The 72,089-nt window shown below is 33.5% G+C and overlaps 3 protein-coding genes, 1 long non-coding RNA gene and 2 other non-coding genes across 6 annotated transcripts; 3 read left to right on the top strand and 3 right to left on the bottom strand.

Moving 5' to 3' along the window:
• Positions 1 to 29,461: 29,461 nt before the first annotated feature.
• Positions 29,462 to 31,152, top strand: LOC119369354 (uncharacterized). The gene is made up of 2 exons (XM_089725474.1): positions 29,462 to 29,737; positions 29,848 to 31,152. Exons 1-2 carry the CDS (start codon positions 29,462 to 29,464, stop codon positions 31,150 to 31,152), a joined length of 1,581 nt encoding a protein of 526 aa, XP_089581600.1.
• LOC119369360 (small nucleolar RNA R71) lies at positions 30,010 to 30,116 on the bottom strand. Its single transcript, XR_005177029.2, has one exon. It is a non-coding gene; the product is annotated as a small nucleolar RNA R71 (small nucleolar RNA).
• Positions 31,153 to 44,739: 13,587 nt separating the features above from the next.
• LOC149494348 (uncharacterized) lies at positions 44,740 to 48,425 on the bottom strand. The gene is made up of 2 exons (XR_016322026.1): positions 47,831 to 48,425; positions 44,740 to 47,106 (listed from the first exon to the last, which is right to left on the bottom strand). It is a non-coding gene; the product is annotated as an uncharacterized LOC149494348 (long non-coding RNA).
• A 161-nt stretch (positions 48,426 to 48,586) lies between these two features.
• LOC149494346 (uncharacterized) lies at positions 48,587 to 53,962 on the bottom strand. The gene has a single exon (XM_089725472.1). The coding sequence runs from the start codon at positions 53,960 to 53,962 to the stop codon at positions 48,587 to 48,589; it is 5,376 nt and encodes a 1,791-aa protein (XP_089581598.1).
• LOC149494347 (small nucleolar RNA R71) lies at positions 53,271 to 53,377 on the top strand. Its single transcript, XR_016322345.1, has one exon. It is a non-coding gene; the product is annotated as a small nucleolar RNA R71 (small nucleolar RNA).
• Positions 53,963 to 64,904: 10,942 nt separating the features above from the next.
• On the top strand, positions 64,905 to 65,751 carry LOC105629804 (thaumatin-like protein). The gene has a single exon (XM_012211449.3). It carries the CDS (start codon positions 64,919 to 64,921, stop codon positions 65,600 to 65,602), a length of 684 nt encoding a protein of 227 aa, XP_012066839.1. The 5' UTR covers positions 64,905 to 64,918; the 3' UTR covers positions 65,603 to 65,751.
• Positions 65,752 to 72,089: the final 6,338 nt, after the last annotated feature.

Here is a 72,089-nt window from a genome sequence, read left to right as displayed (position 1 = left end):
TAGTATGTCATACTAATTACTGAAAACTAATAACAATGAACGTGTTTTTGAGAATTAGCGCTTAGTGAATTATCAAAGGATCATGAATAGTTTTATAGAATTTATACAAGAGAATCTACAACTCAGATTCACAACCGTTATGAATAGATTCTCTATGAAAGTGCTAATGGACTTACATTTAATTAAATAAACTATCTACACAAATTAAAAAATATATATGCAAATTGCCATCAGTAGGGATAAAATGTACATTACGCATTATGGTATGGCTCTAGAGCATATAGTATCACTAACAAGAAGCATATCTAAAAGCCTGCTGGCAACGGTGTTTTAGAGAGCGTTCAGTGTTTTGACTAGAGTCAAAACATTATATATATCAATTAGATTATTCGGTAATTTAATATTTGTAACAGCTGTTAGAGGTTAGGAAGCGTTTCATCAAATGTTAAATCCCTTAACATTTAGCGTTTCAAATTTTATTTTTTGACACTCTTATCCATTTATTTTGCTTTTCCCTATTCTTAAGACTCACAATTCTAATTGCAGTAACACTTACTCTTGTTATTTATTTAATTTTTCTTTCTCAAATCTCAAAGGAATATATGTCATTTTAATTATTTAATTTCTATTGTCTAAAACAAGGATAAGAGCATGTTGTCAAAATTAAATAACATTAGAAAAAAAAAATTTCTCGTCTATCCATTTTAATTTTGTAAGAAATAATCTTTTGTTATAGAAAAAAAAATGAAATAAAAAAATGATAATAATTTAGGGAAAAAAAAACAATTGTTATATATATATATATATTATCAATTAGTCAATTCAGTTCTAGCCATAATTTAAAATTTTAAGTTAACATTTTAATGTAGTTTGTGTCATTTTAATTTTAACAGCTAATCAAACATCTATTTTTACTGAATACTTTTGTTTTAAACCACTACATAAACACCTAACAGCTAACAACTAACATATGACAGCTAAAAGCTACTAGAGTCAGTATTGCTGAATAAACCCTAAGATGGTACAGTCATAATATTTCATAGACCCTTGTATGCCATGGTTCATAAGTATAATTTGATAGTGAAGGTTACTAAATAGAATAGAGGTAAACCTAGAACTGTATAGAGGGAATTTATCGCAAAGAATCTATAGTATTTTGAATTAGTAAGGATGTAGCTATGAATGGAGCATAATTGAGATGAAAGACTCATACTCGTTATGGCTTAGGTGTTGCTTATCTTATATATATATATTTTTTGAGTGGATTATGCTTTGTTTATTTTCTAATATAGTAAAATGATTTGAAAAAAAAAAATCTTTTCTAAAACTTTCACAAAAATACATAATCAGTAAAACAATACATAATGAGTCAAGGTATGGATTATGTTTGTTGACTAATGTTATGGTAAGAAATTTTAAAACAATACATAATCAGTAAAAAAATGTAATGCATACTTAAAGAAATTAATTAGATTATTAAGTATTGAAAGAAGTGATTAGAGGTAAAAAAAATTTAAAGAAATAAAAATGAAACAGAATTTATCGAATAAATAAAGAGAAATAAAACTTAAGAGTCATTTTGTATCCTTAACAGATGACTAATGAATCAATTTGGAGATTCTAGCCATTGTGTAAAAAAAGTGATTCCGAATTAGAGGAAGAAGTCAATTTGGCCGAACAAGTCCCTAGCAACAATAACGGACAGAAGAAGAATTAACAATATCGGACGAATTATTTAAAAACAAATAAAAACAATATCGGACTAAAGTACTTAAATGGGCGAAGAGCAAGGATAGCAATTTTATCCCATCTGGGCGGCACCCAATTCTATCAGATCCGATTTTTAACAGGCTCTGGTAGCTAATAAACGGGTTGATATGAATTCGGATGGTATTTTTACTATCTGTATTGTCGGGTTTGAAAATTTGGATACTCGCTACCGGTTACCCGTTTAATTAATATTCCAAAAAATTTAAATTAATTATTTTTTTAAAAGAAAATTATATAGATACACATTTTAAATTATATTTAATACTGTAATAATATTTAATATTTATATTATATTTTTTAAGTTAAAATAATAATTTTTTATTTTTACTTACTTTTTATTTTTAAAAAATAAAAAATATAAATATTTTTAATATTAAACGAGTATTTAAACAAATTCGGGTATTTAAATAGGTAATTATAATTGAGTTTGGAACCATTCCCAATAGTAAAAGTGAATTTCTAGAATACCTAATTTATAATTGAGTTTGAATTCGGATAGTGCATTTTAAACGGATACTTGATCTGTTGCCATCCCTGTAAAGAATACTCATTCCACACAATGTCGTTGCTCTATTCAACTGCTTGCTAAAAGGTATGCACACCAAATTAAGCTCGAGTCATTTACTGAAAACATAAAATAAATGCAATTAAATATCTTCGTACCATTAACATTTCAGTAATTCTTTCTCCCAGCTCTCTATTTCTCCCAAAACCTAAATGCTCCTTTTTCTTTTTCTACGGACAGCCATTGGTGAGCTCTCACCAGTGGTCACCTATTTTATTTATTTATTTATTTTATAAATAATCTTCAGATCTGTGTACAGATTTGAATTATTGTCGCCTAAGTATTGTGATTTATTGTTGTCTATATTTTGGAGTTTTATTTGCAAATATAATTCTAAATTATTGTTGTATCCATTATGGTAAGTTATTGTTGTAATCATTATGGTGTTTTTGTGTAGGGTATTTCGTTATTTAGATAGTTATATAGAAAAAAGTGGAAATCTCCTCTGTAGTAGAAAGAAAAAAAATTGAAGATAATTAGATCGGACTTGTAAAAAGACTATGGAGTCGAACAGTGACTATGAATAGCTATCAAGTAGAGCAAGCAATCACCTATAGTACAAATATTATACTCTGTCAACTCGATCAGATACTTCAAATCAACATTGTGTTTTTTTTATTCTTTGTATAAGTGGTTTATTATTAGACTTTCTATACAAAAATATAGAAATATATTGATTTGTATCTCATATCAGTATACAGTTTCCTTTTAATGAAATTTCTAGTTTGATTTCTTCTCAAGAAAAAAATATCTTTGTACCATTTATAAATTGTTACATTTTTTTTTTTGTTTAATTGGAATGAAATATCCAATCCTTCATCCCACAGTTAGTCTTTAAATTATTAGAATACTAGGCGGTAACTTGCACTTTACGCGGCTATATAATATTTATATTTTTAATTTCAAGTGTAAATGTAAGATATTGTACTGAGTTAAATTGAAAACTTCATTTTTTAGGAAGAAATGACTGGAAATATTATTAGAAATTAAAGTAGGCTTATAGAACAATTTAAGTACTTGATTTCTGTTTTTTTTTAAAGAGATTTAACATTGAGAGGATGCAATTAGAGAAACATATTAAAACGTAATATTAAATTCATTATTGCATAAAACATATTTAGATTATCTTTTATTACACACACTTCGATCCCTGCAAAAGTATTAAAAAAAGCTAAAATTAGCAAAATATAAAATGATAATGAAATTGAAAAAAAAAAAAAAACCTAAGCAAGCATAACAAACAAAGCAATAAAAAAACCACGGTGTTTTTCTTTTAACTGACGAAGTAAACCACAAAATTAAATTTTCGAACAAATTAGAAATAAATTTTGAAATTTAAAAAAAGAAAAAAAAGAAAAACAGAATAGTGAATAAGAAAACAAATCTTAAACTTTTTCTTTATATATACTATATATAAATATCGAATATATATATGTTCGCCAAAATATTAATTCCATGTCAACCCAATTTCAAATCAAAATCAGAAAAAACCCATCTCTTTAAAAGAAATTCTTTTGTAGGTTTTTTTGGTCTATGATAGAATGAGAATCTAAAAAATGAACTGCAATCAACTCATGCTCTAATGGAAAGAGGATTTTAGTATCTTAATTTCAATTTATTCAAATAAAAATGAAGAGAAATTTGGAGAAATTCAATTAGGTAGACGAAAGATTTGGAAACAAAATATAGATTTACTTTAGTATTTTAATATCAATTTCAAATTGTATTGATGATCATTAAATTTAGAAAATTAAATTTAAATGTTAAGAAACTTAGTAAGGTTAAAATTATAATAATGATTATTAAATTTGAAAAATTAAATGTGAAACATTTAAGGAAGGTAGAATGGTCAACATCAATTAATTAAAAGGAAATAATAAAACTGCAAATAAAAATACTAAAAGGAAATAATTAAATTTCAAAAGTTTAAAAGGCTAAATTTTCTCATGCAAAGAAAAATAAAATGCTAAAAAATTTAGAGAGTTTGCTTTTTAAATGATGCGCCACATTATTAACCAAGAAAAGCTCCATAATCCTCCTTTATATATATATATATATATATATATAATGATCTGCAAATTTATGGCGTTAATTTTTCAGCCTCAAACATGTATCTATCACTAAATTCTTGTCCTTTAATAGTTGAAAAATTAGGTGCCAACTTTTGGTGCTCGCTCTTATTATGATTCACATTGATCGGTTTATAGTTTTTTCAAACCAAATTTATGATAGCAATAAATAAAAAATTTAAATCAAACCAAACCATAAAAGTTACTCAAATCAACCAAACCAGAAAATATGATTTGGTTCAGTTTGATTTTATTTAGATGGTTTCTAGTGGTTCATATATTCTATATACAGTGTGCATATAAAAAAATTGCATCCTTATTTTTTTTTGACTCATCAATAACATTAAAAAGGAAATTCATTTAATTGTTTAGGCTTACATTAATTTTTACATTTTAATTCTTCACTAGATCATTAATGAAGCAATTTACGGATTTAGAATTTAATTTCATTCTATATTTGTTACTCAAAAATTATAAAAAATTGTGTATATGAGTTATAGATTTGTGGTTCATGAGTTATAAATCAACGTATACAGATTGCCCAATTTCAAAAGGTTGACCGACAAGAATTTAGATATTGAAAATTCTATCAAGTTGGAAGATATCTTCGTCAATACTAGCTACTAACAATATCCCCTTGCTATGCATGGTTAAAAAAAAATAAGGTAAAAAATTGAAAGAATATATATATAATTTATAGTAAAAAAAAAAAAAAAAAATATATATATATATATATATATATATATATATATATATATATATATATATATAGTTGTGATTTTAATTATCAGAGTAAAAATTAGTGAATAGACATGTGTTCAAAAATATGGATTAAAAATATTAAAATTATAGAAATAAATAAAAAAAAGTAAAATAAAAGGTGGTAAAATTCATTAATTTGATTTATTTTAAAATTAATGTAAAAAATAATTAACTCGCTATTTCATTAAAATCCATCAATAAATAATTTATTTTAAATAATTAAAAGTTGTATAAAACTTTAACCTATCATGTTATTAATTGTCACGACCCGTTTATATAGGCCGGACCGGCACTAGGGCCCAGGTAAGCTTAAGGCTCCCGAGGCCCGTAGTAAGCCTGAAACACTAAAATTTGCTATCTCAATATAAATTTCAAATATTCAGCCCATATTACTAAAAAAAACAAACCTCAAGATTTTATTACATCTCGGCCCAAATTTATCTTCTACAAAATTCCACAGTTCAGGCCCAATTTACAATACATCACGTTTTTAATATGGGCTCACAGAATCATCTCGTCTATGATAATACACGACTAAATGTAAGTAAATTCTACAACTGCAGAGTCACTAATTGTTTGATATACATAGCCTTTTATACATACAGTTACATAGTAAAATAATTATGGAACTAGGGAAAATTTCTTTAGTGCCCTGCGTCAAAGAAACGTAACCTAACTCGAATTAAAGAGAAACTTACTTCCTGAAAAATTAAATAAGACATGTGAATTTTCTAAGGAGTAATAATTATTGCACAACACACACAGTCACACAAATGTGTAAACATATCAATCTAGTCATCCGACTAGTTTTATGCTCACGCAGCCAGTCACACAATGGCACATCACCAGCACTCACAATCATTAACATCTTCATATAATCACATCACGTGGAAATTAGTCAGTGGAGTCACCGAACCCCCGATGAGCCGTCCTCCCACATGGCTCATCCTCTCACATGTGCACCAGGGAGCCGATCCCCCATACTGGCCGACCGGTCTAATCCTCACTTGACCAGCCCTCTCATTGTTTTTCTATCCTCTCTTTTCTTTTTCATACCAACAGGAGGCAACCCGGTGGTCTCCATCCAATCTAGATCATCAAATGCTCACAACAGGAGGCCACCCTGCGGGCTGCGATCAAATCTAGACTGTCCGGTGCGCAACGACGAGAAGCCAACCCGTGGTTAACGGTAACGGTAATGGTAGGTGCACACGGGGGGCGCCGATCTCCCATTTACCCGGCTAACGGTAATCATATTGGATCCATATAACGGTAACGGTCTCACAAACCCATGGTGACCCACTTCATCCCAATTCCACACAAACAAAACACAGCAATATCACAACACAATTAATCAAGTATTGCAATTAAATGCAAGCATATTAATCAATTAAACATCGTAATGCAATGCAATGCAAATAACTACATAAATAAATAGTATTAACAATAAACAACAATAATAAACTAAATAACAATAATAACAATATTAATGGAAATAAATAAATAAATATGTAAATCATTAAATGAGTAATAAAGATAATAAATAATCAGAGAGCTATATTTATTATGTATCGAATTATAAAATTTATCTAAATAAGCTTATTTATTATGTTCTATTGAAATTTCGGCAGCACCTCCCCTAAAAATTGGACTATCTACCTGCTCAAATATCACAATATTATATATATTTATCAATCAATACACACAGCCCATCCGTCGGGCAATCAATCAATTTAATTCCCATCCTCCTTCAATAGCAACGTCAATGTACTATACTAGGCTACAACTTACCAAAAAAAAAAAAAAAAAAAATTGAAATAACTGCTGCCAAATCCAAAAGTCTAGGCTTTATGATTAAATTTTCATATTTTACAAACTAACTAACTCACTACCCTACAAGAACTTAATTTATGACTTCAAATACCCATCCCAAACATTATAATTCAAAGAACCAACTAATTAATTGCTGCTAGCTCAAGAAATTCAAAATTTTCTATTTAATACCCAAAATATATCCACCATTCTTTAATCATTACTAAAATTCTAGATTAGGCATTACGTACCAATGTTTCCATTAAATTGCAATTTAGTAATCTCATCTTTTAAGTAATCCAATACACAACTTAAACATATATACCAACCCCAACAAGTATAAGAACATCAAGGAAAATATATATCCATTTCATGTTAACCTGTTAAAAGAACACAACATATTCAAGATAACTGCTGCCCGCCAAAAAGATGTATGTTCCTTAACTCCTAAACTTATATATATATATATATATATATATATATATATATATATATATATATATATATATAACACATATGCATAAGTTCAACTCATTCCCATCACAAATTAAAATCCCAATCACATAATCCATATCAAAAAGAGTTTAAGGCAAAGAGACTAAAATGGCTACTGCCATTCCAAAATTCTCAACTTCTTCCACCTAAACCTGCAGTAAATTTATTGGTTGATTTATATGCATGTTAAATTGCGATTCACAATCAAAAAAATTTTTTTTTTTAAGAGTAACGCTTAAAGTTCCTTTCAATACTAACAGTAGCTACCTAAGGGTTAATTCCTAACATTCCAATAATACTACAAATCATAATCTCAAATGAAAAACTCAAGAAATAAACTCAAAAGGATTGAATCAAGGCTTACCATCGACTGAAAGAAGCTGGAGTCTACCCATCTTGCAATGGAGTCGTCGGAAAATCGGGTTGAAGATGCGACACGATTTCCTGATCAAACGAAGTCGTGGGTTCCCTGCAATAGTTGTGTTCACCAGAGACGAAAGGAAAGAGATAGAGAGAGAGAGAGAGAGAGACCGGAGCTGCTGCAACGAGGAGGCGACGAAAAGGAAGCGGTGGCCGAGGCGCTGGTCTCCTGCCGTTGCTGCGTTCGCCGTAACGAAAAGGGAAAGAGAGGAGAGGAGGCTGGTGCTGCAGTGAGGCGGCGGCATGGCAAGGATGCGCGGCGAGGAGGCGCTGGTTCTTGTGGTCGGAAAACCAGAGGGGAGAAGCAGCGAGGTCGCGCCAAAGAAGAAGAAGAGAAAGAAAAAAAAGAAAGAAGAAAGGCGGTTTCTAGCAAATTCTAGGCCATTCCGGTCGATTCAAACCGGTTTGGTCTGTTTTAGTGATTTAGTCTCATTTTGTTTGATTTTCAAGTTTTTCACTCGGTTTTTGGATTATTCGTGTGGTCCTCGACAAATTAAACTGATTTTCAGGCCTGGTTCAGTTTATTTTAACTGTTTAGTTCGGTTCCGTAATATTTTCTCTATTTTCTTGATAATAATAATAAACATATTAATAGTAACAATATTTGGTTTTTAGGATAATTAATTTATATATATTCATAATAGGTTAAATTGAGGTTTCGTATTATTTCTCAAAAATTTTAACTGTTTACGAATCAAAATTTTTTTTCGACATTTTATTTGGGCTTGGGCCCAGCTCGTGAAACTTTTGGGCTCAAATTAGAATTATTCACTGTTTACGGCCCATACCGTCAAAAATTCAGATTTTTGGTTTAATAAAATTCTAAAGTTTTGAAAATAAAATTACGGGTTGTTTCATTAATACTATAATTAATCAATTATATTTAACATAATTTAATTTAATAAAAAAAATTAAAATTTTTAATATAAAATAGTCCATGTCATTAAAATTTATAAATTATGAAATTTATTTATATCATTAAAAGTTATATAAATTGTTACTTAATACGCTATTAATTCTATAACTTTATATTAATCAATTACATTTAAGACGGTTTAATTAGATCATAAATTAGTTTATTTTTAAATAAATATGAAAATAAATAATTAAGTCATACACATGTCATTAATTTGAAATCCTACGTGGCAACATCAAGGAAAATTCTAAGAACTACTAACCCCATCAGTAAAAATAGTTGAAATGTAGAAAATTCTAAACTTTTAAGAAAAAATGAATAATATATTTAAAAGTAAAGACCAATATATTTTTGCCAAAAATACAGAAGAATATAGTGATACAACTTATATATAGTATTTTTTAAAAAAGCTAAAGTGTTTCTTGAGAGTAAACAATTTAAAATTTTAAAAAAAAAGGTGCATTACTACATCATGTAGGAAAAAAAAAAAAAAAAAAAACAGAACGTTTAGATAGGAAACGTTAAAATACATTAAAGATATGAAAAGTTTGTTAGAGGAAACATTTGTTACTTTACAAATTTGAGAGAAAACATTTGCTACAAAGCAATACATTAATACATTAATTGAATAATTCATTTTTATTAAACTTTATTATTTTTTAAAAAACTAATAATTAATAATAATTACTGAAAGTCATTAATACATTAATAACCAAATCAAAATGAAACCAAAAATATCAATTCAAAATAAATCCAAACCAAACCAATACATTAATATACTAAATAATCAAATCAAACCAAATCAAAAACACTAACTCAAAATAAATTCAAACCAAACCAATACATTAATAAATTGAATAATCAAATCAAACCAAATCAAAAACATTAATTCAAAATAAATTCAAACCAAACCAATACATTAACACATTAAATAATCAAATTAAAACATGCCAAGTGGAAGTCTAATTGGAGGAATATGTCACATGTCATTAAAATGCCAAGTGGATATGTCACATGTCAACTTTTTAAGGAAAAAGTGCTTGCTATATATATATATATATATATATATATATATATATATATATATTAATAGTTCTTAGTTGTTTTAACAGCTGTTAACTGTTTATATAGAGATTTATTTTAGAAGTGTTTAGTAAAAATAATTATTTAATTATTTGTTTAACTTAAAATGATAAACAAAGAATATTAGCTAAATTTAGGGAAAAAACAATAGATATGGTTGTAAAAAAAAAAATTTTAATTAATATCTATGAAACGCTAAATATTAACTTTTCATAAAAAGCTCTTTCAACTCCTAAAAACTATTATAAAAACTAAATTGTCGAACAATATAGCTAACGGAGATAGAATTTTGATTTGGTCAAATGCTAAAAGATCAGTCAAATATTATTGGGCCAAGTTGCAAATTTTCAAATCATAAAAAATCATATGAAATACAATTCTAACCCCTATTTGGAACAAATGAAATTTTATGAAATTCATTCAAAATTCTATATTTTTGTGTTTGGAATGAAAAAAAAAAAAAAAAGTAGATTTCAATTCTAGGAATTCAATTTTATGAAATTGAATATAACTACACCAAATTCCACAAAAATAGGTGGAATTTTCCAAATGAATTCCACGAAACTAAGCAATTCAACTTTTTATAACTAAACTACCCTTCACCTTCTACAAAGTCAATTTTTTACTTATTTATTTTATCAAACTTGACCAAAACTATTTAAAAATTTTGTTATTTTAGAAAAATATTTTCTTATTATTGTGTTTTTATTTTAATATTTTTATTTTTTATTTTAATATTTTTAGCATTTTTTTTACCATTGAGGAGAGAGATTTAACTGAAATATATATTTATCACTAAATTAAATGCAATAATTTTATTTATTTTTATATATTTATTTTAATAAAAATATAAAAATTATATAGCATAACATAAATATTATTTATTATTTATTTTTTTGAAACTTACTATTTCAAGGATAGTTTAGAAAACAAAAACAAATGAATTTTCAATTATGAATTTATTTCATATATGATTATATGGAATTCAATTGAATTACATATTTTAAATTTATCATACCAAACATGAAAATTCATTCATAAATGAATTTTAATGGAATTCATTTATAAATAATTCTATATTTTGAATTTATTTATATCAAACAGAGCTTAATAAAGTTAAAAATTTCAAATATAAGATCTGATAATCTTAAGGTCAAGAGTATTATAAATTTTAAATATATTTATATGTGTACTCACACGTACAACATTCCTGTAACAAATTAAGGGTGTAAAAAACAACCAACCGAATTGAACCAAAAATGGAATCGACTTATTTTGCTCGATTCAGTCAGCCTACTCAAAGAGGCTGAGTTTTACCAATTTTGTTGGTTTGAACGAAGTTATTGGCAGTTCAGCTCGATTTTACGGAAATTAATCGGTTAGACTTAAAATTGATTTGAAAAGATAAAAATAAATCAAATTCAGTAAAATTGATCGATTCGGTTTGGCTCAAATGATAATTTCGATTTTTCTGGTCAAAAAAGTTCGATTTGACATTTTTTAGTCTTAATTCGATTCGATTTGAACCAAACCGACTGGTTTCTCACCCTATAACAACTATATAACCACCAAATATAATAATTAAAATATTAGATTAGTAATAAATCAGACTTTAGGTATTATTTTCTTTCTATATTTTTAATTATAGAAACAAGAAAAATAAAAAATTTATGAAGAGAAATAAAAATAATTTGTGATATCTTACTAATATATTTCATATATGTATAAAAAAAGTAATATATACGGTGTGTGCTAACTATATGTGATCTAAATAGTATTCTTACTAATATTAAGAGTGAAAAGGTAAAGTTTGAGTTCTCTCGACCGCAATAGTTTCTATCAATATAACGAGTGAAGAGAAGGGCTATCTTATTTTGTGTTATTTCAGCTCATGAACCTCCTAATCAAAAAATATATATACAACATGTACAATTTTTTCAAATAACGTGTAAAAAAATTATGCTACTATTTAGCATTTTACAATCTAACACTATATACAAGTGCTGAGAGCTGACAACTATCGTTGCTGCTCTGCTAGTTATTAGCGCCGCTAATTGCTTACGCCTAACTCTGTCATTAAACAAAATATTCCATAAATTATATTGGGTTAATTGCCATCCTTAGTCAATGTGACGCCGAAGTTGGCTCTATATCAGCAATCTCACATGAGAAAATAAAGAGCAAAGTAGAGACAAGAATGACTTTCCTGCAGCATAGTTTCGCTATAAAGCAATTGCCAGCAAGTCATTCTTGGCTCTGACTATACTCTTCATATATCTTTCATGAGAGCTACATGTATAAATAAATAGCATCATCATCTTCCTTTGGCATTGTATACTCATTTACAGGCTACCTAATTAATCGAAATTGTTGACAGTTGATAACAGTCACTAATAACTAGCAACACACTGCTTGTTATTGGCCGCTGGTAGCTTAGTGCTTATGTGAAAAGTAAGTGGGAGGTCTCGAGTACGAGTACTCTCAACTATAATTTTTTCACCAATTTGATGAGCCAAGAGAAAGGCTGCCCTTATTTTGGCCCACAGTATATTATTTCGGCCTATTGAGCCTCTCAATGGATAGGTGAAGATAATAATTTAATTATAAGGCAATGGGACAGATCGAACCTGGGAAATTTGGATCCCAAAGCATCATCCCTAACCGGGGATCATTTGCTTTGCCCCTTAATTGTTTAAAATCTGACCTAAACCTTTTGATCACAGACCATCTCCTAATCTTTTGACAGAAGATCATTTCTTTATCCCTTAATTATTTAAAGTTTTGTCCTCCTTAATATAAACCTCTAACTTCGTCTGTGACATTGGAGTTGGCTGATCTATATCGACAAGCTCGCATGAGAAAATAAAGAGCAAAGTAGAGCCAGAATGACTTCCCGGCAGCATAGTTTTGCTATCAGGCAATTGTCGGCAAGTCATTCTTGGCTCTAACTCCACTCTTTATGTCTTTCATGAGAGCTACATAGATAAATAAATAGCTTTTTCTCTCTTCTTCCTATCACAACTCTACACATTTATGTGCATATTTATAACCTAAGATGATGAGTATAGAATAGTTCCAAATTGCATGCATGGGTATCAAAGCAAGTAGCTCCACCAAAGCTTCCATTCCATGTATAAATATTCTATTTTTATCCAAATAGATATATATCAGGTCTAACACAACAAGCATTGACACTCTGAATTTATTCTTCTAGCGAGTTTACTTTTTGTTCTTCAACTTATTCCACTATCAGTGACATGATAAGATTTTCTTTCCTCCAAGTCAACTACTTGTGTGGTCACAATTAGCCTACATTTGGAGAAATTGCACTAAATTTATTCTATTAATGGAAAATAATAGAATTTTTTATAAATTCATTTTTTTTCCATTTGAGTATTTATAAAAATTAGTTCTCCTTTTTCTCTCCTCTTCAAAAAAACAATTATTTTTTTAGCAAGTGTATATATTTTTTTATTAGAAAATTTTAATAAATTTAAATGTTCAAAATAATTGTTAAATATGGATTAAAATTGTGACAAAAATAATTTCTTTTATTTTTAGTAAAAATAAAAAATTATTTTGGCTTAAATACAGATAAAAATTGTTATACATATAATTTTTTTTTATTTTTAGCAAAATAAAAAATTATTTTGGCCAGTTCATATATTTCTTCACATGACTATCATTTTTCTCAATTTCACTAAAACAATGCCCTCAAAAATTCATGGTACTAAATTTTCCCTCCAAATGTAGTTAATGTTATTTTTTGGCAATGAGGCATATAAGTTACAAGAACGAAATTATAATTTATTATTGAAGTAAATTATTAGTGATGGTAAGTTATTTTAATTAATCATATATAATATGCAACCTTTTGGTGAGAAAAATTATGCAATGCAAAAGAAAATTAATGTAAAAAATATAATTTCTTATAGTGTTGGTAAATTGAAAACTTATGAGAAGCTTGCTACTGCGCAACACCAACATATATTTTCACAACTAGTAAATTTTCATCAACAAATAAATATTTTAGTGTTACCATACATAACAAGATCGAGGACACGGGAAATTACTTGAATAAAAGTTCATGTATCCACACGATGCATTGTCAACGTACCAAATAGATTTAATTATTTCAATCTACCATGTCAGTTATAGACCTATTTAATAAAATAAAATCATATCAACAACTTATTTTTTTCCTTTCCTACATCAATAACTCCTAAATCAACACAATTAGATTTCTTATCTCTAACCAAACATGAAACGTGAAAGAATTAATTGGAAATACGCTAGAAAAAAGCAGCTGCAAATATGACTTTATTTCATTGATTAGGTCTATAGCTGATGTAGTAAACTGAGTCTACTTAAAAATTTCTCCATTTTTTTTTTGAGTAATTAGTAGAATTATGAAAAATAGCAAACGAAGAGTGACCAATTTAGATGAAGGAAGAAAATTTGAAGAGGTGGACCTAGCAAACTGATTTGGGAGGACAATAAATATAAATTTTCAATGTTAGAGGAAGCAAAAGTTAGTTTACAAACCCATTGGTAAGTGACATAACCATTATTATCATCGAACCGAATCATGCATTTTGGTTTGATTTTTAACTATTTTCGAGCGGATTTAAACTTGTATTTTGGCTTGTGGAATATAAACCGGATTGAAAAAAAATTAATATTTTCCTATTGAAATTAAAATTGAATCCATTTCGTTGGGTCGAACTGCATCCATCCCTAGGCCAACCTGCCAATAATATATTTTTTTAAAAAATGTAACTTATTTAGGAAAATGTTCGTAAATTCAACTTCACAAGTAGGAATGAAATTACAAAAACTAGTATTCAAAAACTTTTCGAAATGACAGTATTTATCAATAATTTTTTTGGATACTTCTTACAATAAAGCAATAAAAATTCATGAATTGAACAGCAAAAAATATGGATTTCTAATAAATAATATGAATTTGGATAAATAATGTCTCAGAAATAAGTATATATATTTTTTATTTTACCAATTAAAAAAAGAAAATAAGAAAAGAATCTTTCGATAAAGTGAAACAGGAGTCATGATAATGAATGGAAATAAATGCGACTTCCTATATCCAAGTATTGGGGAAGGAATCAGCAATGAACAAACTCTATCTGGAATGTCTATCAATTTGGACCAGCTTTTTATGTTGTCGAAAAATAAAGTATATCAATGAAAAACACTTTCACCTTATTCAAAGGTCAACCAATATACTGTCCATTGTGTAAGATTTTTTATTCAGTTAGTTTTATTTTAGTTATAATTAGGGAAATTAATTATTTTTTAATCCCGTGTAAAAACTTTACAAATAACTTATATTTTGCAATGGAGGGGTATTCAATGAGAAAAGTTAAATCTTGTTGTGCAATACATAATAATCTTTAAACCAATTCTGCATCTTATGAATAATTTTAAAAAAAAAAGTTCGTTTTAAACCTAGCTCGCTTAGTTATAAATTGTGATTTTATTTTTTATACTATATATAAATATGGAAATAGGAGTAAATAATGGAGTTTCTGATAGCGCCCTTAATGAAATTTGAAAAATTCTACAATAACTTTAGTCATAGCGAATTAGAAAATTATATTTTATTAATTGATTTAATGTAATTTATAAAAATTATTTTTTAATAAACAAATATAGATAACTAAGAATTTTAAAATTTTTATTTTTTTAATAAAATATATACGATAATGATATATTTGAAAATTTTTATATTTTATTTTTTAAATATTTGATTTTATTTTGATTATAATTTAAATATTTTATTTAGGATAGAGATAAAAAAAGAAAAAAAATATTTTTAACATTCTTTTTTCTTTATGTTTATGTTTGTATGATTTGATTGGATATTATTTTTTAAAAAATAAATTTCTAATAGAATATACATAATATTTTATTTAGGAGAGAGGCAAAAAAGAAAAAAAATATATTCTTTTTTATTGTATGGTTTTAGAAAAAACTGAGGGTTTATTTGGAGAGGATAAAATGTTTCTTTTTTGTGATCTTTTATTTATTTATTAATTTATTTTAAATTTGCAACTTAGAATAATAGAAAAACAAAATACTTGAATAAACTCATTAACTAATATTAAATCCTAGCATGATTTGCTTTGTAATTTTCATTTATTGGATTTGCTTTACTTTTTTTTTTTTTTTTTTAGTTCATCAATATCAAATTTCATTACATTATGGCCTTTCGAGTTAAGAAGAGCTTAATTTTTTAAATTCAAATTGGTAATTTTTTTAATAAAATTTATTTCTTGTTATATGTTGAGTTCTGAAAATACTTTTATTTTTATAATAACTAGATGAAGGTCCACAGATTGCTCTGTTTATTGTACATTATACTTTGTTTCAAAAAACAATTCATTGATAACTTTTCACTAAATGAATAATAAAAGTAATTGCAAGTATTTTAGATAAAAATGAATCGAGCTGAACCTATTTAAATTTTCAAGCATTTTAAGTTTATAAGTGTAGCTCAATTTTTATATTCTAATGATACAACAATACTCTTTACAAAATATATTATATATTTTTTGCTCATAAGCTTTCATAACTAAAGTAAAAAAATAACTAATAATTATCTTTATGTATATTAATTAAAAATAAATGGATTTGTAGAAATATAAACAAAAATTAATTTATTTAATTAGATATTGAGTCTTATTTTCCTAATAAAAAAAGAGGCATTTTTATTTTATTTGGAAACAAAATGGGAAATAAATTAATCACTCAATAGTCCTCATTAATTATAATAAAATATAAAAAGAAACAATAAAAGATACATGTGTTCTATTTGTTCATGTTTCGCAGAATCAGGTATCCATGCCATTCGGAATTTTATTCATACGGTTGGAATTTGGCGTAGTTTAGTGCCTGTCCGTATTTTGCATCTCTTGTTTTAGGAAAATTGGAGATAGAATTAAACTCTGGCTAACTTGATTACAGGTGAGAGTCTTTGGCCTTTGTTGTTTGATGTGGCTTGTTGGCTCATTTAGAAGAATCACAATGCATGGATTTTTCACGCTTCTGGTTCAGCTGCTTTTGCGCACATTGCACCGCTGCTGAGAACTGGTTGTCCCCTTTTTTCGGCAGTTCAGCCCGAGGCTCGGTGGATTTAATGAATTCCAACTAATTAACTTATAGCGCAAATCCAACTTAAATTTCAAACTCTGAAATAAATAAATAAATAAATAAATAAAAATCGTTATACCATAAATACAATCAATTAATAAACACAAGATGAAAACTCTAAATTTATATCTAATGTACCTACTAAGCTACAGGCAGAAATAAAAACAATATATATAGAAATACAAGTCAATTGAACAACAACAATAATATATTTGAAAATAAAAAGAAAAAAAAGACAAAAAGGAAAAAAATAGAGCAAAACTATAGAATGAAAGAATAGAGAATTAATATGCAGTGAACCAATAAATTACGATGAGCCTAACCAAATTGGTTAGTGTGAACCCCTTACCCCAAAATATCAAGGCATATGAATGCATGTGATTAAGGGCAGAAATGCACGTGAATGTATGAGTCGCCACCTCGCTTAATTATTTTCGGGTAAACTAGGAAAAACCCTAAGTGACTCCAATTTTAATTAACCTAATTATTAGATTAATTATCCCAATGTTAAGGCATGGTCTACGAACCCGAGGTGGATCCCGAGACTATGTCATGCTGCTGAACTAACCAAAAAATGCATGCTTTGCAAGGTGATTAATGTAATTTGGACCAATGAAAATGTTTATGTGATTTCGACTTGCCGCTCGGGGTTAAATCCTTAACGTGCCTACGTACTTCCGTTTGAATAGAAGATCAAAGTCAACGTAGTTCGATAGGCCTTCTTTGAAGGGCTTTGAAGGTGTATGCTTAATGCATGAGTGTGTGTATGCTTTGTGCATGTTTGTTTAGGCATTTTGCCAAAGGATCGATTGATTCGATTAGGCGTTCGTCGCCAAAAATGTTGGTTTTAAGGCATTTGTGCCAAAAATGGTTGTCGGGCGATTTGTCGCCAAAGTTGATATTTGGGCTTATTATTGCCAAAATTGATGTTCGGGCTTATTATTGCCGAAATTGATTTTGTCGGGCGATTTGTCGCCAAAGTTGATTGATTTTAAGGCTTTTAGCCAAAAATGGTTCATTTTAAGGCATTTTGCCAAAAATGGTCGATTTTAAGGCTTTGAGCCGAAAATGGTTGATTTTAAGGCATTTTGCCGAAATTGATTGATTTTAAGGCTTTGAGCCGAAAATGATTGATTTTAAGATATTTTGCCGAAATTATTCGATTTTAAGGCTTTGAGCCGAAAATGGTTGATTTTAAGGCTTTGAGCCGAAAATGGTTGATTTTAAGGCATTTTGCCGAAATTATTCGATTTTAAGGCTTTTAGCCAAAATGAGTTGGTTTAGGCAATTTGTTTGCCAAAAGTGTTGATTGGGCGATTGTCGCCGAAATTGATTGAGTTTAAGACCTTTGGCCAAAATGTGTTGATTTAGGCAATTTGTTTGCCAAAATGACGTGATCGGGCGATTGTCGCCAAAATGATTGATTTTAAGGCTTTAAGCCAAAATTGATCGATTTTAAGGCTTTTAGCCAAAATTGATTGATCAATTCAAGGTATTATGTCAAAAAATTGATTTAAGCGATTTGTCTCTAAAAATGGTTAATCTTATTTATAGGCGATTTGTTTGCCAAAAATTGATTAAGCCGTAGGCAATTTATTGCCAAAGTGTAATTGATTAAACTGTAGGCAATTTGTTGCCAAAACGCGATTGATTGAAGCTTTTAGCCACAACTATCAATTAATTGGACTTAAGCCGGATTTGTTCGAAATAAGGCGATTGAACCGTAGTTATTAATTAACTAGATTCTTTAGCCAAAATTGTCGGATTTAAGATCTAACGCCATGATTATTAATTAATCGGGCATTTAAATTTAATCGTGCTTAATTAAAGTAGTTTATTTACCTAAATAATGACGTGAATGCATTTATGCAGTTGTAGAATTATTAAGAGTAGAAGAGAAATATGCATGAAGTGCTAAAATTAAATGAGCAGAGTTTCGTTTATGTACCTGATTTAATCGACGACCGCTTCTTAGCTCCAGATTAAACTCCTCGTTCGGGGAATATCAATTAATTAATTAGAATTTGTTTAATTTTTAATGGCCAAGTATCACAACATATAAAAATAAAGACTGAATTAAAAATGCAAAAAAAAAACGGTAAAAGAATCGCAAAAGCGTGAGGGAGAAAGATCGTCCGTCAACACAGACAGGAGTGGCCAAAATGAAGACCCGGAGGCCATTTTTATAGGCCGAATTGGGCATCCGGCGGCAGGTGCTGCCGGTGCCGCCCGCGTCGGCGGCAGGTGCCGCCCGAGGTCCGGCGGCAGGTGCCGCCGGTGCCGGCGGCAGGTGCCGTCGAAGGCTGGCGGCAGGCGCCGCCGTGCTCGGCGGCGGCCCCTTGGGTCTTTCGCTTCAGAGGGGTCTTTAGGAGTTTCGGATCTCCGAAAAATATTTCGGGACCTGTTCCGCGATCCTCGCAGCATTCCGGACGTTTTAAATACCATATTGGCATACTTTCGGTGAACTTCCAAAATGGCCTTCGGTCCGGTCGGGGTGTCTGTAGTCTAGAAAAACAGGCTTTTCAAGCCTCAAAATTTGAGTATTCACAGTTAGTTACTTTACAACCTTAGCTTGTTTATATAGATAAAAATGAAATTCAAAAAATTTTAAAATTATATATTTTTGAATTTCAAACTAAGTAAAAATAACTTTTAAATATTAAAAAGATACTGATAAGATATATTTTGTTATCTTAACTAATTATATTATATATATATAATAAAAAATTATTTTCCTAACTAATTATTTATCTATACACTACAAAAAAATCGGTAAATTGCGACCGACATATCGGTCGCAAAATATATTAAATCGGTCGCTAAATGGATGTAGCGACCGATTTGGAACAGAAATTAATCGGTTGCAAAAGTGCTCGTCGCAAATAATTTTGCGACCGATTGTCTAAGCGGTCACAAATTAGCAAGCGACTAATCGGTCGCAAATTAGCAAGTGACTAATCGGTTGCAAAATTATAAATATTGGTCACAAATTAGCGACCGACTAATCGGTCTCAAAAAGTGTCGGTCGCAATTATCAAACGCGGTCGCAAATTGTCGCAGATTCTCAAAATTAATTGGTTGGCGATCTGTCGCAAATTTAAATTTAACGGTTATAATTTAATTACAGTTCGGTCGCTAGTCGATCGTAAAATATAATTATGAGCACAAAAAAATAATTTAATAATATTAAAAACCATAATTTTTTTCCATTGTAAAAAATTGACATATATATACATATCACAAGCATCATCAGAAACAATAACAATCTAAGAAAGAATAACATGTGGTAAATATGTATAAATATGTATAAGGGTAACTATATATATGTAAACTTACTAAGGTTATTTCTAACTAAGGTTAACTATATATCTATAAACTTACTATAATATCAATAAGTGTACGATTTCTAATTTTTCAGTTTTTAAAAAAATTTTGGCAATACTTTCGGCATAACATAATCAAAACTCAAGTCAAAACACACTCACATAAACACTTATATATAATCCCAACGTATTTCCAAAGTCAGAATGGCCACTATTAGGCCTCCAACTCAAACGTATCATTCATGTGATTTCTACTCAATAAAAATGATCCAGGTGTGATTAGTGAGACAATGTTTGCGTGTGTTTACCAAAATAGGATGATACTGTATTTACCAAAATTTCTCCCCAAGCCTTGTGTCTAAGATAATAACAAATTAGCAAACGACTTGTAGTTTAGTGATGTCAAGATGGTTGTTAGACCGGAGAAAGTTTTAGTTAAAATTTTAATAGGAATCAAATCAAAAAAAAAAAACATACTTTTTGTTGCAATGGCCCAGTTTGATTTTACACATCAAATAAAAGAAACATACTTTTGGTTGAAATATAAACTTTTTTTGTTAAAAATTATGTGATAAAATTTACAGAGGTTTCCAGTTGCAAATATAATGGAGCTGTATTGATTGCTAGGGATAATGAAATTAACATTTCATAATTCAATGTTTCATTTAATGAAAAGAGGTTAAGGATCCAATCTTTAGGTCTCCTAAGTCCCTTTTCATAATTTTTTTTTTTGAAAAATCCAGTATTATTTATATATAGTAATTAATTACATATAAAGTAATTTCAAAAAAATAAATTTCAATACAACTTATTAATTTGATTACTATAAAATTTGATTAGTATTAAATTACACTCATTAATTTTTTTTTTTTACAAGTTACAATTATTTCTAATAATTGTGCATTATTTTTTACAATTTAGACTTAAGGTCATTTTTCTATTATCCATTCATTAATACAATTTTACAACAAAAAATATTATCTATTCATACAAAATTACAACAAACAAAAATTCTATAAAAAAAGCAAATACATAAAGAACCAAACTTAAAAACTTCAAATTTTCCAACAAATCCTATTTATAACAACAAAATATATTATCCATTCAAAATTACAACAAAAAATTCACCAACATTCACACAAATTAAAAAACAATTTACAAAAAACAAAAAACAAAATCAACATAAAATAAAATAAAATATAAATATAAATTATTTTGCAACATATATAAAAACAAAAATGCAGATAAAATAAAAGGGTAAGAGCACCTACGTAACCAGGCGACTGACGTGGCTTCTCCGACGACAGTAGCTTCTTCGGTGATCGGCGTTGCACTTGGGAGGCGTGCTAGAAATAGAGAGAAGAGAGAAAAAAAGGAGAAGCGGCGCGCTGCAATTGCGCCCAAGGGGACCAAGGGGTTAGAAAGCCCTAATTTTTTGCGACCGACAATTCATTTAAAAATTGATTGCAATTTTTAATCATGCGATGTCATTTTATAATCAAACAAATTGCAACCGACTTGTGACTAAAGAAGTCAGTAGCAAAAAATGGTCGCAAATCCATCACTAATCCGTTGTAAACCATATACTAAATTTGGCGCGGAATTGCAGCGCATAATTTAGCGATGGACAGAAAAACGGTCGCAAATCCGTCGCAATTGTGGTCGTAAATTCATCTCAATTGAGTCGCAAAATTTATTAGTTGTAGAATTGGCGATAGATATGCAGTCAGTCGCAATTTCATCGGTAATTTCGTCGCAGATTGGTCGCAAATCCGTCGAAAAATATTTAATCTCTGTTACTTTAAAATTCATCATAATCGGTCGCAAAATCATCGCAATATTGATTTGTAGTGATGGAAAACCGTGTTTTTTTGTAGTGATGGAAAATTTAAAAATAATATAGAAACTCAAAAAATTTATAAAAAAAAAGAAATATGAATACTAAAAGGAGAGAATGTCAAGTCAATTTTGTGAAGATATGATAAGGAATCGGGATCGGATCAAAGGAATGAGATGTAAGTTTGCCTCTATGGCACCCCACGTTTATAATGAAACGGAAACACCAATAATCGAGATTAAAACGCTTTATGGCACCCCACGTTTATAATGAAACGGTAACACCAATAATCGAGCAAAGAACAAGATAAACGCCACAAACGAGTTGATAAGTTTACCTTAATTCTTGATGCAATTAGAGGATAGCAAATTCTCACAATCACTCTAATTAAGAAGAACATGCAAGAGCATGAACAATTCTGCCTTTGATTCAAATTATGCCAAAAATCCCATTTTACATCTTAAGGAGGCTATTTATATGCCTTAAACAAACATAACCCTAAAGAAGAGCATCTAACTAGGCTGCCCTAGGGCCAAAACACATGGGCTTAACTCTAAAACACAAAATAAAGTCATTTCCAGCCCAAAACAAACAACTAGATATTGGGCAGATTGCATGCATCATAAAACCAACCCAAAACAACTTAAATAAACACTATGAGCCCATATCCCTTACATATTAATTAGACCAAAACAAGCAACAAGGGATAAGAACACATCCAAGCCCATTAGGAAGCACCAATGGATCCATATCATTCCCCCTTTCCTCAAAAAGATTCGTCCTCGAATCTTAGTTAAAAGTTGAGGTATCCTTTTGCTTGCTAGGATCAGTCCGCTTCTCCTTAGAATCCATGCCCTTTTCTTTACTCTTCTTCTCCTTTTTTATCGAACTCCATTGTTTGCTACAACCTGAATATGCCTTTGCAACACCTTTGTCTCCATTGGATTGCTTCTATTGACTAGTTGATTTGGAATGGTGGAGCCAAGAATGAAATCGGTTTGATGTTCTATCCCTCTCAAAGGTGGCAATCCACTAGGCAACTCTTCAAGAAAGACATCAGTGCACTCCTCTTTCTCTCTCTCAAGCAACTTTTTCTGATCAATATTCACTTCTTGAGGTGTCAATGGTGCAAGAACCACCTTTTCACCCTCACATGAAGATTGGGCAATCTCTTCTGGAACCATATGTTCAAATTCCTACAAAGGATCCATAAACACACTTGGCAAAGATGGGTTAGGATGATTGATGGTTAAACAAACTTCTTTGCACAAAGGTACAAATATAGGTTGAATTTGTTTTTCCTTTTCTTCTCCCTCTTTCTTTTTATTTGTACTCAGTATATTTTCACTCATTTTATTTTTACACTCTTTTTCTTTATTTACAGCCTCAAGTGTCATCCTTTTCTCTTCACATTGGTCTTTATACTCTTCTTCTGAGGAAAATGATCTTGGATCGGTCATCCACCCATCCTTTGTGAATGAATACCTATTGACATAATCCACATTTTTCCTTCCTTGCACCCTTCCTAACTTATTGTTCAAATCCCTAAAGTAATGATTAGGATTATCGACCTTCTTCTCTTCATGAGTTTGAAATCTATTTGGTGTAGTACTAGGTCGAACTCTTGTTGTATTAGAGCGTTGGGCAGCTTTAATCTCCTGCAACTCCTTTCTCATATCTTGGACAGAATTGTTGAAGGTTCTAAACTGTCCTAGAATTGACTCCATTACAAGTTTCAATTGGGGATCCTCCATTTGACTTCCCTCCCCACTATTATCTCCAAATGTGCCTGCACTCATGGTTAGTGTTCAAAATAGAAATCACAAAAACATTTGAGTCAGTGATAAAGCACTCCCTCACGTGTTTACACTCTTTAATCACTCCATGCAAATCCTCCAATTGTACTTCAGAATTTCAGGCCAACCAATCAATCTCAAAGCACGTTTAGAACACAAGGAAAATAAACCTTAACAAAAGAAACGTAAGCACAATTCTAGAAAGAAAACTCAAACAAAATGAATGGTAGCACAAGAACAAAACAATGTACTACTTGATTATTAATTAGAGTGTTGGAACAAGCAAATACACCCTAACAATATAAATGAAGCAAAGATAGCACACAAACAAGAAATAGAAACTAGAATTTAAAAGACAATTTCTGGATAGAATGTATGAATTTAGTTCACTACAAAGCAAACCAAATATGGACCTAATTAATTCTACCCAATCAAAGCAAGCAAATAAAGAAAACCCAAAAAAAAAATTTTTTTTTTTTAAGGTACTGTAGCACGGATGCTTCTGAGTTCCTGTAGCAAGTTACTGTAGCAGCGTGCATGACTTGTATCCTCACTTAACCCACAAATGTGACCCAATTTAGGTAGGGTAAGGCCTTAACAAGGTATAAGTGGGTGGTAAATGTGACCCAATTTAGGTAGGGTAAGGCCTTAACAAGGTATAAGTGGATGGTTTGTGTCTCCCAATTTCAATTTAGGTAGGTAATGACTTAATATTTAGGTTGTCCAACAATGACTTTTGTGTTTTCTCAAGATAAGATCCCAAATCAAGTCAAAATATGATATCCTTCAATTGAATGTAAGGTAGACTATCAATAAATTCCCAAATCAAGTCAAAATGCCTTTAGGTTGTCCAGTAATTGTGTCTTCCAATTTCAATCTAGGTAGATATTGACTTAGTATGTAGGTTGTCCAACAATTTTGTGTCTACCAATTCAACTTAAGTAGGTAATGACCTTAACAATTTCTGACTTATCTTTCTTTAATAATGACCTTTTTTTTTGTGTTGTAAGATCTAATTAATAAGATCTAAGGCTGCAATGTCTGGATCTTTTTTTTTTTTTTTTAATCAAGAAACAAGCAAACAACAAGAATAATCAAAGATAGATCTTGAATTAGTCAAAAGGGTAACTAGAAAATGATGCAAACAATAAGAAGATACAAAGAGAAAACTAGATTCAAGAAGATTTAAAGAGAAATTATCTAAATCCGACAAGATCTAAAGAGAAATTGTCTAGATCCCACAAGATCTAAAGAGATAATGTCTAGATCCAACAAGATCTAAAGAGATACTGTGTAGATCTCAGAATGAAAAGAAAACACAAAGATAAACAACAATGAATCCAACAACAAGAAAACTCAAATTCCTAACTAAGATAACAGAACTTACCCCAAAACTTTGATTTGGCTCTGATACCAAATGATAAGGAACCGGGATCGGATCAAAGGAATGAGATGTAAGTTCGCCTCTATGGCACCCCGCGTTTATAATGAAACGGAAACACTAATAATCGAGATTAAAACGCTATATGGCACCCCACGTTTATAATGAAACGGTAACACCAATAATCGAGCAAAGAACAAGATAAACGCCACAGACGAGTTGATAAGTTTACCTTAATTCTTGATGCAATTAGAGGATAGAAAATTCTCATAATCACTCTAATTAAGAAGAACATGCAAGAGCATGAACAATTCTGCCTTTGATTCAAATTATGCCAAAAATCCCGTTTTACATCTTAAGGAGGCTATTTATATGCCTTAAACAAACATAACCCTAAAGAAGAGCATCTAACTAGGCTGCCCTAGGGCCAAAACACATGGGCTTAACTCTAAAACACAAAATAAAGTCATTTCCAGCCCAAAACAAACAACTAGATATTGGGCAGATTGCATGCATCATAAAACCAACCCAAAACAACTTAAATAAACACTATGAGCCCATATCCCTTACATATTAATTAGACCAAAACAAGCAACAAGGGATAAGAACACATCCAAGCCCATTAGGAAGCACCAATGGATCCATATCAAGATATTTAAGGATTATATATATATCAATGGAAGCCCACAAAGCTGATTGCCAATAAAACACGATGCGTTAAGGCCATCAATTTGAGGATTATATATATATATATATATATATATATATATAAGTCTTATTCAATGGAAGCCCACAAAGCTAATTGCCAATAAAACACAATGCGTTAAGGTCATCAATTTGAGTGCTTGAAGGAATTTCGCCTGTTAACTTGTTATGCGACAAGTTTAAGTAGCTCAAGAAGGTTAAGGCGGAAATAGTTCGAGTAATTCTTGAGAGTTCATTTCCTGATAAATCCAGAGATTCAAGTTGTCGCATATCACCTATATTTTTTGGAATTTTCCTGTCAAAAAATTATTTGACAAATTCAATGCATTTAACTGAATTAGACTTGTCACTTCGGTTGGTATTTCTCCAAGTAAAAAGTTATTAGAGATATCCATACTTCTTACCCATTAAAGGGTTATAGTGTATTCTCGCATTTTCCTTTCATTACAAGATCTGTATTCTCTCTAGTAACACTCATTCTAATATTTGGATACCATAGTAAACCAGCTTGACATTTACTGATATCATTGCACTGAAGTTGCTAATACATTTCGGTATAGATTCAGAGAGCTTATTATGAGCTAAGTGTCACGGGCATAGAGTCTCACGCAGCACTACGCCCGTGCAGCGCCCCGGGAGCCCTCCCGCTTGGCTCCGAGGTAAGCCTCGCCATGCCGTACCGAACTGGTTTCGCCCTGCCATGGGCTCATCAGGAGAGCGGCCCGGCTCTCAACCAGTTGTGCCTGAGCAGCACACTACCCCGCCTGCATGCAGACTTTGCATGGGGTAATGGACCACTGGGGCAGAACGCCTTAATCCGCTAAGCCGCCTCAACCCACACAGGTTGAAACACAGCTTGGTACGCTCTTCAATTAGGCCTCATATGGTTACGGAATTTGTCCATAACATCCTCCCCCACTCAAAACCAGGCACGTCCTCGTGCCGAGGGAGGTCGACTCGCCCTTGGACCGTCCTTGTTGTACGCCCCACTTCGACCCACTTCTCTAGCTTTATGTAGCCATGCTTGCCCCCGATACACACGCTCCGATACACACTCGGTGCCTGAGGTCTGCGCCATTGCTTTGACACCGGATAGAGGTGCAAGGCCTAGGCCGCCATTGATTCGGCATCGCCCGAAGATGTGATGCCTAGGACTTTGCCATTGCTTGGACATCACGAGGAGCTGTGGTGCCTAGGACTCCGCCATTGCTTCGACACCACGAGGAGACAAGACATAGGGCGGTACTTTTGACGTTGTCCCTGGAGTTGTGCATCATCGACTAGGTATTGTACATGCGGCAAGTCCTGCTCTGATTCCACTCTGTCACGAGCATAGAGTCTCGCGCAGCACTGCGCCCGTGCGGCGCCCCGGGAGCCCTCCCGCTTGGCTCCGAGGCAAGCCTCGCCATGCCGTACCGAACTGGTTTCGCCCTACCATGGGCTCATAAAGAGAGCGGCCCAGCTCTCAACTAGTTGTGCCCGAGCAGCACACTACCCCGCCTGCATGCAGACTTTGCATGGGGTAATGGACCACTAGGGCAGAACGCCTTAATCCGCTAAGCCGCTCGATAAGTGCATTATCAAGTGCTTTTATTGTCTATATTCATATGCATTTTTGGGTTATTTATGTGCTTAATTCACTTTGTTAGACAATTTTTACCAATTAGACATTATTTTAGTTGCATTTGGAGTAATATGATTAAATTGGTAAAATTCCAGCATTTTTTTATCTTGACCCTTGTTCGGTTTTTCAGGGATATCTGGAGTTGTAGACCTTCAAATTGGATTCTGTTTGATGCGTTGGAAAGATGAAATAAATTTCTACAATTGTCAAAAGGAATCAGAAGCTAATTCAGTCTCAATATTAATCAAATTCAGCTCTGAATTTTGAAGCTATGTGCTGTATAACTAAGCACAACCTGTTCTGTTGTGGACTTCATATCTGGTTCCAAGTGTCCAAACTAACTCAGCCTAGGCCCATTGAATTCTTAGAAGATATCCCTACAGTTGTTGAGAAGACAATTAAATGAAATGAAGTCGTTTTGGTCTTCAAAAACGTCATAGAAGATTAACATTTTGAGCAGAAATATCTGCTTCAACCTGATCTGGTTTTTAGGTTGTATCTTTTGCTGTGAGTGTCCGTTTTGTGCGAGCCTTAGTTTGTTAGAAAGATGAGAAGGATATTTGCAAGTTTGTTGAAGAAGTCAGAATCAGATTCGAAGAGGAAGATGCTGAAAAACAGGGGAGAAATCAGAACAGCAAATATTTTCTGTTTACTGCTTTTGAATTTCCCAATTGATTAGGGATTCTTTTTCCTTTTGGAGGTGTTATATAAGGAGTGATTCTGCAGCAGCTAGGAGGCACGTTTTTCTTCTCTTAGTTCATCTATTAATCTAGGTTTTTGTTCTTTATTCTTTGTTTTGGTGATTGGAAGCCATGATTATGAGTGGCTAATTTCTTTACATCAATTCAAGGGATTTATCATCCTTGCACTTTTGTGAGACTTGGGTTTTAAATGAGAAGTTTCTTCTTGAATATCTATTGTTTCTTGTTCTTATTGAGTTGATTCTATTGAATTCTTTGCTAAAAAGGCCTATTAGTGAATTGTTTGGTAGGATTAAGTGCTATTTCAGATTTCATAATCCGTAATTGTTATGAAAGTTTGAATGTTAGTAGCAATTAGATATTACTGATTATATTTCAGGTTTTCAGTAATAATCTATAGAGACAATAGGGTTGAATTAAATGGTTTATGCTTTATGAATTGTTGTTCAAGTTTAACTACTTCCTGATTCTTAATGCTTTTATTAAATTGAAAGGGATTGCTTAATACCCGATCGTTTAATAATTAGAGTTAATGAGGGTGCTGGGCTCAAGTTAATGAAATAGGGGAGTTTTGGGAATTTATCATGCTTTTTGGTAAATTTCAGTTAAGTATTCAAAGAGTAATTAAATCATAAGTTGTCTGTGATCAATTGTGCATTGGATTAGAAATCACCTTGAATTGTTTTTTCATCAATTTGCATTACTACTTTAGTTTAATTAATTAATTTTCTTTTTGAACTGTTAAGTTGATTTTTTCACAAACAAACCCCCCCTTCTTTTTAAACACAAAAATTAAGATTTCAGTCTCTAAGGTTCGACCTGAATTCACCACTTCTACAGTTAAATTCAGTAATTTAAATTTGGTGGAACCAACAAACATCAAATTTTTGGCGCCGTTGCCGGGGACTGAAAGATTATTATATTTTGTGTTTTTATTTTGTTAAAATAGTTTTCTTACCTTTGTGTAATGTTGTGGTTTCGGGTTTTTGGTAAAATTTGTAGAATTGAAGGAGAATTGAAGTCATTTGGTTTATGACAAGAAGTTCTCAATCTGGTGAAATTATTTTTGATCCTAAAGTAGAAAAAACAGCTAAACGTTTGAGAAAATTAGCTAAAAAAGCTAAACAAGCTAATTTGAGTCAAGCCTCATCTGAACGGACGATTACTGATAGTTCAAACAATTCTCCGAGGGAATTAATTTCAGAATCAGAATCTGAAATTGATACCATGGCTACCAGAACCTTGAAAGAATTGGCTACACCTGACCTAAATCAGCAACCTTTGTGCATTCAATTTCCTACTTTAGATGTTGGTTTTGAATTAAAATCTGGTCTAATCCATTTGTTGCCTAAATTTCATAGACTTTCAGGTGAGGATCCGCATAAACATTTGAAGGAGTTCCATGTGGTGTGTTCTAGCATGAAGCCTCAGAAGAGCAAATTAAGCTTCGAGCATTCCCTTTCTCATTGGAAGACAAAGCTAAGGACTGGTTGTATTACCTTCCTTCTGGATCGATTAATTCATGGAATGAGATGAAGCGAATATTTTTAGAGAAGTATTTTCCTGCATCTCGGGCTGCCAACATAAGGAAAGACATTTGTGGCATTCGGCAATATAGTGAAGAGAGTTTATATGAGTATTGGGAGCGGTTTAAGAAACTTTGTGCAACCTGTCCCCATCATCAAATTACTGAGCAGCTGTTGATCCAATATTTTTATGAGGGACTTATGCCGATGGATCAAAATATGATAGATGCTGCTAGTGGAGGTGCTTTAGTTGACAAGACACCGGAAGATGCAAAAAGATTAATTGCTAACATGGCAGCAAATTCCCAGCAGTTTGGAATGAGAGTGGATCACACGTCTAAGATGGTTAATGAGGTAAGTACGTCTAATCTCGAGAAACAAATTTCAGATTTAACTTCTTTGGTTAGACAAATTGCTGTAGGAAATATGCAAGCTGTTAAAACATGTGGAATTTGCATGGTTCCTGGTCATGCTACTGATATGTGTCCTACACTTCAAGAGGATGAACTAGTGCAGCAAGCCAATGCAGTAGGAAATTTTGGGCAGCAACAACGCAGGTATGATCCCTATTCTAATTCTTACAATCCGGGATGGCGAGACCATCCGAATTTGAGTTATGGGAATCAGCCAATGCAAAATCGCTACCAGCAGCAAAGACCACAAGTGAATCAACCATCTTCTTCCTCTCAAAATCAAGGTATGTCACTTGATGATATTGTTAAAGCTTTGGCTACTAATACACAACAGTTTCAGCAGGAAACTAGGACTAGTATTCATAATATAGAGAAGCAGATTGGTCAGTTAGCTTCATCTGTGAGCAAACTTGAAGCTCAAAATTCTGGTAAGCTTCCATCGCAATCTGTGATTAATCCTAAAGAAAATGCTAGTGCTATACTTTTGCGAAGTGGGAGAGAAGTTAATAATCAGGTTGTAAAAGAGTCAACAAAGAAGCACAAGCAAGGTTCAAAGGATTCTGATATTCCTGAAGTTGAGGTAAATTCTAAACTTAATGATGCTAATAATTTTGTTGTTCCTCCTCCATTTCCTAGTAGGTTGGCCAAGACAATGAAGGAAGAACAAGAGAAAGAGATTTTGGAGATGTTCAGGAAGGTAGAGGTTAATATACCGTTACTTGATGCAATCAAGCAAATTCCCAGGTATGCTAAATTCCTTAAGGAATTATGTACTACAAAGTGAAAGTTTAGAAATAATGAAAAAGTTACCGTTGGGGAAAATGTGTCGGCATTCATTCAAAGAAAATTACCTCCAAAGTGTAAGGATCCAGGTTCGTTTTCTATCCCATGTAGAATTGGTGATTCTAAAATTGAGAAAGCAATGGCAGATTTGGGAGCATCTATTAATGTCATGTCGCATTCTGTTTTTCAAACTTTAAATTTAAATGCTTTGAAGGAAACTAGTATTATTATTCAATTGGCTGATCGTTCTAATGCGTACGATGGGTGTAGTTGAGGATGTTTTGGTGCAGGTTGGACAATTAATTTTTCCAGCAGATTTTTATATTTTGGATATGGGGGAAAGTGTTTCCACATCAAATTCTGCATTGATTTTATTTGGTAGACCTTTCTTAAAAACTGCCAAGACTAAAATTGATGTGGATGCTAGCACTTTAACCATGGAATTTGATGAGGAAGTAGTTAAATTTAATATTTTTGATGCTATGAAACATCTTGTTGATGAGCATTCTGTGTTTTCTCTTGATATAATTGATTCATGTGTGCAGAATGTCGTTGAGTTGAGCAAGGAGGATGAGTTAGAAGTAGTGATTAGTCAAGGAATTTATGAAGAAAGTACAAACCAGCCCCTAAGTGCAGAAATTCAAGATGCAGTAATGGAATTGCAGTCATTACCATTAGTTCCAAAAAGGTACAAGGTTTCTAGGATTGATTTACCTAATCATACAAAATTTTGGCCTTCTATTATAGATGCACCAGTTCTTGAACTCAAACCATTATTGGAGCATTTGAAGTATATTTACTTGGGAGATAATGATACACTTCCAGTTATCATTTCAAGTAAGTTAACTAAGATTGAAGAAGAAAGGTTGACAAGAGTTCTAAGAATACATAAGGAAGCAATTGGATGGACATTGGCTGACATCAAAGGTATAAGCCCATCGGTGTGTATGCATAGGATTTTGTTAGAAGATGATGCTAAGCCAAGTAGAGAAGCTCAAAGGAGGCTGAACCCACTGATGATGGAAGTTGTGAAGAAGGAGATTTTGAAGCTATTAGATGCTGGGGTGATTTACCCAATTTCAGACAGTAAATGGGTAAGTCCAGTTCAAGTCGTGCCAAAGAAATCAGGAGTTACGGTTGTAGCAAATCAAGATAATGAGCTGGTTCCAACACGGATTCAGAATGGATGGCGTATGTGCATAGACTACCACAAGTTAAACTTTTCAACTAGAAAGGACCACTTCCCATTACCATTCATTGATCAGATGCTTGAGCGGTTAGCAGGTAAGTTTTATTTCTGCTTTCTTGATGGTTTTTCGGGGTATAATCAAGTTGTGATAGCACCAGAGGATCAAGAGAAGACTACCTTCACTTGTCCTTTTGGAACTTTTGCATTTAGAAGAATGCCCTTTGGACTTTGTAATGCACCGGCAACATTTCAGAGATGTATGGTCAGCATATTCTCAGATTTTATTGATAATTGCATTGAAGTTTTCATGGATGATTTTATAGTGTATGGTGATTCATTTGATGCATGTTTACATAATTTAAATTCTGTTCTTGAACGATGCATTGAGAAAAATCTGGTTTTGAATTATGAGAAGTGCCACTTTATGGTAGACCAAGGAATTGTTTTAGGGCATGTTGTTTCTAATAGAGGTATTGAGGTAGACAAGTCAAAGGTTGATTTAATTGTGAATTTACCATACCCCACAACTGTGAGGGAATTGCGTTCTGTCCTTGGTCATGCAGGTTTCTATCGAAGGTTTATCAAGAATTTTTCCAAGATAGCAGTACCTTTATCTAGACTACTGCAGCAGGATGTTAAATTTGAGTTTTGTGAAGAATGTAAGGAGGCTTTTAACAAGTTAAAGTCAGCACTGACGACACCTCCTATTATTCAAGCTCCTAATTGGTCTATACCATTTGAAATTATATGCGATGCAAGTAATTATGCGGTGGGGGCTGTTTTAGGGCAGCATGAGGAAAAGCTTTTTCATGTGATTTATTATGCATCCAGGACATTGAACTCTGCACAACGCAATTACTCCACAACTGAAAAAGAGTTCTTAGCTATTGTTTTTGCTTTAGATAAATTCTAGTCATACTTGCTTAATTCTAAAGTGATTGTTTTTTCTGATCATGCAGCTTTAAAGTTTCTCTTAGCAAAGAAGGAAGCAAAGCCAAGACTAATTAGATGGATTCTTCTTTTACAAGAATTTGATCTACAAATCAATGATAAGAAAGGTGCTGAGAATTTTGTAGCTGATCATTTGAGCAGGTTGGTGCCACAAGAGGATCCAATTCCTTTACAAGAATTATTTCCTGATGAGCAATTGTTTAAATTACAAGGTATGATCCCTTGGTATGCTGATTTGGTGAATTATTTGGTTACTAAGACTATGCCTTCTGATTTAAGTAGAGCTAAAAAAGAAAAATTGAAGAGTGAATCTAAGTATTATGTATGGGATGAACCATATTTGTGGAAATTTTGTTCTGATCAAATTATTAGGAGATGCATCCCTGATAATGAGATTGAATCAATTCTTGTTTTTTGTCATTCATTTGCATGTGGTGGTCATTTTGGACCTAAGAGAACAGGTAGAAAGATAGTGGATTGTGGTTTTTATTGGCCTACCATTTTTCGTGATGCATATATTTTCTGTAAAAATTGTGAACAGTGTCAAAGAACAGGAAGTATATCTCAAAGGAATGAGATGAGTCAGACCCCAATACTTGTATGTGAAATTTTTGATGTGTGGGGAATTGATTTTATGGGTCCATTTCCTTCTTCTTTTGGTTTTACTTATATATTACTTGCTGTTGATTATGTTTCCAAATGGGTGGAAGCTAAAGCCACCAGAACTGATGATTCTAAAGTTGTTGTAGATTTTGTCAAGTCAAATATTTTCAGCAGGTTTGGAATTCCTAGAGCTTTGATCAGTGACAGAGGCACTCATTTTTGCAATAGAGCTGTGGAGGCATTATTAAAGAAATATGGTGTTTTTCATAGAGTTTCTACAGTCTATCATCCTCAAACAAGTGGGCAAGCTGAGGTATCAAACACAGAGGTGAAGTCTATCCTAGAGAGATGGTGAAGCCAAAGAGAAGGGATTGGAGCCTTAGACTTGATGATGCTTTGTGGGCTTACAGAACAGCCTATAAGACACCCATAGGTATGTCCCCTTACAGGTTGGTTTTTGGTAAGATGTGTCACCTTCCTGTTGAGATAGAACATAAAGCTTTTTGGGCTGTTAGAAATTGTAATTTTGAGTTAGATGCTGCTGGTGTGGAAAGAAAGTTACAATTGCAGGAGTTAGAGGAGATTCGTCTTGATGCTTATGAAAATTCTAAGATTTATAAGGAAAAGACAAAAGCATTTCATGATAAACTAATTTTAAACAAGGAGTTTGTGGTTGGGCAAAAAGTTTTATTGTATAATTCTAGATTAAAGTTAATGCCCGGTAAGTTGCGTTCTCGTTGGATTGGTCCATTTATTGTTACTAATATGTTTTCTTATGGTGCTGTTGAGATTCAAAGTTTAGAAACTAAGAAGGTGTTCAAAGTCAATGGCCATAGACTCAAGCCATTTTATGAAGGCTTCCAAGAGCATTCACTGGAAGAAATCAAATTGAGTGATCTAATTTATTTAGAGTAAAGAAGATGCTGTGACCATGTCGAGCTAACGACGATAAAAAAAGGCGCTTTGTGGGAGGCAACCCAAATTTTTGCTTTATTTTATTTATTTATTTATTTGCAAATAAATAATGTCATCTTCCTCCTTTTGCTATATATTTATTGTCTCGATTCTTTTAGTTACTCTACCCAGGTATGTTTTCTGATATTCCTTTCGGATTGTTTTGGTTCTGTTGCAAATTATACAGGTTTGAGGAAATTCTGAAATTGGGATAAATGTTTTGTGAATGATTAAATGGTGTATTTGTGATCAAGTTTTTTGTTGAGTTAGTAGATTCAGTCTTATATAGGTTTGTGCTAGTCAATAATGGTAAACATGACTGAATACTGATAGGAAATTCTGCTTTTATTCATTGACTTGATTACTTACACTGAGACTGCACTGCTATTATTCTGTTCTCATATTATTGCTGAAATTGGATTTTAGTTGGTATATTAGGCATTTTTAGTTTTCTTAGGTTTGTGCAGATTCCTCAAAATTTAAAGTTCCTAAGAGATTAGTTGATTTGTTAGTTCTCTGCTATTTCCTTGAGTTAATTATTGACTCGGAAACGGTTAAGCTTGTGTTGATAATTTATGCCTAAATTTTGAATGATGTTAGGATTTGAGCATTGTAAATGAACTGATTTTCAGGTGCAGGACTGGATAGGTAACAAGTATTGCATATGGTTGATATTGTTAATAATTTTGGTCGAAAAAGTGACCAGCCATTCACTTGTTTGCTTGTTTGTCTGGCTTGTGTTTTGCATTTTATTCTGTAGCAGGTACCCTTTACCGGACAACAGCTTGGCTTTTGGTTGCAATTTATTTGATGAGTAAATTTCAGTGAAACAGGGCAGTTTTCTATTACTCTTGAGACCTTCCTCTTGTGATTTAATTGTGATTTGTCCACATTGAGGACAATGTGTAAAGTAAGTGTGGGGAAGGGTTTTATTATTAGGGGTGTTTTTTTTTTTTTTTTCTTAATGATTTTTATGCTTCATGGTATAATAATGCTGCTGAATTTATGATGGCATATTGCTGAAATTTTGAGCTTTCTTTTGTTAAATAGCTATTGCCATACAACTTATTTTGCTCATTTGTTTCTGCTGCCATTTGATTGTGACTGGTTGAGTTAGATGTCAGGCACTTATCCCATGAATTTTGAGTAAAATTTTTGTTTGATTAAATGATTTGAGCTGATTTTTGGGATTACTCCAAGGGTTTATTGTGTCCTTTAAGTAAGACTTAAAACTCTAATTTTTACGAAAAACTAAAGTTGCAAAGAATTTTATTCTTGGCTTTGAACAGTCCTTTGAACTAGGTTGAAAAGCAATTTCAATTAGTCTAACTAAGTCACTTTGACTGTTTTTGACTCTTGTGCATTTTTGAATAATTTGTTAAATTTGTGACTCTTTTAGTCTTAAAATTTGAGGCTTGAGTTTCATTTTTATTGAGCTAAATTTTGACCGTTACTTCTAGAATTCTTGGTAGGATACCTAGATACAAAGATGAGCCTTTTATGTGTATGTGTTTTTGAGTCAAGAGAAAAGTCGAAATGAGTCAACAAGTGTAAGACTTGTAGCAGTCGGATCGCTTCGCTGCCCAATAATGGGTAAAGAGCAGTGCTAGTAGCCACTTGAGCTCGTGACTTCATATACCCGTAAGCGGGTACCATTGATGACAACTCAAGCACACGATAAATGCTCAAGCTTCTTGAAAAAAAAAATAGCGTATGTTGAAAAAGGAGTCGGTGAAAAAAAAAAAAAAAAGAAAGAAAGAATAAAGAGCTTTCTTTTGTTTTTATTTAGTCTTTGCATGTATGGTCGCGATGAATTTTTGTACTTTGGTGAGTTACCAAATAATTCTTTGAGGAACGGTTATCAACTTTTTGTTGCATGTGCTTAATTTTATATATTCAAGCCTTGGATTTTATGTTTAGGAGATTCTAAATTCGACTTATTAGTCTTGCTTGCACTTCATTCAAACTTAGTCAATTTAACTTTGCTTAGTAATTGACTTTATTTTTCCGATTGTTCTCATAAGGATTGTTTAGGGTCGAGAAGAGTTCTTCCCTTTATGTTTAAGCTATGTTTTGTTGAGTTTTAAGTCATGCTTGAGCACAAGCATGGATTACCGCCTCAACCCACACAGGTTGAAACGCAGCTTGGTACGCTCTTCAGTTAGGCCTCACACGGTTACGGAATTTGTCCATAACATAAGTCTAAGGTTCGCAGCATTTTTAAATAACAAATTTAGTGAGGAATTGTTATGCGGTGCCCACTCAGTGGGACCCACATTTGAAAATAAACAAAAAGAAGGAAATTTCTTTTTGGTGAATCTCAATTTATTTTTCGGTGGACGCGTGATTAACGCGTCCACCTCTCCTAAAAATAGGAGATGATTCAGTTCATCTCAACATACAAGCAGAGCAAAAGAAAAAAAAAAAAGAGATTTAGAGAGTTTCAGTTTTTAAGAAATGGTTCTTAAAACTAAGGGTCTAGAAAAATAGTGAAGATTATTGGGGTGTTTTTGGGAAACACTTTTGAGTGCCACTATTTTGTATTACTCTCTTTGTAAGCCTACTATTTTTAATGGTGGAAGAAATATTCGGAGTTGGTCCCGTGGACGTAGCCCTAAACAGTTAAGGATGAACCACGTAAATTCTGTGTGTCACAATTTTATTGTTTTTCTTTGTCGTAATTATTTTTCGTAATTTTATTGCCGATGCCCTAATAAGTGGTATCAGAGCCTGGTTCCAACAGATCCGCCAAGCAGATAGCGGTACCGGATCCGTGGATATATTTTGAAAATAAATATACCATGACGACGAGTGCATCGGTGCAGTCTGTTCAAAAAGACGTTGCAGAATTGACCTAGTGATGATTAGTAAAATAGTAACTCAAATTTGGCGTGAATAGTACTATTGGCATTACTGTTGCTGCGTCCGTCACTGTTAAGCCCAACACTATTCACGTATAGTACTATTCACGTGTACAGTTACTATTCACACATACAGGAACTATTTACGTATACTATTACTATTCACGTATACTACTATTCACCTATACGGTTTCTGTTGGTGATAATATTCTACACAAGTAAAAAATGGACGATAGAACAACAGGCACAATGGTTAGACTCAAGGAAGATATTAATGGAAGATCTTCTATGCTGCAAAGATCTCTTTGAAACGATTGAATTGAAAAGAGTCAGGCCAACTTCAATAAATGAGACTGATTGGAAATCGATTAACAGAAAAGCAGTCGCAACTATTAGGCAGTCTGTTGAAATGAGCGTCATAAATCATATCGCTCATGAGAAATATGCCTATTCAATCTGGAAGAAGTTGGAGGACATGTACGAGCGGAAGAATGCCCAGAACAAAGCTTTTTTAATTAGAAAGCTTGTAAATCTAAAGTACAGAGATGGCGAAAGTGCTTCAGATCACTTGGGCAAATTCCAAGAAATATTGAACTAACTGATGACGTCAAAAATAATGTTTGACGACCAGTGCAGGCACTATTCTTATTGAGTTCCTTGCCGGACAGTTAGGAGACGCTGATTGTTACGCTCAGTAATGTGTCAGAGGGGAATCTAACCTTAACCACAGTTAAGGAAAGTATTCTGAATGAAGATACTAGACGTAAGGAGACTGGTACGATAGCAACTCAGATGCACTCGTTACAGTTACAGAAAGGAGGGGGAGAAGAAAACCAGATACCCCCAAAATCTAGACAAGCGTGACAATTCATGGAGAAGATCCAAGTCAAGAAAAGGTGTCACTTGTTATCATTGTGGCAAGCCCGGTCACATCCAAAGGCACTGCAGAAAGTGGAAGAAGGAACGAGCCAAAGAAAATGATGAGAAAAAGAAAGACGATATGGAGGTAGCCTCAGTAGTTATTGATGTTGATGCACTTGGTGATGGTAGTACACTAATTTCTCATGCTGGTCTCAGTGAGTGTTCCACAAGTCAACAATCTCTTTAGATTATTGACTCTGCATGTTCTTATCATATTTCTTCAAAGAAGGAATATTTTTCATCACTTACCCTCGGAGATTACGACCATGTCAAGACTTTGAATGACACATATATGAAAAATTGCAGCATTGGAACAGTATGCATCAAAACCAATGCTGGTTATGATCTCTGGTTGGAAGATGTGAGATACACTCCTGCGGCAAACTTCAATTTGATCTCAGTTCATTGTCTTGATGAATTGGGTTATGCAAATCTGTTTGTTAATAAAACTTGGAAGCTTTCCAAAGGTAACCTAGTGTTCGGAAGAGGAAGAAAGTTCAACACCCTATACTACACCCAGGCCAAAGTTTGCACAGGAGTGGTGAATGCAGTTGAAGATTCATCTGCTGAGTTGTGGCACAAACGACTTTGTCACTTGAGTGAGAAGGGAATGGAGACTCTCACCAAGAAGAAAATGCTATCTTTGAAAGGTTTGCCTTTAAAAATATGCACTGATTGTTTGTCTGGTAAACAACATAGAGTTTCCTTTCAAAGATCCCCTTCTCCTTCTAGAAAGCCTGGTATTCTAGAATTGGTACACACTGATGTTTGCTCAATGGGTGACAATCCTTGAGTGGTTGCTCATATTATGTTAGCTTTATTGATGACCATTTTAGAAAGGTTTGGGTTTTACCAATAAAGTCAAAAGACCAGGTGCTGGATATGTTTAAAGTCTTTCATGTCAGTGTTGAAAGATAAACGGGAAGAAAGTTAAAATGTGTTAGAGCTGATAATGATGGTGAGTACAGAGGACCATTTGAGAAGTATTGCTTAGAACACGGCATCAGACTTCAGAAGACAGTTCCCAAAACTCCACAACAGAATGGACTTGCAGAGAGAATGAACAGGACCATTGTTGAAAGGGTTAGATGTATGCTCTCTCATGCTAAACTTTTGAAAACCTTTTGGGTTGAAGCAATGAATACTGCAGTTTACTTGATCAACCTTTGACCTTCAACCTCCCTCAACGGAGATGTACCAAAAAAGGTGTCGTCAGGGAAAAATATTTCTTATGATCACCTTAGAATATTTGGTTGCAGGGCTTTTGTTCATATTCCAAAAGATGAAAGATCCAAGCTTGATTCGAAGTCAAAACACTATATCTTCTTGGGCTATGGAAATGATGGTTTTGGGTACAGATTATGGGATCCAGTTGAAAAGAAGCTCATCAGAAGCAGAGATGTAGTATTCCTGGAAGACCAAACCATTGAAGACTTTGAGAAAAATGACAAGCCAAAGTCTATCAATGAGTTTCCTGTTAGTCTTGATGCAGAACCTCATGTAGAACCACAAAACAATGAAGAAGATGATGGTGAACCTATTCATAATGATGCTGAACCAGCTCTAATAGAAGAACTGCCTCAATTGCGAAGATCTGCGAGAGGCAGGATACCTTCCTAGAGATATTCTCCTAATGAGTATGACTTGTTAACTCAAGGGGGGAGAACCAGAGAACTAGCAGAAAGGAGTTCACTTTGAAGAAATTTTCTCACCTGTAGTCAAGATGTCTTCTATCAGAGTTATGCTTGGTCTAGCAGCTAGCTTGAATTTGGAGATCGAGCAACTTGATGTAAAGACTGCTTTCGTCCATGATGACTTAGAGGAGGAAATTTATATGGAGCAGCCAGAAGGGTTCATAGTCAAAGGCAAAGAACACTTGGTGTGTAAATTGCAGAAGAGCTTGTATGGCCTCAAACAAGCTCCCAGACAATGGTACAAAAAGTTTGACTCTTTCATGGTAAATCACGGGTATGAGAAAACTACTTCTAATCACTGTGTATTTGTGAAAAAGTTCATAGAAGGCGACCTTATTATTCTCTTATTATATGTGGATGATATGCTTATTGTGGGCTAAAATGCTAAAAAAATTGAGAGCTTAAAAAAGGAGCTTGGAAAATCCTTTGCCATGAAGGATTTGGGATCGGCAAAACAGATTCTTGGAATGAAGATCTCTAGAGACAGGAAACGGAGAAAGTTGTGGCTATCTCAAGAGAAGTACATCGAGAAAGTTCTCAGCAGATTCAACATGAGCAATGCGAAACCAGTTTGTACTCCACTTGTAGGTCATTTCAAATTAAGTCTCAGTCAATGTCCTTCAAGTGAGAAAGAAAAAGAAGAATTGAAGAAGATTCCTTATGCATCCGCCGTTGGCAACTTGATGTACGCCATGGTATGCACAAGACCGGATATTGCTCACGCTGTTGGTGTTGTTAGCTGATTTCTTTCAAATCCAGGTAAAGAACACTGGAATGCAGTGAAGTGGATTCTCAAGTATTTTAAAGGCACTTCCAAAATCTGCTTATGTTTTGGTGATAATAGACCTGTGTTAGATGGTTACAAAGACGCAGATATGGGTGGTGATGTTGATTCGCGCAAATCAACTTCTGCATATCTGATGACTTTTGTAGGAGCAGCAGTTTCTTAGCAATCGAAATCGCAAAAATGCATTGCACTCTCATCCACTGAGGCAAAATATACCGCCATTACAGAAGCTAGCAAAGAACTCTTGTGGATGAAGAAATTCCTACAAGAATTGGGTATAGAACAAGAAAAGTACACTCTGCTATGTGATAGTCAAAGCGCAATACATCTCAGCAAAAATTCGACCTTCCATTCAAGGTCAAAGCACATTGATGTGAGGTATCATTGGATACGTGATGCGCTGGAGATGAAGCTATTTCAGATTGAAAAGATTCACACTGATAATAATGGCGCTGATATGATGACTAAAGCTTTACCTACGGAGAAGCTTGTCACTTACAGAAAGATAGCCGGTATGGCTAACATCCCCACTTGAGTTGTAGGGGGAGATTTGTTGTGGCGGTGCCCACTCAGTGGGACCCATATTTGAAAATAAACAAAAAGAAGGAAAAATTTTTTTTGGTGAATCTCAATTTGTTTTTCGGTGGACGCGTGATTAACGCGTCCACCTCTCCTATAAATAGGAGATGATTCAGTTCATCTCAACATACAAGCAAAGCAAAAGAAAAAGAAAAAAAAAAAGAGATTTTGAGAGTTTCAGTTTTTAAGAAAAGGTTCTTAAAACTAAGGGTCTAGAAAAATAGTGAAGATTATTGGGGTGTTTTTGGGAAATACTTTTGAGTACCGCTATTTTGTATTACTCTCTTTGTAAGCCTACTATTTTTAATGGTGGAAGAAATATTCGAAGTTGGTCCTGTGGACGTAGCCCTAAACAGTTAATAGTGAAACACGTAAATTCTGTGTTACAATTTTATTTTTTTTCTCTGCTGTAATTATTTTTCGTAATTTTATTGCCGGTGCCCTAACAGGAATAGGACCATAGAATTTGTTTGAGCGGAGGTTGAGAATCATCAATTTAGGAACTTCTATTCCAAACCAATTTGGAATTTCTTCATCAAATTGATTTTCACCAAGATCAATGACCAGCAATCTCTTACAATTTGAAAGAGATAATGGTATTTCTCTTGATAAATTGTTGTCCCGTAGATGTAGGGATCGAAGCATACTCAAATTTCCTATTGAGCTTGGAATTTTTCCAATAAATTTATTATTACTCAATCGTATAACTGCCAAAGCGTGCCACTTCATCCAACAGTTACGTATCTCTCCAGATAATCAATTTGATCCCAGGTTTAAAAATCACATGTTCATTGACTCATTGAATTAAAATTCCTTATTCATTTGAGAGCACAAGAAGTGAGAAATAGACCCAGAAAATAAATTATTGAAAAGATCTAATGAAGTGATAGCGGAAGAAACGAAAGGCAAAAAGTCGTTAAAGTAATTTGAACTCAAATCAATTTTGGTTGCCAAAAAAGAGTATAATGATTAATCTTGAGTCAAAGTTAAATGTGGAATCTTTCCATGTATTTGGTTGCCTAAAAGATTTAAGTAAATAAAGTGCGAAAAGAAATTTCAAACCAACTGGGAATGGTAACTATACTTGAGTTAGACATATCTAGAGTTGCTAAATACTTTTGTGAACAGATCCAAGGAGGAAGCACTTTTCCTAAATGCCAAGATCCTTGGCATAACTCTCTAAGTTGAAAAGGTGGAATCCAATTTGGGCTAACTTGAAAAGTGAGTGAGTTTCCACCAGTAGAGAAATGTGTCAATCTTATTAAATTGGCAAAATGGAGTTCTGTAACAACTCCCTCCATTGAGTTTGTAGAAAGAGATGCTGCTTTCAAGCTTGAGAGACTCCCAAAAGAAGTTGGAATATTACCGAAAATGGAAATTTTCCTTAAAGAGACTCCCAAAGAGATTGGAATATTAACGAAAATGGAATTTTTCCTTAAACAGAGAGAGGCTAGATGCCTGAATTGACCAAGGGTTTTTAAGGTTAGGTAGTTGACCAAAAAATTTGACAATCAAGTAAATGCAATGATTCTAAATGATTTGAAACACACACTGCCAACATTTGAAAGACATCTATTATGTCGACATTCAATTTAATGTATGACAAATCAATTGATCTCAGCTTGCAAAGACATCCTACGGACCTTATTAGGCAGTTTCCACCAACTTGGAAATTGTTCCCTAATAGGTGTAGACTTGTTAAAGAAGTCTAAGTTTTGAATTCCTTATGGTATGTTACCATAGGTATGGCCGGTTCAATGAACCGCCGGTTTAAGATGTTTAAAATTTTAAACTGGAACCGATCCTTGAACCTCTAGTTTCAGTTCCAATGAACCGACGGTTCGAATTACGGTTCCGATTCGATTTCGGTATTACATAAATTTTTGAAAAAATTAATAAAATTTTGATTCCAAATTCATAAATAAATAATAATTTTAAAATGTTTATATTTTATTGACTAAATAAATTATTATAAAATTTTAAAAGAAAAACTTCTATTAACTTAGAACTATTATATATTACATTAAATTTACAAATTTTGCTAATTCACTAATATAGAAAATTATAATTTTTTTTTATTTTGGGCTTCAATTAAATTAAAATTGAAAATTTTTAGTTTAATTGCCTACGTATCCTCTTAGGATTTAGAGAAAATCAAAGCCCACGTAGTTCTTTTTTTTATTATAATGGAAAATAACCTTTCAATTATTACAATTTATTTTAGTCATCGGTGCCACTAGTCCCCGTTAATGAGCCGAGATCATCATCATTGCTTGAATTTTGTTAGTCTTGAGTTATCAACGCCGCTCTAGTCCAATCGTCAATTGACGGGCGTCGAATCCGCCAAAAATAATTAACCTGCTCCCCTACAAAATAAAACTTGTAAATATGGTGAGAAGGATCGAACCCTAGGGATTAGCTTTGTCGAAAATAGACCAAAACTGAAAATAAAATTAAAAATAGATATTGAAACGGGGGAATTTAATAATCGAACTAAACGAATTAAAATTAAATCAAAGAAATAAATGCAATAAAATTAAAAATTGAACCTGAACAATTGATAGAAAATTCAGCCAAGGCATACCGCGGATCGAAAATTTGATTCGAGTGATCATTGATTCAAGATTAATTCCTTAATTCATATTACAGACAAGTTATAGCCAGAAAGAACGTCAACCCAACCAATTCTACCGTAGGAATAGGTTGCTAAGATACGATCTAATAACAACCCCTAATCAACTAGCAATCCTAAGTACGACGAAGGATTTAACTGTTAACCGCTTTAAAATCTAATAGAACCCTGTCCAGATTAACAGAAACTACGAGCATCCATTTAAATCTGATTATATTCTTTCTTAATACAACCTAGAAAGTTCTACCCAATTAAGTTATATTAATTACAACTGCATCAACCTAACCAAACAATTACGGATTTGATTACGCCGAATAGCTATGGAAATTTCTACCAAACAACATAACGGGCCCTGTTAAATCATTCAATAGAATTTCGCTAGGGGATATATTTTCCCAATAAATCACAGAAAGGATATAAATGCAATAGAATAAAGAAATTTAATTAAGTTCAATATAATCTCACAATCGAAATCAAACTTCTACCTTGGTTTAGCCTTAACTGAATAGAACGTTTAGCCACACATGACTATGGAAGAAAACATCCTCACAAGAATTGAAAGTTCGGTAGAAATCTCTCAAAAAATTCTGTCAAATTCGTCACAACCCAAGGGAGGCGGAAGATAATCCACAAAAAGACCTAATTTCGACTTAAATAGCCCCTAGAAGGTGGGGTCCACTAATACAATGAAAATACCCACTAAAACCTGTGTCTAATATCATCCTGTGGCTGTAAAACGTGCTGGAATTAGTTGAAGAAGTCGTGACCAGCCAATAATGTCACAATCAGTCCGCTGGTCTGATTTCCTGTTTAGTCTTGCCCAAGGCTAAGAGCCTAACAACTTGCATTTGTGTTCCAAAATTCCAGCAGCTCCTTCCTTGCTCCAAAACATTTCAATTGTGCTCCTTTTTGCTTCATTCATATCAAATCCAACTTTTCCTAGCATAAAAACAATAAATCAAGTTAAACCACTCTTTTAAGCACAAAATGACACCAAATCAACACAAATATAACAATAAAAGAAAATTGGATTTGCAAGTTATCAAATTTCCCCACACTTATCCCATGCTTGTCCTCAAGCATGACTTAGAATTCGACATCTATTCTATATAGGAGACCACAACTTCACAACGAAACTCGATTCAACATATGCAAAAACCGCAAACAACGCAACATCGCAATTGGATATCAAACCGTCAAAATCATCCCATCATCGTGAACTCAATCGAAAAAGGTTACACTAAGAATTCTGAAAACACTCACGCACACATACGAAGCTTGAATCAACAAATGTTTTATCGAGCAATAATCAAAGCATATAAAATACATTTTCGTAGCTTCAAGAAAACAAGATAATGAACAACCATAAGCTCTCCTCGCGGTTCCCTCTCCACTAATGTAGGACAAGTCTCAACTAAGGATCATCAGGTCTTTTATATGGGTTAGGCTAGGGTAATGGTTACAAAAGAAAAGGATAATGTAAGGCTAGAGAGTAACAAGAAAATAAGTCTTTCACATTAAGTTCAAAGAGCAATGCACGTTATTAACTTTAATGTTTAGATGGCAACAAATGCAACTTCACAAAACAAAACATAACATTGTAGCCTTTCCCTCTATTTTTCTTTTTTTTTTATTTATTTTATTGCTGCTGTTTATTTATTCTTTCTTCCTTTCTTTTTTTTTCTTTTTTCTTTTTTTTTATTTCTTTTCTGATTTTCTTTTCCTTTTTTTTTTTTTCGACATCACAACGACTAATTACATATAAGTCGCTATGACTATTTATTCCAAAACACAAACATAAACACGAAACAAAAATGCATTCGCGCCAAAACTTGAAACTTAAACATGCATGCTCAACAACGATTAAAAAGAGTATTTCCTTGTTCAAAGGTGGTGGGCAAAGAGCTTTTTGTGTTATATGGTTATATTGGGGGTTATGAAAAGAATTTGGAAACACGCATTTAGCATGCTTCGTTGGCTAGAAGGGGTAAGAAGGATGGTAACGTCAAGGTGGGAAAACGTAGAATTTTTTTTTTTTTTTTTAGATCGACCAAAGAATGCCTAGATCATTTCCAAAGTCGAGACTCACCTAGGATTTCGCCTCAAGGGAACGTAGAAGAGAGTTCTAGTGTTCGGAAGCTATCCTAAAATTTTTTTTTTTTTCAACGATTGCTCTCAAAAACACTTATCAAAAGAGGCTAAGTTTCGAAAACCCGATTTGAGAATTCAAAGTGTAAACAATTTAAACCAAGATTCACGAGTGCAATGACGGTCAATTTCAAGTTATGGTTTTCGCTTGCTAAGTCTTGTCGTCTAGGGCTCTCACAATAGTCAGACCAAGTTTCAAAAGCAAAGTTATCCTCTCTAGATATCCTATAAATTCTAAATCATGTTTAAAGACACAATTAAGTCCCAGAGTAATCCCAAATGCAGCTCAAAAATAAAAAATTTTACTCAAAATATTCATGGGATAAGTGGTAAATAAAAACTCTAGGAGCATTTTTACAAAACAGTCAAAACCGGTCAAGTTTCATACCAAATATGCACATGGCAGCAGCATAAACATAAGCAAGTACTAAGAACAACACATGGCAGTAAAATTAAAAATTTCAGCAAAGATGGTCACATTCCCCTCCCCACACTTACTCCACACATTGTCCTCAATGTGGACTCAAGGCTTAAAATGTAAATAAAAGGTAAAGTTGAAGGAAACTGCCCTGTTGTGAAGGAAACTGCCCTGTTCTAGCCATTAAGAATATTGCTCTTGCTCATCCTGAAATGCAACTGAAAACACAAAAACACAACCAAAAGAAAAACAAAAGAACAAAATGCAAACCAAATGGTTGTTAGTCTGCAAATGTTATTCAGCTTTCTATTACCTCAAAGATGTTAACCAAGCAAAGAGCCAGCAAAGCAAAATCAGTTCAACTTAATAAACAATTCTGCTCAACTATCAATCAAATTTCCAATACTGAACATGGCATTAAAACAACATAGCAAAACAGGCAAGCAAACTTAGTTCAAACAATGACAACAGATTCTAAGTTTTAAGAGCTCATATTCAAAATACTAATTTTAAACCCAATAAATTGATCCCAAATCGCATTGAACACTGAATTTAGTCAATAAAAGCCTAGAATTAAACCCAACTCATAATATTCAGCGATCGAACTCCACTCAGTTATCAATTCCAACTCCAATTTAAACAAAATTCGAATTATCAACAAGCAAGAAAATTATAAAAACGTCCCCTTCAGCAAGTATTGCAAAGTTAAACAATAAAACCCAATAAAAACTTGCGAAACAACAAAACCCATAAATCATAATGTGCTCAAATAACTTCAGCCAACAATCTATAATATAGCTAAGTTCTTCCCTAATTCAAATTCAGCAACAATTGATTAACTAAAAAAAAAAACCCAATTGAAATCAATGACAATGTAGTAAATTGGAGCACAGACACTATCTTAAATCACGATTTCTATTCTAATAGGAAGTAAATTAATACCTGTTGCTGAAGTTGGCACGGAGAGGAATCAGATGAGGAAGGAAGACGCTGCTGTTGGGTTTTGCGTCGCGCTGTAGAGTGACGTAGGATTGGGCTAAGGACGAAAAGAAAGTCTGTTTGGGTTTTAGATCGTCGATCGGAGTGACAAAATTCTTGTCGTCGTTCTTCAGAACTCTTGCCGTCGTTCAAGACTCGCAGCCAACGCAGATTTCGTCCAAAGAGCGCCTGCTGCCCCTGTTGTGCCTGCTGCCCCTGTTTGGGTTCTCTTATTCTCTCTTTTTTTTTTCTTTTTGTTTTCTTTGCAGTTGCCGCACAAATATAACCAGTTATTATTATTATTATTATTATTTTTTACCCAGTATAATAACAAAGTAGCTGAATAAAAAAATAAAAAAAAAAAGTCAAATATACCCTCTTGCTAAAATGAATAAACTCTCTATACTCACCCCAACGAACACAATAAAATACAAAATAAAACAATTTTAACCATGCCATTTAAAAACCCCATAGAAGCTTTGCTATAGACTCTTGAACCCAGAAAAACACAGTGTCCCCAGGTTAGGGACGACACCCTTCATGAAAATTTTTTTTTTTTTTTTTTCAAAAAAAAAAAAAATGAAGAAGAAAAAAAAAATAATGAAAATTCAGAGAAGAAAAAAAAATAAAATAAAAGAAAATGAGGCAAAAACTAAATGCTGGGTTGCCTCCCAGTAAGCGCTTGATTTTAACGTCTCCGGCTAGACTTTCTTGAGCTAATCAGCTGTACTCCCCAGACTCTTCGAGCCTCAAATTCTCCGATTGAGTAGCTCCAAAACCTTCATAAAATGGCTTCAATCGATGCCCATTCACCTTAAAAATTTTATTGGTCTCTAGACTTTGAATTTCCACTGCACCATGAGCAAAAACATTAGTAACAACAAATGGACCAGTCCATCTGGACCTTAACTTACCAGGAAATAATTTGAGTTTAGAATGAAATAATAGAACTTTTTGACCAACTACAAAGCTCTTCCTGGATATCATGCCATCATGGAAAGCCTTAGTCTTCTCTTTGTATATTCTGGAGCTTTCATAAGCTTCATTGCGAATTTCCTCAAGCTCTTGCAATTGTAATTTTCGGTTATCACCAGCTTCACCATATTGCATATTGCAGCGCTGAATAGCCCAAAATGCGCGGTGCTCCAACTCGACAGGCAAATGACATGGTTTGCCATAAACTAAGCGATAAGGTGACATTCCTATCGGTGTCTTATACGCTGTCCTATAAGCCCATAAAGCGTCGTCCAGCCTGACGCTCCAATCTTTTCTATTAGGACTCACAGTTTTTTCCAGTATAGACTTCACTTCCCTATTCGAAACTTCTGCTTGTCCACTTGTCTGCGGGTGGTAGGCTGTAGAGACACGATGCGTAATACCATACTTTTTGAACAGATTCTCCATAATCTTGTTACAGAAATGAGTTCCTCGATCACTTATAATTGCTCTTGGAAGTCCGAACCGAGAAAAGATATGGCTCTTGACAAAATTCACTACTGTCTTCGCATCATCAGTCCGGGTTGCCTTAGCTTCAACCCATTTGGACACGTAATCCACTGCCAACAATATATAGCTGTTCCCGAATGATGATGGGAATGGCCCCATAAAATCTATACCCCACACATCAAAAATCTCACAAATAAGAATAGAGGTAAGGGGCATCTGATCTCTACGACTCAAATTACCTGTCTTCTGGCAATTTTCGCAAGATTTGCAATAAATGTACGAGTCTTTAAACATTGATGGCCAGAAAAGTCCACACTCCAGAATCTTGCGAGCTGTTCGTTGAGGACCAAAATGACCTCCACAAGCTGATGAATGGCAGAATTTCAGAATGGATGGCACTTCCACATCCATAACACATCTTCTAATCACCTGGTCAGAACAAAACTTCCACAAGTATGGATCATCCCAAACAAAATACTTAGCATCTCTCTTGATTTTATCTTTTGCAGCTCTAGTTAAATTTTCCGGTAAAGTACCTGCAACTAAATAATTCACTATATCAGCATACCATGGAACAACTTTTTGGAAGCTAAAGAGTTGCTCATCTGGAAAATCATCGTCCAATGGTGATGGCTTTTCATTCAAAATCAACCGGCTAAGGTGATCAGCAACAAGATTCTCGGACCCCTTTTTATCTCTTATCTCTATATCAAACTCTTGAAGCAAAAGAATCCAACGAATCAAACGGGGCTTGGAATCCTTCTTCTTTAACAAATACCTCAATGCTGCATGGTCAGAGAAAACTATCACCTTTGTTCCTAACAAATACGACCTGAACTTCTCCAAAGCAAACACGATCGCCAAAAGCTCTTTCTCTGTGGTAGAGTAGTTGCATTGGGCATTGTCCAGCGTTCTTGATGCATAGTATATGACATGAGGATTCTTCTCAATACGCTGTCCAAGAACAGCCCCTACAGCATAGTTACTCGCATCGCACATAATCTCGAAAGGATAGTTCCAATTCGGTGGTTGGACTATTGGAGCAGAAATGAGCTTCTCCTTCAACATATCAAACGCTTCTCTACACTCCCCATTGAACACAAAAGGCACATCTTTTTGCAAAAGCTTGCAAAGTGGTTGAGCTATCTTTGAAAAATCCTTAATAAAGCGTCTGTAGAAACCTGCATGGCCAAGGAAAGAACGAATCTCCCGCACACTTGCAGGGTAAGGTAAGGATTTAATTACATCAATTTTAGCTTTGTCAACCTCAATGCCTCTTGATGAAACAATGTGTCCTAGAATCAAACCTTGGTCCACCATAAAATGGCATTTTTCATAATTTAGCACTAGGTTTGATTCTATACACCTCTTTAAGACTTTTGTAAGGTTAGTTAAGCATTCATCAAAACAATTACCATAGATAGTAAAATCATCCATAAATACCTCAATAATCTCCTCTACAAAATCTGAAAATATACTAACCATACACCTTTGGAATGTGGCTGGTGCGTTGCAAAGACCAAACGGCATCCGTCGATAAGCAAATGTACCAAAAGGGCAAGTGAAAGTCGTCTTCTCTTGGTCTTCGGGTGCCACTGGTATTTGAAAGAAGCCTGAAAAACCATCAAGACAACAATAATGAGAACGACCAGCTAATCTTTCCAACATTTGGTCAATAAATGGAAGTGGGAAGTGATCTTTTCTTGTGGCTGCATTTAACTTCCTGTAATCTATGCACATCCTCCACCCATTTTGAACTCTTGTAGGAACCAACTCTCCTTCAGCATTCTCCACTACAGTAATTCCTGTCTTCTTAGGCACTACCTGTACGGGGCTTACCCATTTGCTATCAGAAATCGGGTAAATCATACCAGCATCTAACAACTTCAGTATTTCCTTCTTCACCACCTCCATCATAGGTGGATTCAACCTCCTTTGAGCTTCTCTTGTGGGTTTGCTTCCTTCTTCTAGAAGAATCTTGTGCATACAAGTTGATGGACTCAACCCTTTAATATCTGCTATTGTCCATCCTATGGCCTCTTTATGCTCCCTAAGAACTTGAACCAAGCACTCTTCTTCAACCTCACTAAGTTTGCTTGAGATGATAACAGGCAGTGTGTCTCCATTCCCCAAAAATGCATATTTTAAGTGGCCGGGCAGCGGTTTCAACTCTAACTTGGGTGCCTGCAAAACAGATGGTAAAAGCTTCTCATGGTGAGAAGGCAAAACAATATGGCTGTGGCTGCTTGTTAGGGGCTGATTTGTCTCCATCTCACACACAATTTCCTGTACATTTTCATTAACCAAGAAGGTTTCCTCAATCTCTTTAATACTGTCCATATTAATATTCCTGCAAAGCACTAAATCAAGCTCGTCAACAGCATTTAATTCAAACATTTCTTGTGCTAAAGGATCAATTGCATCAATAGAACAAATACTAGACACATCACTAGGGTACTTCATAGCCTCATAAACATTAAATTCGACTTTCTCACCATCGAACTCCATAGATAATGTGCCTTCATAAGCATCAATTTTTGTCCTTGCAGTGCGGAGAAAAGGTCTCCCAAGCAATAAATCAGCTACAGTCGAGGATTTATCATCCTCCATATTAAGTACATAAAAATCTGCTGGAAAAATTAAATCACCAACCTGAACCAAAACATCTTCTAGCAATCCCACGGGATACACTATAGACCTGTCTGCCAATTGAATAATAATACGCGTTTCTTTCAAGGGACAACCCTTGAAAGATGAGTAGATAGATAAAGGCATGACATTTATAGAAGCTCCTAAATCACACATAGATCTCTTAATCCCTACATTGCCTATTTTACAAGGAATAGCAAACATACCTCGATCTTTACACTTTGGTGGGAGTCTCTTCCTTTGAATCATGGCGGAGCAAACTTCACCCATCTCTACCTTCTCAACACTATCTACCTTCCTTTTGTTGGTACAAAGTTCCTTGAGAAACTTTGCGTACTTCGGTATTTGCTTAATAGCATCCAATAATGGAATATTCACCTCCACCTTGCGAAAGGTCTCCAAAATGTCTTTCTCTTCACTTTCCTTCCTTGTTTTAACCAATCTCTCGGGAAAAGGAGGCTGAACAGTAAAGGTTTGGGGCTGCCGTACTTCAGGCTGTTCGGAAGGCCCATTTCGGTGAATTTCTACCTCCTTTTCAGCTTCTTCCTTAGAACTGCTGCTGCCTTTTTTAGGGGCTGCTGTGTTTAGCTCTTTACCACTCCTCAAAGTGATCGCACTTGCATTTTCCCTTGGGTTTACCACCGTTTGGGAAGGAAGCTTCCCTTGTGTTTCCAATCTACTCAAGGAAGATGCAAGTTGACTAATTTGTTGTTCCATATTCTGCATTCCCTTTCTTGTTTCTTGCTGGAATTCTTGTTGAGAAGTGGCAAGTGACCTCACAATATCTTCCAATGGTATTTTTGGGGGAGGAGCTTGTTGAGGAGGTGGTCTAGCTGGTTGGTATCCTTGGAAATTTTGGTAGTGGCTTCCATAGCTAAGATTAGGATGATTCTTCCAAGTACTATTGAAGGTGTTACCCATCGGTCTTTGGGGCTGCCCGAAATATCCTCCCATAGCGTTAACTTGCTCTTGATCACCATACCATGATGGACATGTGTCAGTTGGGTGATCGCTGCAACATACCTCGCACACACTTCTCTTCACAGGTTGCCCTGCAGCAATAGATTTAACAATAGAGGTTAGTTCATTCAGTTGAGACTGAATGGAAGAATCACATACCTGATATAGCTTCCTGGAGGGTTCTTCAACTTGGCCAAATTGTTGTGAATTGGCGGCCATAGTGGAAATAATTTCTCTTGCTGCGAGTGGAGTCTTGTTAACAAGTGCTCCCCCACTAGCTGCATCAACCATCTTTCTTTCCATGTCAAGCATCCCTTCATAAAAGTACTGTATTAGGGACTGTTCAGACATCCCATGTTGCGGGCAGGCTGCACATAACTTCTTGAATCTCTCCCAATAGTCATAAAGACTCTCTCCAGCCTTTTGTCTAACCCCACAAATTTCTCTTCGTATGATGGCTACCCTAGAAGCGGGAAAATACTTGTCCAAGAATGCTCGGGCCATATCAGGCCATGTGGTGATGGAACCTGGAGGTAGATTAAGCAACCACTCCTTAGCAGCATCTTTAAGAGAGAATGGGAATGCTCTCAACTTAATTTGCTCTTCAGTTACCCCCTGCGGTCTCATGCTAGAACAAACTCCATGGAATTCCTTCAAGTGATTATGCGGGTTTTCAGTCTTTATTCCATGGAAAGCCGGAAGTTGATGAATCAGACCCGATTTAAGCTCAAATGGCACTTCCAACTCCGGGTAAGTAATACACATAGGCTGCTGCTCTACAGGGGCAGCCTGTAGCTCTCGAACAGTGCGGTTTTCAGCCATAACTTCCTCTTGGTCAATTTCTGCAAGAATATCTTCCTGCTCTAGACTTTCTTCTTTGGTTTCAGCTGTAAAATCAAGGTGACCAGCTGCTGGACTTTCCGGTTCAGTTCCGGAAATCGATTCGGCCCACTTTCGCTCTTTCGCTTGTCTCCTTAGTGAGCGGGCTGTTTTCTCTATCTCAGGATCAAATAATATTGGCAAATTTTCAGACCTGGTCATTCAAAAAGACAGCAAACAGTAAAGTTAACTAGTCCCCGGCAACGGCGCCAAAATTTGACGGGCGTCGAATCCGCCAAAAATAATTAACCTGCTCCCCTACAAAATAAAACTTGTAAATATGGTGAGAAGGATCGAACCCTAGGGATTAGCTTTGTCGAAAATAGACCAAAACTGAAAATAAAATTAAAAATAGATATTGAAACGGGGGAATTTAATAATCGAACTAAACGAATTAAAATTAAATCAAAGAAATAAATGCAATAAAATTAAAAATTGAACCTGAACAATTGATAGAAAATTCAGCCAAGGCATACCGCGGATCGAAAATTTGATTCGAGTGATCATTGATTCAAGATTAATTCCTTAATTCATATTACAGACAAGTTATAGCCAGAAAGAACGTCAACCCAACCAATTCTACCGTAGGAATAGGTTGCTAAGATACGATCTAATAACAACCCCTAATCAACTAGCAATCCTAAGTACGACGAAGGATTTAACTGTTAACCGCTTTAAAATCTAATAGAACCCTGTCCAGATTAACAGAAACTACGAGCATCCATTTAAATCTGATTATATTCTTTCTTAATACAACCTAGAAAGTTCTACCCAATTAAGTTATATTAATTACAACTGCATCAACCTAACCAAACAATTACGGATTTGATTACGCCGAATAGCTATGGAAATTTCTACCAAACAACATAACGGGCCCTGTTAAATCATTCAATAGAATTTCGCTAGGGGATATATTTTCCCAATAAATCACAGAAAGGATATAAATGCAATAGAATAAAGAAATTTAATTAAGTTCAATATAATCTCACAATCGAAATCAAACTTCTACCTTGGTTTAGCCTTAACTGAATAGAACGTTTAGCCACACATGACTATGGAAGAAAACATCCTCACAAGAATTGAAAGTTCGGTAGAAATCTCTCAAAAAATTCTGTCAAATTCGTCACAACCCAAGGGAGGCGGAAGATAATCCACAAAAAGACCTAATTTCGACTTAAATAGCCCCTAGAAGGTGGGGTCCACTAATACAATGAAAATACCCACTAAAACCTGTGTCTAATATCATCCTGTGGCTGTAAAACGTGCTGGAATTAGTTGAAGAAGTCGTGACCAGCCAATAATGTCACAATCAGTCCGCTGGTCTGATTTCCTGTTTAGTCTTGCCCAAGGCTAAGAGCCTAACAACTTGCATTTGTGTTCCAAAATTCCAGCAGCTCCTTCCTTGCTCCAAAACATTTCAATTGTGCTCCTTTTTGCTTCATTCATATCAAATCCAACTTTTCCTAGCATAAAAACAATAAATCAAGTTAAACCACTCTTTTAAGCACAAAATGACACCAAATCAACACAAATATAACAATAAAAGAAAATTGGATTTGCAAGTTATCATCAATGCATTCTTGCATTTCCACATTATTTGGCAATAATCTTGACCGTGTTGGATCTAAAATTTATCCATCTGCACTAAAAGCTTGTTCCACTGAAACAGTAAAAATCAGACAAGTAAGAATATCTTTTGCAATTGAAGCTAAGACTGGAAAGTGATTTGCATGATTTTTCCACCAACCCAAAATGTCAAATTTTGTTGGGTTCGCATCATCACCTAAAAACTCAAAATTTGTGCTAATATATATCTCAATTTCTATGTATGAATGTGGACCCTCCCTTGGTTTTTTTTGAAATATTTTGCATGAAAGTAAATTGTGTAGAATGAAATTTAGTGGATTGTGTAGTTTATGGATGTGATACTTGAGGAAGGGGAGATACTAATTTAGAATATTCATCATACAATTGATGGATATACCTTAAAACATTATTAGTAAGAGAAAAATAATCTACTTCAACATTAAAAGATCCATAATAAACACGAAAAAATTCTTGTAATGCAACTAATTTAAATCAGGAGTTTCAGTATAATATTTTAACCATTTAGTTTTCATCATGAATAATAATTCTACCAACAAAATTTGCCATGCATCACGCCAAATATCACAACAAATAGCAATTTTACCATCAAAATTTGCAAATATATTTTTTAAAATTTCTTTTTCTTTTAAATAAATAGATAAGATAGTCCTTCTAAGTGTATTTCTATGTATCTTTTTTACTAAAGGATTTAATACTTTTTTACAATAGTTATTAAATCCAATTTTTTCACCAAATGAAAAAGATAATCATTCCATACAAACCATTTTAGCCATTTCAATTTGATTAGTTTCATCACTATATTGTTCGGATCACCGTATCTTAATGACGATAATTGAGTTTGAGCTAGATCCATTCCTTTCTCACTTGGATGATGTGATTTTAAATGCTTATTGAGAGTGCTATAGCCTCCTCCAAGCTTAAATGCATATTCTTTTTTGCAATAATTACATCGAACTGTATTGATTTCTCCATTATCTTGAACAATTGTTGCAAAAATGCTTCTTGAAAATATCTGATTTTGGTGGTTTACCTATTGAAATATTAAGAGATGTTGCTTCTTGTGGTGGATGACGACGAATATAACGTTCCTTAACTAGAGTTTGATATTGAACTTCATCATTAAATTGCGGTGAAAAATCAATCAATGGATCGTTTGAATCAATTTCTTCCACGCTTTGAGTAACTCGCTTTCCCTTAGAGCTTTGTGAATTGTGTGCCATGTTTTTAAATGAAATTATGGAAAAAAAAGAATTAATGGAATAAGTTGAAAATCATAAATGGAAAAATTGAGATTAGAAGGAATTTAGAATTGGATGTATGAAAATAAAAAATAAACAATAGATAATTACAATATTAAGGAAAATAAAGCTATAGAAAAAATAATGAACTATGAAAATTTGAAAGAATTTTGATTGAGAATAAGAGGAGAGTTATGATATAATTGGTTGTGAAAAAAAAATCATCAACTCATCATATTTATACATAGTTTTCATTTATTAATTTCCAAAATTGTCCCTTATAATAGAAAAATAACAAATATATTTTTGGATAATTTAATAAATTATAATAAATAAATAAATAATTGATTAAAAATGAATAAAATTTATTTACCAAAAATTAAAAAAAAAATTAAAAGTCACCTATCAACTACTCGTTGCACCATTTTTTTTTGTACACATGAAAGTATTTTTTTTTTTACAAATCAACTATTAATGTACCATTTTATGTACAAATGAAGTCAAATCATGTGTACTCTTTTCACCAGTTTTTATAAATTATGTACCATTATGTACTTCTTTTCACCATAAATTAAATTAACTACAATCAAATCAAGTGATACAAATTTTTTTATAAAAAATGTAAGCTAAAAATAATTTTATTTGTGCATCTGGTTCGAACCGGACCGAAATCACCGGTTTTGAGCCGGTTCAAATTCATTTTTTAATATTTATATGAACCTTAACTGGCCTTTGAACCGATGGTTTCAGTTTAAAGTTTTGAACCGCCGGTTCCTAACCGGTTGCAGTTTGTCTACAGTACTATTCGATTTCAGTTCGGTTCCAGTTAGAACGGAACCGGTGGCCATACCATGCATTTCATTTTCGCTAAGTCCAAGGAACTCGAGTCTTTGACTGAAACTGTACGACCAGTGAGGGTATGGAAGAATTAAAATGGTTCCATGATAAATCAAGGTGTTTCAGACAAGTCAAGTTTTGAAGACCTATTGAAACTAACCCATGGAAATTATTTTCCCTTAAATCAATGGAAATTAGATTTTTAAGAGAAAAAATCCACCCAGTTGGAACCAAAAGAGAGTTGTCTAGGGAATGATAGGAAAGATCAAGAACAGCAAGAGACGAAAAATTAACGACAGATAATGTTGGATTAATAATAGGATTACCAAAAGAACATGAGTGCTGCAATCGTAATTCAACTAGAAAAATAAGATTGTTCATTTCCTGTACCTAATTTGAGGCTTTGTGGAGGTTAACTCCACTCAAATCAAGGACTTGAAATAAAGAGAGACTTGAAAGCCATTTTAGATTATCGCTATAAAGACAACATAGACCTCCAAGACCAAGAAGTCGCAAGTTGGTGAGATTTCCAATTTGAGGACGAATCATTCCACCAAATTCAACATTAGAGAGATTAAGATATCTTAAACTCTTTATCGAAGCAATAGATGATGGAATTGAGATCCATCCAAAAGTAATTCCGCTTAAGTCCAAATAATTCAAACTTCAATTCAAGTAAGGGAGGCTTCAACATACTAGCTCGCAATTTGACCTGTTATAATTCAAATCTTCAAGGTAAGAGTAAACACTTTCAACAACACAATAAGGACTACGAAGACGGAGTTGTGTGACATGGCCAGTTGCGTTGTCGCAAATAACACCTCTCCATCTGCAATAATCTGTATATGCAGACCAAGAGCCAAGAAAATTCAACTCATCTTTGATGATATCTTGCTTCAACTTTAAAAGGGAGTCTCTTTCACTATGAATGCAACTTCTTCCATTGGTAGTGGCTATTATAGCAAGCAAAACCAGAAATGGAAATGGGAAATGGGAAATAGGAAATAGGAAATAGGAAATAGGAATAGGAATATGAACCGACAATCTGTTTAGGAGTGGAATATACAGAGGCTTGTTCTTGGGTTTCTTAATTTATTATTCTTTTCATTATTCACATTATGGACTAAATACGAATATTAAAAAAGAAAATGGATGAGAAATATGTAAAACTAGATAAAGGTTGGTGCTTTATGCGGGTTATAATCGTTTTTTTATTGCTATATATTGTATTTTATAAATTGTATTTAATATAGTATTAAAAGATTTATTTTTTCCGCGGGTTATTATATTAAATTATTTTGTTATAGAAATTATAATACCTTTAATTTATATTAAATAAAATTCATTAATCATGTCTAGCTTTATTTAAAGTTTATAATTAAAAAATTTAAATATTGTATCTTATTATAGATAATTCTATACAGATCCCCTCAAAAAAAAAAAAAAAAAAAAAGATAATTCTATACGGATAAAATTATACAATTCAAAATAATTCAAATAAATAATATATAAATAAATATTATTTATAAATTAATTATGAACTTATGAATACCGTAAAATTAATAATCAATTAAATATAAGTAAACGAATCAATTCTCTACATATGAAATAATAAAAATTATATCTTACCAAAAAAAATAAAAAAATAAAAATTATATGCTCGAAGCCTTCAACACAATAGTTATACGGTCTTCATCCTTCCTTCACTGTACATCTATCAAATAATGGCATGTTGCAGGTTAATTGCAACCTCCTTTTGTTTACAACCTATATTACACTGATTTCATTCTCTTTTTTCTCCTTTGTCAAAATGACAGAAAAATCTCAAACCCGCAAAAGTATCATCCATGTTACTGCATAGCATCAACCAAAATACTAAATTAGCTTAATGAATGGTGTCAAAATGACCAATGTTGTTTGTGGGAATAGTCAATCCTCCCGCTACTTGGGTGTATTAGCTTTTCTACATAATGTGTATACCGCACACGTCTTAATCCATACCTTCCACGGCGACAGCGTAGTTATTTTCTAATTTGTTTAATAAATTTGACAAATTTGTCCTCTTCCTTTCATTTTCCAACTCATAAATTTCGTTATTTTTTATTTTCCAACTTGTTGATTACATTTTAGCTACATACCAAAAGCTAATCAAATTACTTTTCACCTTAAAGAAAATTTTATGTCAAGTCATTGTATCACACAAACAAAGAGCCAAAAGAAAACAAAAGAAAAGAAAATCTTATGTCAAGTCATTGTATCGTTTTTCCTTCTTTGTTTTGTAAAATAAATGAAGTGAAAGGGACATATATGAAGCAAGAAAATGTATATCCGTCACCCTATTTTATAAATTTTATCTTTATTTCGATTTTTTATAGTAATAGCATTTTAATTGCAATTAAGGATAGAATAATAAATAAAAAAAAATATTTCTCTCTCTTTTTTTAAATTAATTGTAAAAATAAAATTTTAAATATTCTTTAAATTTAAGCGTTATTCATTGGCACATTTATAGATTTAGAAATATGACATTTCAACCATGTGCAAGTAAAATAATTAGAAAGTTATTTATTTGTGTTTTATTAAATGGATAATCTTTTGATATATTATCAATCCAAAAATTACTATAATTAATTTAAATAAAATATGTAATTGAAATATTATATTTTATTAATTTGATTTTTTATGCCATGTTTTTGAAATCTTTTGGTAAGTAACATTATTTATATTATTAAATTATTAACAACAATCAAAATTAATTTAATCAAATTATCTTTATCTCAAAACCAAAGTAATTTGTAAAATAATTATTATATCTAATATAAATAAGGGTAAATTAGAAAAAAGATTGTATATTACTTGTTAAAATAATCAAAACGCTAACAATCACCTTAAAACAACTTAACACATGGAATGAAGGAAATATCATATTTCTTTCTTTGATTATTAAAAATAAAAATTAAGTATATCAGGTATAATTTTTAATTCAAAAACTACATATACTTTTGGTTAATGCTTAACATTCTTATAAAATAATATAAAACTAACAGAAGAAAAAGAAGGAATAGAGAGCAAAATATGAAAAAATACGAGAGTATCATTATTATTGAGAAGCCACACACACACACATATATATATAAGTGGAACTCTAACAGAGTCCTACACAAATCAAAAAAATAGAGTTCGTAATAATTAAGGGTACAAAAATTATAGGATATTCATTTATTTCATAACAAAAATTATCTTTTTTTTTTCTTTTTTTTTTTTTTTTGTAAAACTGTCACGACCCGTTTCCATGGGCCGGACCGGCACTAGGGCCCAGGTAAGCTTAAGGCCCCCGAGACCCGTAGTAAGCCTGAATCACTAAAATCTATTATCTCAATATATATTTCAAAATTTTTATTATATCTCGGCCCAATTTATCATCTTCAACATTTCACAGTTCGAGCCCCATTTACAATACAATACATTTTTAATATGGGCTAACAGAATTACTTCATCTGTATTACTACACGACTAGATGTATGTAAATTCTACAACTGCGGAGTCACTAACTGTTTGTTATACATAGTTTCTTATACATATAATTACATAGCAAAATAATTATGGAACTAGGAAAACTTCTTAATAACCCTGCGGTGAAGAAAAATAGCTTCAATCGAATTAAAGAGAAACTTACTTCCTGAAAAATTTAAACAAGACATGTGAGTTTTCTAAGGAGTAATAATTATTACACAACACACGCAGTCACACAAATGTGTACACATATTAATCTAGTCATCCGACTAGTTATATGCTCACACAGCCAGTCACACAAATGGCATATCACCAACACTCACAATCATAAACATATTCATATAATCACATCACGTGGAAATTAGTCGGTGGCGCCACCTGAAACCCCAACGAGCCGTCCTCACACATGGCTCGCCCTCTCATACATGTGCACCAGGGAGCCAATCCCCCATACGGCCAACTGGTCTAATCCTCACTAACCAATCCTCTCATTGTTTTTTTTTTTTTCCATTCTCCCTTTTCTTTTCCATACCAACAGGAGGCAACCCGGTGGTCTCCATCCAATCTAGATCATCAAGTGCTCACAACAGGAGGCCACCCTGCGGGCTACAATCAAATCTAGATTATCAGGTGCGCAACAACAAGAAGCCATCCTGTGGTTTTCCACATAATCCATATCATCAGGAGCACACGGGGGCGCCGATCTCCCATTTTCCCGGCCGACGGTCAAATATCATATCATATTCAGGATCCATATCACAGACCGTCCTCACAAACCCACGGTGGTCCACTTCATCCCAATTCCACACAAACAAAGCATAGCATTATCACAACACAATTAATCAAACATTGCAATCAAATGCAGACATATTGATCAGTTGCACGTCGTAATGGGATGCACAATTAGACATCCATTCTCAAATGCAAATAAATGAATAAATAAATAATAATATTAACAATAAACAACAACAATAAAATAAATAATAATAATAAACAATAACAACGAAAATAAATAATTAGAGCACTTTATTTATTATGTATCAAATTATAGAATTTGTCTAAATAAGCTTATTTATTATGTTATTAATTAAAATTTAGTCTAAGTTCTATCAAAATTTCGGCAGCACCTCCCCTAAAAATTGAACTATCTACCTGCTCAAATATCACAATATTATTATATCTTTATCAATCAATGCACACAGCCCATCCGTCGGGCAATCAATCAATTTAAAATCCCATCCTCCTTCCAAAACAACAATATCACCATTCAACCATAACTCGCAAATTAAAAATAACCTTCACTTGTTCCAAACATATTACCGATCATTCTTGTTCAAGGTATTTAATTGTTATTAAAACTCTACATTAGTCACTAAACTAATGCACACTTTAAGTAACCCAACTCGCAACTTAAACATATAATTAAGGCCTATCAATTTTTCTGTCTTTGGCATAAAAATACAACTTCTAGATATAGCTAAAGCGTTTTATATTTGAATTGTTAATTTAGCAAGAATATTGTTATCAAGCGGTAACCGACATAAGAGTATTAAATATATCAATACATACATATATTTGTTTCCATGCCGATTATATAAAATGGTACGAAGTATCCGAAATAGCTGCTGTCCACCAACAATAATATAGTTTCCTAAACTTAAGCTTATACCGCATCAAGAACCTGGTTTACGACTTCACATACTCATCCGGCCAAAACACTACAATTCAAGAAATCAACTAAATAAATTGTTGCTCGCTCAAGGGCTTCAAAGTTTTCTATTTAATACCCACGATATATCCATTGGTTTTGCACATTTCTTAATAAAATTTAGTTTATAACTCATTCAAAATGGAAACAAGTTAATAATTCCTTCATAGGATAACAAGGGCTTGAACATATAGCTAACTAGCTACCTTCAACCTAAAGAATGCTTAATTCTTCACAAGGATTTATAATAAATGTAATAATGTAACCATCGATATAGGAATCACTTTATATACCAATTCAAAAGCAAAAATTCGAAATTCCTAATCCCATTCACCTAAACAGTAGCTAGATATATATAAATTTCTGCAATAGCCTAAGTATTAGCAATAATAATTGCAGTCATAATCATGCTACACTCATTCTTAAAATATAATCAAAGAATTCATGAAAATATACTGAAACAGGGTCAAAAATCAATTTACCTAGCTATAGAATGTGTGGAAAATTGAATATTTCCGGTTAAAATGATCGAAAATAGCTCGAATGCTCAAAACCGATACTGTTGGTGCGAACTTGGATGGAACTGACGAGGACTGTGGCCAACAAAGCTATTAGCGTCATGAGGAGGGTCTAATCGACCGGTCCTTGGTTGATCTTGTCGGAGAATCGAAGAGAGGAGCTGCAGGAGGCTGTGCCGATCGGAATAGCACAGCTCGCCTTTGCTGCGCCAGCGGAAACAGAGAGAAAAGGAAACTGGAGGTGGAGGAGTGGTGGTCGAAGGCACTGGTCTCAGGTGATTGGAAAACGAGAGAGGGGAGGGGGGGGCGGTGAGTTCGCGCAGAGAAGAAGAAGAGAAAGAAAAAGAAAGAAAGAAGAAAGGCGGTTTCTAGCAAATTCTAGGCCATTCCAGTTCGATTCAAACCGGTTTGGTCTAATTTGATGATTTTACTTGATTTTCACTTAATTCTCGGGTTTTTCCACTGGTTCTCAAGCTATTCGTGTGGTTTTTCGAAAAATCAATTCGATTTTCGGGTTCAGTTCGATTTATTTCGATTGTTTTAGTTAGGTTCCATAACTTTTTCTCCATTAACTCAATAATAATAAAAATATTAATAGTAACAATATTTGATTTCAGGATAATTAATTTATATATACTCATAATAGATTAAATTGCTGCAGTTTCATATTACTTCTCGAAAATTTTAACTGTTCTCAAATCGAAAATTTCCGATGATATATTTGGGCTTAGGCCCAACTCGCAAACTTGGGCTCGAATGGAGATTTTATTCTACTTACAGCCCACCCGATCAAAATTTCTGATTTTTGATTTAATAAAAATTCAAGAGTTTCGAAAATAAAAATTCGGGGTATTTCAAAAACATGATTTTGTTTCTCCTTAACAGGGTCAAAAATATCTTCTTGGATCATCACCGGAAGCACTTCTTATCTTCCATGTTCCCAATTATATAGACTACGGTATATTTCCAAGTCTTCCACTCATTCACTCATTTACTCATTTCATCTTTTATGGCACCAAGAACTGAGTTTAGTATTGAGATTTCATATCCAAAAAAAAAAAAAAAAAAAGGGAATTTCTGTAAAAAATTTTCAAATTTAATTCCCATTGGAGTTGAAATAAGAGGATTAATTCGTAAACGGGGAAACTTACCCGACTATCCTTCCATAGCTCATTCAACGAACCAAATAAATAACAAAAAAAATATATATTTTTGACTTTTTTTTTTTTTTTTGAGAAGGAAAAGATTTAACTTTTGAATACATCTTACTACATATCCCACTTGGTCTACAGGCATTTATGTTAGTATTTGAATGCTTATTTATTATTGAAATATAGTATAATTATTTTGAAAGGTTTTTATTTGAATATTTTAAAATCAATAATAAAAAAGTTAGAGTTAAAATTTAATCAATAACAATAGTTAATCAATATGATTTTTTTGAAATTTAAAAATTCAGATATTCAAGATTCAGCTAAGAAATTAATTAACAAGTCTAAATGACTAAGAAAAGTATTTGCATTATCTTCCAAAGATATTGATGACGACAAAAATGTCTTTGCACCCAAAGGAATTTATTATACATCCTCTTCTTCTCCATTATCACAAGAGCAAGTAATGTCTCATGAACACTATAAATGGCAACCCATTCCCCCTCCAAACTTGCATAACTACTCGCAAATTAATCTAATCCAAAATGATCTTCCTCAAAAAAACTCGCACAGTTCTCTTTATTTTAGTTGGTCTCAGTTTCAGTTTCACTTCAGTTCATGCAGCCACTTTTGCTATCACAAACAACTGTCCTTACACTGTTTGGGCAGCCGCTGTGCCTGGCGGTGGCCGACAACTTGACTCTCACCAAAGCTGGTCTCTCAATGTGAATCCTGGTACTAAAGCAGCTCGTATATGGGCTCGAACCAAGTGTCGTTTTGACGGAGCCGGTAGAGGCCAATGTCAAACTGGTGACTGCGGCGGTGTACTCCAATGCCAAGGCTACGGCCAACCACCAAATACCCTGGCAGAATATGCCCTAAATCAATTCAATAATTTGGATTTCTTCGACATATCTCTTGTTGATGGATTTAATGTCCCAATGGACTTTAGTCCAACATCTGGTGGATGTAGTCGAGGAATTAGATGTACTGCTGATATAAACGGACAGTGTCCTAATGTGTTAAGGGCACCTGGAGGGTGTAATAATCCTTGTACTGTGTTTAAAACCGATCAGTATTGTTGCAACAGTGGAAACTGTGGACCTACAGATTATTCAAGGTTCTTCAAGGATAGATGCAGAGATGCTTATAGTTATCCTAAAGATGATCAGACCAGCACATTTACTTGCCCTGGAGGTACTAATTATAAGGTTGTCTTCTGCCCTTGAACATTAACAGGAAGTAAGGAACTCCATGTTAACAATGTTATAAGCATAATAATGCGATTGTTAACTAACAAGGTTGTCTTCTGCCTTTGAAGTGTTAAGGATGTGAAAAACATAATATAATGGTGTGGTGTAATAAGAGCATCACTTCGATGTAAAGAAATATTGAAGAATATGAATTGTAATCTGATTCCATTGCTATCATGAAGGTACAATATATATACAGCAGCAGTGGCCTTATAAACCTCAACAAACTAAACAAATCCTAACTAATAACAAATAAATAACAAAGTTATAAAAAGCCTAGAATGAAGGACGAATCATATAACAGATATGATTCTTAGGATTCTGTTTTACACCCCCTCAAGTTGTCAGGAAGTGCAACAACTGATAACTTGGTAAAAAGCTGATCAAAGGCCCGACGCGGCAAAGGCTTAGTGAGCAAGTCTGCAACCTGATCAGCAGCATGAAGATGACAAACATGAACTTTCTTGGCTTGAACTTGGTCACGAACAAAGTGAAAATCAATAGCAATATGCTTCATTTTGCTATGAAAAACAGGATTTTCACAAAGAAAGGTAGTACCAATATTATCACAGAAGATATGCGGTATTGCAGCTAGAGGAAACTGCAGTTCTTGTAATAAATTCGTAATCCAATTTGTTTCAGCCAAGGCAGCAGCAACGGCACGATATTCAGCTTCGGTCGAAGATCGTGACACTGCCCGTTGCTTCTTAGAAGACCAGGAAATGAGGCTGGAACCAATATAGACAACATAACCAGTTGTAGAGGTGCGATCAACAGGATCCCCAGCCCAGTCAGAGTCGGAATAAGTGCGAAGTTTGTTGTCACTTTGTCGAGATAAAAATAGAGCATAATGAGCAGTTTGTTGGAGATACCGTAGTAAACGCTTGAGAGCCCGGCAATGATCATTAGAAGGACAATGCATAAACTGGGCAAGTTTATTAACAGAAAAAGCAATATCTGCCCTGGTAAAGGACAAATATTGAAGTTTACTACAATGCGCCGATAGAAAGAAGCATCAACAATATCTTCTGGAAGAGACACTGTGAGAACAGTATTGGAGCTCATAGGTGTAGAAACCCCTTTGGAATTCTGCATATTAGTCTCTAGCAATAACTCCAAAACATATTTCTGTTGAGAAAGAAACAACCCCTTTGGTGAAGGAATGACCTCAACACCGAGAAAGTAATGCAAACTACCAAGATCTTTTAGAGAAAACTGATTTGAAAGACCATTAATCACATGTTGAACACCTTTTATATTATTGCCAGTGACAATAATGTCATCCACATAAACAAGAACATAAACAAGAACACCAGAGTTGTGCCTGATAAATAAAGATGAGTTCGACTTAGACCGATTAAAACCCACAGATAGAAGATAATTGGTGAAAGTAGTTTACCATGCTCTTGGAGCTTGCCTTAAACCATAAATAGCCTTTTTTAACTTACAAACATAAGAAGGTCGAAGAGAATCTTCAAACCCAAGTGGCTGTCTCATATACACATCTTCATCTAGTGTGCCTTGAAGAAAGGCGTTATTGACATCCAGTTGATGAAGGGGCCAATTATTTTGAGTGGCCAGAGCAAGAACAAGACGGACAGTTGTTGGCTTAATCACAGGACTGAAAGTGGAATGAAAATCAATACCTGGTCTCTGAGTAAAGCCCTTAGCAACTAACCGGGCTTTGAATCTGTCAATTGATCCATCCGGTTTATATTTTATGCGATATAACCATTTGCAATCAACAATATTCAGATAGGATTGAGCAGGCACAAGATCCCAAGTCTGGTTACGACGTAAAGTATCAAATTCTTCTTTCATTACTGTATTCCAGTGAGAATATTTCTGTGCTTGTTTATAGGTAGTAGGAGGTATGAGAATCATACTAGAAGCAAGAAGAGAATGAACCAATTTAGGTTTAATGATATTATTTTTAGCACGGGTAACCATAGGATGAAAATTTGTAGTGGTGGGAGGAACAACAGGTAGGGCTGGATGATGACTTTGAACGTTTAGTGTTTCATTGGGTGAGGCGGGTTGAGGGCTGTGAGTGTGTGTAGTTTCAGAAGAAGAGGTAGAAGTACCTGACACTGGAAGTATAGACCTGATTGGAGCAGCAGAAACAGGAGCAGACGGCATCGAAATAATAGCAGGCAATAATTCAGTAGATTAAGGTAATGCAGTGTTTGTGACAGAATTATGTTCAGTAAGATTCTCCCATTTACAAAGCTGAAAATTTGATTTTAAATGAGAGAAAATATTACTAAAAGGAAAATTATTCTCAAAAAATAAGACATCACGAGAGAGGTATATTTTAGACGAAATCGGATCATAACACTGATGACAATAATATTTAGTTGAAAAACCTAAGTAAACACATGGTGTGGACCGAGCTTCTAGTTTATGTTTGGTATACGGCCAGAGCCACGGATAACACAATGAACCAAAGGTACGAAGTGAGGCTAGATTTGGGATTGCTTGGAATAAAAGCTGAAGCGGAGATTTTCCATTTAAAACAGGGGTGGGTAACTTGTTGATGATATAAACAGCGTGGGTACAAGCAAAACTCCAAAATTGAGATGAAAGAGATGCCTGAGACATTAATGTTTTAGCAGTTTCAATAAGATGACAATGTCGTCGTTCAACAAGTGCAACACGTTGGGGAGTGTATGGAGGTGAAATGAGATGTTCAATTCCATGTGTTTTTAGATAGGAAGAAAGACTCTGAAACTCACCACCGCCATCAGTATATAGAGATAAAAGTTTGGTGTTAAAACGTCACTCTAGGAGAGGATGCAAACTTGTAAAGACACTATGAACTTCGGCTTTTGTTTTGAGAGTGTAAATCCACATGTACCGTGAGAACTGATCAACAAAAACAACATAATATTTCTTTTGATCAATGGAAAGAATGGGAGAAGGTCCCCATAAGTCACTGTAAACAATTTGGAGTGGTTTTTCACTATGCAAAGAATTTTCAAAAAAAGGAAGGCGATGCATTTTATTAATAGAACAAGAATTACAAGTTTGCAAGTGAGAATGATAAGGAATAGACAAATCCTTTAAAACTTGACACAATACACGTTTGTTGGGATGACCTAGACGACGATGCCACATATCAAGAGATTGAGATGTGACTGCTGAGAAGGTGTGAACATTGTGCATATTATTTCGAGGCCACTCGTAAAGTCCATTTCTAGTCTGTCCTTGGACCAGGTGCACGCCCGTCGTCAGATCCTTCACAAGAAAATGATAAGGAAATAGTTCAATAGAAGTATTATTGTCACGACAAAAAAGAGAAGCAGAAACAAGATTATGAGTGATTTTGGGAGCACAAAGAGTATTAGAGAGCTGAAAATTATTATTTGATGCATTAAGTGTACCAGTACCAATGTGACTAATCCTTATAGAATTACCATTACCCATAGTGACTTCTTCTGGCCCATGATAGTCATTAGCTGTAGCTAATGTCTTAGCGTCATTGGTGATATGATGATTAGCACCTGAATCAATTAGCCAAGGTTGTTGATTCTGAGAATATGAGGCTGCAAAGTTTGCTCTTGCTTGAAGATGATTATGAGATTCAGACCTGCAGACACGAGCAGTATGACCTGGTCGATCACATAGTTGACAGCGAATTGGATTGTCAAAGGTTCGTTGTTGATTAAAGCGTCGGCCACGCCCTCGAGTTGAAAACTGTTGTTGTCGCCATGAAGATGATTGCTCAGAATTGTAATTTGATGTCCTTTGTCCAGTAGAATGATGTGAGGTGGAATTGGGCTTTGTAGCAACCACAACTGTAATGGCAGGATTTAATTTTGGCTCTTCATGTTGAAGAAACAATTCATGATCAAGAAGTTTGTCATAGAGTTCTTCATATGAGATGGTAGTGTCCCGAGATCGAATCGCAGCAGAGAGTGATTTGTAGTCAGAGCCAAGTCCTTGTAAAATTCGAACAACAAGTTGAGAATTGGTGAGTGGTTCACCAGCAGTTGCAAGTTCATCAGCAATAGAACGGATTTCACGAAGATAATCAACAATAGGGCGAGAATCTTTGGTAAAGCGAGCTAATTTATCTTGAAGGCTGAGAATTCTGGTTTGAGATTTGTTAGCAAAAGCTGTATGTAAAGATTGCCATGCTTTATGAGCAGTAAGTGAAAGAGCAACAGGTGATGCAATAGTAGGATCAACAGATGCCAAAAGTGCATTATGGATGAGCTTATCTTGACGAAACCATTGATGATAAGCTGGGTTTGGTTGATTAGTAGTGGAAAGAGTTTGTGGTGGGGCTACAGTTGATCCATCAAGATGTTCGTATAAGTTGTGACCATACATGAGCATCTCAATTTGAGCTTTCCAAATAGTGAAATTGGAACTTCCACTCAATTTGATAGGTAATTGAGCAGTGGGATTGAATTGAAAAATAGACTGATATTAGGATGAAGAATCAGCATTGATAACTAGAGCAGCCATGGCAAAGAGGAGAGGAAAAAGAAAAAAAAAGCTTTGGCTTGTGAGAGCACTTTAAAGCTCTGATACCATAAAGAAATATTGAAGAATATGAATTGTAATCTGATTCCATTGCTATCATGAAGGTACAATATATATACAGCAGCAGTGGCCTTATAAACCTCAACAAACTAAACAAATCCTAACTAATAACAAATAAATAACAAAGTTATAAAAAGCCTAGAATGAAGGACGAATCATATAACAGATATGATTCTTAGGATTCTGTTTTACGATGCAAGTATTAAGAAGGAAGAAGGAGAATTATCTCCTTTGTATTTTATTTACATGTTTCAACCGTTTTGTCTACCATGAACAAAATAAATAAATAAATAAAATTTTGGATGTATTGGATGATAAATGAAATATTTTCTACTATTTCTTTTAAATTTAACAATGAAAATTTCCTTAATCTAAACAATTTTTTTTTTCAAATTTTAGATACTAAATAGTAATTTATTTTTGAAAAGGTAGCAATTTAATAAAATATAGTTAACTCAAAGCACAGGGTAATAATATTATCTTCTTTTAAAAAAAATGAAAAAATCTCAAAAAAACCTCTTCATACACAAGTTCAAGAAGGTGGGTCTTCATTTAAAATGGCTAGATGATGTAGAACTGGCAACCCATCCTGTGTTGCCATTCTACTGGGTTTTTGTGGCCCATAATCATATGCTTTGAGTTTTGAATAAATATATAAGCATTATTCAAAATAATAGGAAATTATAGAATTGGGTACTATCTTTTATTTTACTCATTAACTGTTATAATTAAATGTTACCGCATCACGTAACATATTTCTTTTTTTTATTATTTATTGACAGGATAGTAGGCGAAAATTACACTTGAGGCTACATAATAAGGGTAACCATTGGTGAAAACACTTGTAGTCGAGAGAATTCGAACTCGAGATCTCCAACTCCTCACTTACGTGAGAAGAACACATATCAAGTTTCTTTATTTTCTGTAAAAAACTCAAATTATCACAATTAATTACACCTCATTAAGCAGTTCTTCTTATCCTATCCTTAAGATCTGGTTTTTCCTCATGAGGAGGTCGAAATATCTTTTTGGATCATTATACGTACAGCTCGAAACCACTTCTTATTTTCCATGTCTTCCACAATGTAGAGTATAGACTACGGTGTTAGATTATTTAATAATCTGTATGTGAACCATGTGATTAAAAGGCTGGTTCTAATTAAGGTGGCCCAAGATGATGGTTATTAGGCTTAATGGATAAAGTCAGCTAGGGTTTTAATACCCTTCATCTGCCGTATAAAAGTAAAAGGAATCGACAGCTTAGGGTGAACACAGAAAAGAAAACAAAATAGAGAGTGTGACGGCTGCCTCAAATGCATACGGTGATAGCTTGTTTGAGAGAGCTCATAAAAGAAACTCTCGTAACCGTTGATTATTCTCTGACCATTAAGAGAAAACTTACGGACAAAAGGCCAGAGGAAGAAATATAGATTTGCTGTTACGGTGAGAATCGAATTTCCGCAACGAGGTAGCCCATAACATATATCTGCTGTTATGGATCAAGGTACGCTTCCGCTTATTGTCTATTTCTATCAAACAAATTCTATGAACAATAGATTTGGGGTATATTAAAGCTTATTTAACATGTGGTATCAGAGCCTGTACCTATTCTAGATTTGTTTAATAGCGTTTTGTTTGGCTTAATTTATGAAAAATTAATTTCGTATTGTGATGATTGAATAAAGCCAAAATTATAGAAATTTGAAAACTATTTGTTTTCTTTATGCTCTATAAATTACTATGCTATTATTTATAGAGAATGGTTATGATATATTATTAGGTTATGTCGTTAAAGTTTTGAGATCTTAATTCAATCTCATAAAAGTTTTGCATAAATCAATGTTTAATGAATGAAAAACTTGTTAGTCACCAAAGTGGCCTTGTTTGACATTGATTATGAAGCTTTCAATTG

This window comes from Jatropha curcas, chromosome 8 (genome assembly GCF_041381405.1).
Source record: "Jatropha curcas cultivar XTBG-Jc1 chromosome 8, XTBG_Jcur_1.0, whole genome shotgun sequence".
In the NCBI taxonomy this organism is placed as follows: domain Eukaryota; kingdom Viridiplantae; phylum Streptophyta; class Magnoliopsida; order Malpighiales; family Euphorbiaceae; genus Jatropha; species Jatropha curcas.
This window is presented reverse-complemented; position numbering and strand designations above follow the sequence as displayed.

Coding starts and splice junctions, on each gene's coding strand:
- LOC119369354 (XM_089725474.1), top strand. CDS start 29,462: ATGACAAGAAGTTCTCAATCTGGTGAAATTATTTTTGATCCTAAAGTA. Junction 29,738..29,847: donor TTCAATTTCCTACTTTAGAT/GTTGGTTTTGAA, acceptor GGTGTGTTCTAG/CATGAAGCCTCAGAAGAGCA.
- LOC149494346 (XM_089725472.1), bottom strand. CDS start 53,962: ATGACCAGGTCTGAAAATTTGCCAATATTATTTGATCCTGAGATAGAG.
- LOC105629804 (XM_012211449.3), top strand. CDS start 64,919: ATGATCTTCCTCAAAAAAACTCGCACAGTTCTCTTTATTTTAGTTGGT.